Genomic DNA, 69,202 nt, shown 5'->3' with positions numbered 1-69,202 from the left:
CCCTCCTCAGGACAGGACCCAGGCTGGCTCGTCTGTTGCTGTGGAGGTAGAGCACAGGGCTTCTCCAGCACGGAAGACCGCGAGTAGATGAAGCCTTGCTGCAGAGGTGGGAGAGCAGAGTTCACACCCCTGCTTTGCTTGGAGTGGGGAAGGTTTAAAATCTGCAAAAAAGCTGCACTTCCCACCTCCAGAGTGCCTGACTGACTAGAGCATAAGATAAACTGAGTGAGGGGCCCTCCCCTTCAAACTGCAGAAGCAAATGTGAGAAAAGTCTAGGTCAAGAGACAGCATGAGCCTCCTGAGAGCAGCCTGCTGACCAGGGTGGCTGCTTAACAGGAGAGCACTCATGATTCTGGATCTAGAGCCAAAGCTTGATTCTGATTTTTTTTTTTTTTTTCTATGCAAGGGTTTTAATATAAAGTATATTCCTTGTTTAATAGGATGTAGTGGCATCAGATGAGGTTGGAACTACAGGATGCAGCCTCAAAGGGGACTGGGGAGAGGATTCCAGGGAAGTTCAGAGCTGTTTGATGGCACTGCTTTTGGACATACACAAAGAAGGAGCTTTAAGGAGTCTAGGGAACTTAGGGGAAACCCTTGTTTCCTGTCACATGCAGGCATGTCCAATATGAGGTTGCACTTGAACAAGGTGGTGTTGGGATCGTGGCTTTGGACTTGGAGGACTGTAAAGCCATGGAAACAATCAGGTACTCAACTCCTCTTGAAAAATGAGGGGGAGGTAGGACGTTTGCAAGATGTATGAGAGATGGGGTACCACAGTTTCTCTCTGAATCTGCTCTGAGAACCCAAATAAATATCTCCATACCTCAGTGGTGCTAGAAATAGTCTCTATGCTTAAGGAGAGAGGTTAATCATCTGCCTTTCCTTCACAGTTAATCCAGACTTGCTCACTGACCTATTGTCAGTGACTTAAACTTGTCTCTAAGGCACTTGGGCTGGTAGGAGTCTCTGTAGACACTGCAAAAATGCCTTCAAAATAAAGCCAGTTGTGCCTTGGGCATGATGGACTAAATAATCTCTTGAGCAGTCTTCCATCTCTAGGCATCTATGAGTCAAAGAATTGGATTTATGTACTAGTAGTTAGGTATACCAGTACTCACAGGTTTGTGCATTGATTACAGTTTTTTTTTCAATTAGGGTTTTTCCCCTGTGGTAATGTTACCAATACACCACCTTGGAGGGACCACTAAAGGTATACCAGTGCTAATTAATTTCCCTTAATTGGTATAGTTTACAAATTCTATTGATACGAACCCCTTTTTGCCAGCATAACTAATTATAACATGAAAATGTTACACTACTTTAACTATAGCCTTGTAATTGAAATGGTAGGTTTTATATAAACAAAATTTAAGACCTTCATGCTTCTGAATCCCATGCCAAAAGTGCTTTCCTCATGCTTTAATTTCCCACATAAAGGGAGAAGTTTGCCAGGCAAAGTAGCTGTCATAACGAGAGCATTACTTTATATCTTGTCTCACTTTATGTCTTGCCTCAAATGGAGTCAAGATGTACATCTGTGGTCTCTACAAATAGGACAAGGTTACATCTAGAACAGTGGAGGATCCCCTGAAAATTTTACTTTGCACAGATGCAGCAATCTGGGGTTGCTTGGAGGTGTTCTGACCAAAGAAGGTTTTTATTTGATGATAATGGTAGGAAAAGATTTGGATTCCGCTGTTAACCTGACTTGGAATGGAGATTTACTCCCCAGGCTTGCTGAGATGCTAAACTTTCTAGCCTGTACATTACCTTTGCACTGGGCTGTTTGCTAAAGCAGTGCTTTTACTGGCACAAAAATGAATAAACCAAAAAAGCTGTAAGGAGCCCCCAAACTCCCAAAAGATAAGTACAAACCTGAGATTTGGATTAAGAAAGAAATTACTTATCTATGTGATTTGCAACAGTTTGGGGTTCTTTGTTTTTTGCTCTAGGCCAGGATAAAGTAAGAGAGGGTCAGTGAGTGTTTTGTTATGTTCCTTTTCTCAATGCCTGGTGAAAGCGTTTTTCACTTGCTCTTTCTGCTTCCTTTTTTATTGGCAAGCTAACGCATGAACCATGCTGCCTCCTCTAAAGTCTCCTAACTACGTACCATAATAATTTTCCACTAAGTCTTCTTCCCCACCTGTTCCTTTATTTTGTCATAACTTTCCTAACACTGAGTAAAGTTATTACAAATAACCATACTTAGAGGTATGCATATGTGCAAAAAGGAAACATGCATTTAAATCTGTAACAAACATTTAAATCTGTAACAGTGTTCTTAAGCCTTATCTATCTACCTATAGCTATAGCCAGTACTTTTAAAAACTTTACGTAAACATATAGCATATAAAATTTCTATCAAGACCTCATTAACTCTGCTGCTTAATTAAACCCACTCTGCAGTCCACACTTTCCTCTTCGACCTCAGTGAAATCTTAGTCAGACCTATCTATGCTTGCTGAATAGATGGAGATCTGAAGCCAAATGAGTGTTACTTAAATATTTGTGACACATTGAGGATGCTGCTAATTCTCACTGGATTTTGAGATTCTTGGGCAAAAAGACAGAACTGCAAAGATTTTGCATGCCTGCCCTCCTAGCGTATGACCCAGTAGGAGCAGTCCACTCTCTTTGTAGGGAATTCTGGGATCCACCCATCTCCATCCATGGTGAAGTTTGTCACATGTGAAAAACCCGCCTTCCTCCTGTTTTAACTGTGACAAAGAGAGCAGTAAATTTGTCCAAAAGAACTTCTGGAGGTGAAGAGCATAAACACACATGCTCTAGAGAATAGGCTGTGCAGGCTACAGAGCATGCACAAAAGAAATGGCCTGGATGTCTATGGTAAAATATGTCTCCAGCTGTCCAAGACCAAGTATCATTTCTCTGTGTCCTACAGAAAATCATGGAAGCGGTTCTTGTATATGTGGCTTGATACCTATTTGATGAGAGTATTAGGCGTTGAAAGAATTAAGTGCAGCCTTAGTACTTGCATGTTTTTTAGGCAAAGTAATCCAATACTGGTTGGGAAGCAAAGTTTTTCCGAGAGGAGCAAACCGACTAACCTGAAAACATGCTAAAAATTCACGGTGTTTGTGCCTAGCTGAATTCACATAGCGTATTTCATATTGCTACATGGCTAGAAAATAGGAATTTACCGTATGTGTACGTCAGGAAGCCTTGAAGCCGCTAGCCCCTGACTGAAGGACTAATTTCCACTGTAATCTGTAATCAAAGGGGCAAAACCGAAATAACCTCTGTGTGAAGCTGTGAAACAAGGCACCTATTTGTAAATTCTTGTGACGGAACTCCCAGCAAGTGCCCTGGAAAAGAAAACTTTCTAAGGGTTGAGTGACAGTGCACTTCTTTGCTTTATCGAACGTGCTTGAAATAGCTCTCTTTGGTGTTTTCTCGTGCTTGCTGTTCACAATAGCTGGGATAACAAAACTTGAGGAACATGTCTTTCAGAGGAAATGGGCATGCCTGTAAGAAGGTGTGTGGGGCCATGTGCATGAGAAAGCGTATGTATAGTAGGTACAGGTCTTTATTCTCAGGCTTTGTTGAAGCCCATACCCTCTTTACCCCACTCTTTACCCCATACCCCCCGCAGTAGTTTTGTGTTTTCTTTTCTTTTTGAAGGTTTTACTTTACTTTGTTAACACAGTCCTTAACTTGAGCTCAGTCCTAACAAATTGAGAGCCTCAGTCACATTTTACTGGAAAAAATTGTCTTCCCCAAGTATATTAACGCCAAACATCTTGCTGGTCGCAGGGGAAAGTGGGTGCTGGCTGTCACAGCAAGGACATTGTAACATGCAACCCCACATAGTGGGGGCTGAGTATTTCCTTACAGTACCAGCTTTGCTTTCTGTAGGGAGATAAATCACTGAAGCTATATTTATTTCTTTCAGGATTATGTCAAGTTGCAGTGTCTTATTTCCTGAAACACTGTGTTAGCATCTCCTCGTGTATTTCCACAAAATCTTGGTCTTCCTATTTTTAGACTCTGTTGGAAAGTGTTGCACTAAGTTTAGATTGTGCTTAACCAAGCTGATACTTTCAAAGGTACGTGTGTGGCCCTCCGTAACTTTTCTTAAAGGACAACTTAAAAGGAATCATCATCATCACTTACATGTTGATAGAGCCTTACCATCTTATCCTTCCCCATTATGGATATTTATCTAACAAAGCTATAATAGGGAGCTACAGTTTGGAAGGAAGGCAAAATCAGTTCAGGGCAGGGGGTAACCTGTGCCCATAGCATGCTTATTTATTGTGGCTATACCAGAAGGGAGATTTAATGAAATCAGACCTCAGGTCAGTTTTCCCCATTTTGGCAAGGAATAACTGTAATCCAGAATTGATGTTCACTTTAGTGAACACTTCAGTTTTTGGGTCTCCTGTGTTACCTCCTCTCCAGTAAGTCCCTGTAACAGTGCTGTGAGAAGAGCAGCAAACTTGCTTTGCCTGCCTTTAATTTCTAGGCCATTTTACTTCTAGAATGTTAGAATGGCATCATGGATGATGATGAGATAAGCTTTGTACTCTGCTTAGGAAAGCCTATTGGAAGAGAAGGAGAAGAAAGAGGAATGAGGAGGATTGAGCAGAAAACCATATATGGCCATAGATTTATTTTGGGGGAAGGAAAGGAAGAATTAGTGGTACTGTAGTTCTCCCTCCTCTGTTAGGATTGTTTGTCCTGTTACATAGCAAAGAGATCCACCATTCACTGTGCCTCTTTCAAACAGACATGGAGATGGCCTCTACCATGCATGCTTGGGCAGCTTTCTTTTCTTTTTTTTCTATCATTCACTGTTACTGTGTGATCCACTTAGCTGGGCTTTAACAACTGAGTCACTCTAAACAGTTGAGGTGCTGAAACCAGAATTCCTCACAGCTAGTAACAGTGATAGTGCCAGTCACCGGAGCTGTACAGGTCTGATGTGTCCACTAGAGGACAGTGGTATATACCGGTTAACCAGTGCCTTGATTGCAGCATTCCTGTGTGAAGCTGTTAAATTCTCACCTAATTTGAGATTCTTCTTTATTAAATGCTGTCTAATTCAGAGCTGGCTGCCTGCCATATTCAAGTAAGGAGTACTTGGGCTAGGTTTTTTTAAGTGGTGGTTTCTCAGCTTTGTTAAATCATGCATCTTATCAATCTATGCCTTTCTGAGAATTGTTTTGTGTTCATAAAGCCTTTTTACCTAAGGAAGAGTTTTGATTTGCTTCTCTGTATTACTCCTCTCTTTCTCCTGACACACCCTGTTCAAACATTCCCTACAACTGTTCAGAAAACACACTTGCTTTCACATCTGTGATGACCTGGGCTGTTTATCCTCCTGCCACAGCGAATCCATATAAGCTGTTGTTAAAAAGCAGGACTTGGGGCCTGCTATATGACCCATACCTAGAGGGAAGCCTCGGTGCTGCAGTGATCTCAGTTCCTTCAGAGCAGAGAAAGCATAGCAATACCAGCACGATCCCTGTGGCCTGAAGGGAAAAATTGCTGCAACAAGTCAAGGTTTAATTCAATCAAGTGATCTTTGGGAGAGGTAATAAGGGTAAAAGTTCCAAATGGCCACGCTTGGTGAAAATTGCATTCCTGGGCTAATTTGTTACGCTGAACCCAAGGTAAGTCACCTCAAAGGAAGAGCAGGGAGGCAGCCAGCAGATGACCTAAACATGCCTTCAGGGCAATAACATGAAGGAACTGGAGGGAGGGAGTTGTTCACCCAGGGATTAACTAGCAAGTAAGAAGGTTCTGCTGTTTCATCTATTACCTGAGCAATTAGGCAGCGGATCATTTTTCTGAAGGAGGTGAGTGCATTCCTGGTGCTGAAGTGTATTTAAATTTATATCACACCAAACACTGCGAAATAACTTGGCATTTACCAGGCTATGAACTCAGTGGCTCCTACCCTTCTATTAGAGAGCACTCCTTTCCATAGAGAATCAAGCTGTGAATATTTTAATAGGTCATCGTCATCAACAGTGGATACTGCAGAAAAATCTTGGCAGGAAAAAGAAACAAGGGTTTAATTGGAGAGGATTAAAGGTGTGTCAATGTTGGTTTTATCTGACAGCCTTTCAAATCAAGGTCTACATCTGTTTGTAGGCAGTTTGTTTCTTGTATAGTTTCTCTAGTTTATCAGTGACTCAGAAATACATGAGTCTCCTGTGGAGTATTAAGAGGGGCTTAACCTATGCATTGTAAAGACTTGTGCTAACGAGGTTTGAAGCAAAGAAAATCAGATTACTTATCTGTGCCACTACTTTGCCACTGACCCTGACAATTTAATGGTGATTTATTATTTCTGGCATGCCTTCCAGGCCTGTTAGCAGAATGCTCTGAGCAAACTGCCCTGAAGTTTTTAGGAGTCCCTAGAGAACTGCACTGAGAGCCATTTCCCCACATCCATATCATGTATCAGTCGCAGCATGGAGAAACACTCTTATAGCACTGCTATCTAACCTGCGCCTTTCTTTTACTGCAATTATTTCCTTAGTATGGCATTCAAATCTGTGTACTTTGCCTTTTGCCATGACATGTGGGCCAACCTCACACGCATCCTGCAGCATTCTGGGCTTGACTTGGCAGGTTTCTGCTGAGCGTGCTAGTTCCGTGTTTGCTTCATAATCAAGCATGTGTGGGTAGCTGTGTTCTTTTCAGAAGAGCTATGCATGTGCTTAAAGTAAGTATGTGTTTAAGTACCTTGCGGCTTCCAACCACAATGGCAAACGCTTGGGCAGAATTCAGTTCTAAACAAGCTGTTCTAAAAGACTTCTTCAGTGCATACCAGCCAGCCAGATATTTGACATGTTACTGGGACATGGTGCTGCTTCAAAAATTTTCAAGGAGAAAAGAAAAAGCCAGTGTTAGCACTGGTGATGATTTGAGTCACTTGAGGTCACAAATTTGCCTGTCATGATTATGAAAGGATTAGTGCCCTAGACTTATCTCCTCAAGAGATCCTTCATCCTGTTGTTGGTATGCTAGAGAGAAACGAGTTCTCACTCATGCTTCATATGTCTGCTTGGAGGGAAGGCAGACACCTCGTCATAGTTGTCATATCATGCATCTTGCTAAGATGGTGTATAGGGCCAAACCAATAAGCTTACTTTGTGATAAACCAACGTCTGTCTCGACTGTGGTTTTATCCCAGCATTGCTTCTGTGCGTTTGCTATCTGACATAAAGATACAGTTCTCTGATTGCAGATGAGCTTGTTGGAAGTACTAGAAGTTTTGTGAGAGAGTGCATCTTAGGACTTGTCTGCTTGGTGGTTTAGACTAAAGGTGTGAAGCACATGCATAAACTAAAAGTTTATTACATCTGCCATTAAATTTCTTTCTTCAGAAGGAAAATGGCTTTATTTTGTTATATAGCAAACTTTACTTCTGAATGGGAGCATTCACCCTGAAACCTGCATGTGTATTAACTTCACACCTTGAGTCGGTGACCTTAACTTTCCCAAGCGCTGCTGTGTAGACAAGCTCTCAGGACAAATGATGTTCCCAGTGAAATAAAACTTGGTACAGCTGATACCAGTGACTTGTAAGCTGGGAGTAAAATGGAAAGCATCATAAATTCATCTGTGCCTTGCAGGCAGGATCATATGCTTTTCAACTGGCATAGCCAAAAATCTGTTTGTACATAGATACCATTCCTTCCCAGTGGTAGTCACTGAACAGATTCTGTTCTACATGCCAGTGGTCTATAAGAGAGCAGGTGTTACTCTATATCTAACGTACTTCAGCTCTGAACCCAGGGCTGTTATTTTGACTTGGAATCAGGACACATTCATTCCAAAGTCTATGATCCTCACTGCCATAAATACTCTTTTTTGTTGTTGTTGTTGTTCTTAGTGTTTTGCTTTATTTTAAAGAAAAGATCACCATGATGGTCTTCTGTATTTGAGTCAAGTGACTTTCCATATTCTACCTTTGTGGGGTTAATTATTTCCCCTTTTTAAAAAAAGATTGATTACCAAAAATTGCATACAATCTCATTCAGACAGGTGGGTGTCTTGGTACTGCTGCTGACTACCTACAGAAAAGGTAAAATTAATTCTGTTTGGGGGACTTACCTGGTAAACCTAAAATGCAGGGTTCAAAAAGCAGAGTTCTTAGTTGAGTTTGTGTATAGTTTGAAGAATCCCAGTTTTAATATACAAGGAGAAAGAGGTAGCATGTGCATGCCTTATATCTAACTGAAAAATCTGGAAGCATTTTAGTTAATTAAATTCTCTCAAGCATTCCTGTGAGGTAGGGAAAAATACATGATATCCAAAGGTTACATCACATTCAAAAAACATGTAGTTGCCTAAGGTATTCACGAGTTGGATTTAATTATTAAACTAGTACCTAGCCCCATTTGTGTTACTTTTGAAGAACTCCCTGTTCTACTGAAATGCCAGGAATTGCAGTGGAAAGGCTGGTGGTGAAGCAACGATGGGGTAAGGGAGATTATTCCCAAAATTAAGTTTCAGGATTTAACAGGCTACGGCTTTCTGAACTGGGTTGTCTGTTATGAAGCCTCTGTAACCTCTGAGGATCTGGGGGCTCCCTGTTCTTCTGGAACATTAGATGACAAGTAGTCACAGCTCTGCTTCACCTTGCCCCTAATTCACCTTAGCAGCATATGTCTCTAAGGATTCAGTTTCACCACATAGAGTGAGCAGAAATAGCAGCTTACTGTCATTGAAAGAGGGAAATACAGGTCCCTCATCTCAGCCCTCCCTTTCTCCTGGCTGTGCATTTTTGCCTCTTACCTTGCACTCCTGTTAGCAGCTGTTGGATCCCTCTGCAAGCCAATTTAGTTCCCTAAAACAAGAGAAAAAAAGACCTTGGAAATAAAAAAAAAAAAGGTAGTTATTTTATTTGTTACCACATTAGTAACTAGTGTGATGCAGTAAGAGTGAAACCATAGACCAAGGTGTTTAATGTTGGATACCAGCTGCCCACTCTCTGTGTTTCAGGATGTTTCAGACTACCTCTGGTCCTAGCCTGTAAAGTGAATGCCCATTAGTTGGGCATTCAGGTTGAAGTGTATTAGGTGTGGTTCTGGAGCGCATCCTTCAGTTTAGTTTCATCTGAAACTGTCCAGTTTGTGTGCTTTAAGACTGCTCCACAATGCAAACCAAGTGTGGTAAGCGGGGACAGTCAGGCAATCTGTTCCCAGAGAAAACCCCTGAGCTGAGCTAAAACATAAATAGAGACATGGCCTTAGTGAACTGAAGCAGCTTTGCAGGGGAAGGGTATGGCTGCAAAGCTAGAAGAGTGGGAATGACCTGCTGTCCTTTGGCAGGCTGTATATCTGCTCAGCTGTGAGCACACACAATCTAACTGCTGAGATATTGCCCAAATCTGAGTTCCTAGAGCTCACATTCCTAACAGCTTGATGCCAGCTCTGCTTCACTTAAAACAGCTGTCAGGCTTGCAGCAGAAAACTAAAAGCATACTTGCCACACCATACTTTTTGAAAAACTCAGGGTGTGACTCTCAACTAAAGTGGTATTAGTGAAGGGTAAGCTTCCAAATGTAAGTCAGAGGCCAAGATTTTAAACAAGTCATCTTGTAAGCACCAAAGCTGATGAAGCATGGCTTCCTACGTTTTGTATCTCGTGACTGATAGCTAGCTACACCTTTGTAACGGGCGTCTGAAATCTTTCAGACAGATGTACAATAGCCTTCCTATGTGCAGATTCTCTGTTTTATAGAAATGTATTCATAGGAATATATGGGTATCCTCCATGAGGATAAAAGCAGAGTCTCCCTCACCTTTTTTAAAGGTACCTCCTCCTCTCTCCTGCGTGGCTTGAATGGGCCAACACTCTATCTAGGCACAGGGTGATTACATCAGCCTCATTTCCATAGGAAACCAGATAAGAATAGGGAGCCAGGGTTAAACTTCCAAAACTCTATTCAAAGGCGAATCAGAAGCAAAGAAAAAACCGCAGTAAATCATTGCAACACCTACCTCTCTGGTACCTGCCTCCTGAGCGGGGTCCCAAACCCTTTAACGGCTCCATTTGCAGTTTGTAGGAGGAGACAGGCATTGCAGAACTGGATTGGGATTCTGCACAGCAGGCAGGGAGTCGTTTTCCTGGGAAGCGCTTAGGGAGCGTAGGCCTCGCTTGAGCAAAGGCTTTTCCAGATTACAGCCATGTACTTTGTTACCTAAATTCTTTTATGGATCAAGTTCCAAATTAATAGGTGAACTTTACAGGTAGGCTCCCAGGCTGCAATTTCTAAACCCATCTAAGGAATTTGGAAACTTAACTGGGACATGAACTTGATTTGGGAGAAAAGATTTACTTATCAAGGTTTGCAATAGTCAATTTTCCATTGGATTTTAATTTGCATAGCCAGATGTCCCACATCAGTTTAATCCTCTTGCAGGCATGTTCCCAGTATTGCATTTTGGAGCTAAAAGATTTTTGTGTTTATTTTAGGTAGCTTAAAGATGGATGCTCCCAAAGAAGTTCAGCCTACAGGAGAGTTCATGTGCCAGCTATGTGGCTTAACAGCTCCATACACATACTATGGGCAGAAGCCACCAAACACACGCTCTATTGTGTAAGTACGGTCTTTCATATTACAGACTTCATTTGTGCTATGAGCATTAGAAGCCTTGTACTGTGGAACAACGTGCACTGCATGAGCCCAATAACATGCTATATTGCCCCTGAATATGAGGCTTTGTACTTAAAGTGACCTTCTTTTTCCAAAGGAAAAAAGTGTTAAAAATTGTCAGCATTGATAGCAAAGACAAAAGTCAACTTCCCCGTGCTACTTCAATACCATGCTAAGATTTGTATTTAGTCTATTTCCTAACCCACCCTGACCACCTTACGATTTACCTATACCATTATTTTCTTACTAGAATACTGTTGACTGTAAGCTTAGCATTTCTGGGAATAGCCCCCTCCTCACAGCTGTGTCAGCTGGGCAACACGTAAACACAGCATGAATTAAATACATATGGCAGAAACATTTCTTAAGAGCTGTTTGATGTGACATGGAGTTTTGAACAGCAATGCTTTTATGCATGAATTAGACAATTCTTTGGCAGATTGTATGACATTAAGGTGTGTGGAAATTTAGTACATATTTACATTTTAGGAGACCGAAGCCTTTTCCGTCTCTGCTAAGTAGGGGTAGTTGGACCAGAAATTATGCAGTTACAACTTTGCAGACATTAAAATCCCCATAAAACAAAGCATTTAACTTTAAATGTACGAGTAGCTCCATTGAGGCCATGCTGGTCAATGAACGCATCAGGCAAACATGGCCAGGAACTCACAGAAACTGGAAGTCAGGCATGTACTCAGCATTTCACCCCACTAAGACTGCTCAGTTTCTTATAAAATGGAAACAGCTGTTTATCACCACCTGCTTGGGCTGTTTTCCTTGGGCAGCTGTTTTTTTTTATCATTCCAAATCCCACAATGCTACTGGTTTTCTCTCTTCTACTCAGCAGAGCAATGGCCCACCTTTGATCAGGTCCATTCCTAAAGAGTCTGAATCAAACCTGAACATGAATCTTAACTTTAGGTCATCCAAGCTCAGTGTTAACATCTCAGCTTTATTTGGATTGCTGAGATTCAAAAAGCAGAATAATAATGCTGAAGCATAACACTTCTGTACATGCATATAAGAAATAGATTTATACACTATCTTTATTGACTTGCTTTCTGGCCTACTCACACGTCCTAAATGCAACGCTGCAGGAAACATATGCCAGACATGAAGGCTTGTACAATGGCCAGCTGTCTGCACTGATGATGACTACATTAAGACTGTGAATCTTGCAAGGGGAGTTTTGCAAAGGTAATCCAGTCTTTGTACACTAAGAGAGTTGTTGACAAGGTGATCTGCCACATTAAGATGCCTGACCTTTCCTAACAGTGGAAGGCTCGAGCCATACTGTTTTTTGTTTGAGTGGAGAGGAAAAGGAAAAAGCAATACACTCACAGACGCACACATATGTGTGTGTATGTAGACAAGGAGAAGGCAGTATGAGTTAGCAGAACACTTTTTAAATATATCTTGTACTCCATATTACTACAGAATCCAAGTTTGATTTAAGTCCAAGAATAAGCCAGCCTTGCAGGGTGCCCTGTGCAGACAGGAACCCAACTGACTTCTGTAATATTTTGCCTGGAGGTCCCAGGAAGAATAAGGCCTTAGTCTTTCCCAAGCAGGTTGCCAAATTATTAATAAATGCACTCCCTTAATACCCTGGAGCAAACAATACAGTCTGTGACATAAAGTAAGCATATTTCAGGTCATTGCAATGCTCTGTGCCAGTAGCTCCCGCTTTCAAGAGGTGGGAACCTTAGCTTTACAGCAGTAACATAACTAAGAGCAGTAAAACCTTGTTATTTTATACTCACATGCACACAGCTTTGGAAGAGAACTTCTAATTAAAAGCTGTGCAACTGAAATGGTAACTTGACAAGGTACTAAGTTGGCCATGCTAAGGAGTGCCTGTCATAAAAACAGAAGATAAAAAAATACTTTAAGGCAGAGCACCGAGAAAAACGTAGTAAGATAACATTGAGAGGAGCACCAGTTGCCCTAATTTTGGAAGATAGACAGAAAGTCCAGTATAGGACTGAAGGCAGCCACAGTGTTGGTTTTGAAGAGGAAGGGAGCTGCGTAGCTGCTGCATTGCCTCATGTACAACACCAGGCCAAGAAAATCAGGTAGAAAGGGCTGATACGTTTTCAGCCTCCACAATTTCCCCATTTCAACTCTCCCCTACTGTGAACTCTACCCTTAAAAGCCTGAAATTATTCTGTTGTAGACTTTTGGAAGAAAGCTATGTCATGAAGGATCCTTTCACTCCTGACAAGGACAAATTCCTCATCCTTGGGTCTCACTGCAGTTTGTGTAGCAGATCAGTGTGCGTTGGTACAGTAAGTAACAAGCAAAACAAGCTTCTTCAATCATTTCTTTTTGTTCTAGTCCTGGTGACCTGTTAGAGAAAGACCAAACAGCAAAAACCCAAACAGCCAATTTTTAGGGCAAGCTAATTGTATGTTCTTATGGATTCTCCCAGATAAAGCTCTTTGTATTAAATTAAAATGATCAGCAACTTTTAAGTGTTCTATTTACAGATGAGCACAGTCCAGCCTCACAAACACAATGAGTGCTCTTTTCCACTTCCCTAGCACAAGGAAATGCAAGGGAGATCATGTAGCACTTACAGACTTTTAAGGTTCAGTAGATCGTACTATACCAAGAGTAGATTTTTTTTTCTGTAAAGGGAATATAAACATCCATGGATTGTTAGGTTTGCATCCACAGCATAGGGCAGCCCTTCTATTTGCAAAAGCTAATGTAGAAAGTGAGCAGGGAGAAGAGTTGTGCAACGCCATGATAGCTCTCTTGAGTAGCAGCTGGTAGGCAGCCTTAAAACTATGAAATCTGAGTGTGGTCCAGAAAGGTGGTGTAAAATTACACTTGTCTTAATTCCTTCTCCTCAGTGCAGAACTGGCCCCTTTGTTTGCTGTGAGTTCAAAGCAAAAATGAAGACAAGTTATTACACAATTATTAGTATCTGGAGGCTGTACTGTGCTTCTTTGAGGCAGTACAATGAACTGAGAAAACTTAGGTTCCACTCCTTTCCCTTGGCAAGCCAGTTCTGTGGTTGAAAGAGACTCAGGACTCATGCAGTAGTCAGGGCTCATGCATGACTCAACCCATGAGGAGACATCACCTGATCGTTTACATGGACAACGGCGGGTATTTGTTACACCAGACACCATTGCCCTAATAGCAGCCAGATCCTGGCCTTCTCTTTCAAAGTGGTTGTTTGCTATCCTGGAGTCACATGCTTAAATCTAGAGCGCAGCTAATAACATGAGCTATTAGCAAGAGCACACCTTGGTCTTAAGTGTCAGCTTTAGCAGTTTTCAAATTCAACCTTTTCAGCCCATTCTGTAATCGCAGTGGTTAGGGGCCAGCTCCAGTGACATGATCCTTACTGCAAGTAGCTAGTAGTGGGAGTTTTAAAACAAACAGACCTGCTAAAGACTTTGTGAAGATGTAGAGATTGTTTTTTCATGTTTGGTGGCCAGTTAGTTATAGTTCTGGTGGGACAAAGTGACACCTCTGGCCTCCTCAGAGCATGAGGTGAGATAATCTGGGCAACTGAGACAGCTCATATGCCAGTGCCAGACAGTTTCTGTGTGGGGACTTGAGGAAATTCTCTTGAGCAAAACAAAGGGTCAGATTACAATGACAAAATTTAGAGGGTTGGACAGACACAGCCAAAAGGAAATTGGCATGCTTGGACAAGTTTAGCTGCTATTTTGACTTGCAGGGGTTTAGCACCAAGAGTGGATTTGGTCCATTGTGCTAAGAGGAGCGTGCAATAGCACCTTTCTCCTGATTAGGTTTGTTTCCTATTTCTGAAATCTCTTCTGTCATTTAAATGAATGAAAAATCACCAAAAGGTCAGACTAGAGATTGCAACTGAGATTTCCACCCTCCCCCCTTTCTGGAACTACCTGAGGACTACGTGGGAGTCAGATGAAGTGCCAGTGCTCTCTGGTTATGTCTTTGGTAGCTGGGCTCAAGTTTCCAGAGCCAAGTAGCTCAAGGCAGTTGTGTGGAGGCAAAGCTCACATGTGAGCAAGATCTTCCTAGTGACAATGTCCCTGTCTTGGCTGGGAGTTGGCTCGCTCCCACGCACAGCCAGAGGAAGAGGCAAGTGCAGCTAGTTTGGGCTTACGAGCTTGATTCCTGCCCTGACATGTCAGGTTTATCCCTCCTTTTTAACAGCAGAGGATTAGCAACTCAGACACATTTTGGGCAAACTTGAGCACATTTAGCTATTTTCATTCCCGAATGAAGTGTCTTGAATTTATGAAGGATTCAACAGATAATTCCAAGTCCAGCTGTTAAATCTGGCAGAAATACAGCATTTCAGCCTCTCAGTATCTTTCCACACAGTGTGCGTTTCTGAATGAAGGTGGGGCTTTTTCTTTTAAAAGATTTATTGATTGTTTCAGTTAATCTAGGCCATGGCAATGTATAGAGGATATTAGCAGTGAGCTAATAGAAGCCTCCTCTAATCTTTTTGACATTCCTGCCTATTTTGCCTGTTGTGGAAATATGTCAATCATTTACTTCTTGTTATCTGAGTCTTCAAGATTCCCCTGATGGTATCACTCAAAGTAAAACCTTGATTGTAAATAATTGAGAATAAATTTCTTACCAAACTGGCCAGGCCAGATAGTGAATCACACATATGACTATGGTTTCAAAATGTATTTAGCAATACTGCTTAGGTAACATTGAAAGAGATCTGCAGAAATGATAATTAGTGCTTTAAACACCCACACCACAAAGCAGGTAAACACATACTATTCCTCTTTCATGTAGGCAAAATTAAAAGTCCAGAGAAGTAAAAACTTACCCAAGGCAGTAGAGAGAGCCAAAGTTAGGATAATATCTCTGTGGATTGGTTTTGGTTCCTGCTTGTGCTTGACCCAAGTAGATCAACTCAGCCCTGCGCTGAGTGTTTCCATAATGTTATAACATAAGAATTGAAGCTGAAGAAAATCATACTTTCTTGGGCCTCTTTGGCAAAGAAGCTGGACCAATTTGATGGAAAGTTTTCAGTGACAGGTTGCTTTCATTTTTATGGTAATTCAAAACAGTAATAGACTAACCTGTGGCAAAATTAAGACTTTTCTGACCTTATATTTAGCAAAGGGATTGGATTTAATTCGCTAGCTTTTGTATCTAAGGAGGCTTAGATACAGATCAGATTTTGTGCTTTTCCTGAGACAACCCATGCTAGCTGAAGTGTCTTTCCTTACAGTTGCTGTGCCAGTGAAAGTCAAGACTTAGCAACTGTTCTGTATAATGTTCATAAACTCACTTCTTCAAATATTCTCTTAAGTCTCACTCAGTTAATTTACTGCAGTCAGCTTGCAGTGTACATCACCCTACTGAACCAATCTTTAGCACAGTGTATTGGTAAGTGTCATTATTGCCAGTCCAACTGGGAATAATTCTAATTATTATCTGTAATGTCTTAAAACATGTTAAAGCCCCACAGAAAGGAAGATAATAAAAATGCTTTTAAAAGTCCTTAGGAAGGTCGAGTGCCCTTCTTCCTATTTCCTTTCAGAAAAGGGGAGAGGAAATGATATAATCTGACCATATTAGTCATTTAAAACAGTTATTTCTTTTTTATTGCAACACTTACTAAACATAGGAAAAGAAAAGAGGTGGCTTTTGGAGAAGAAAGGAGGAAAGGGAGCAAGTTTCATCCCTTATTGCTCATCTCAGCAGAAGGTGACTGAACACTGACCTTGGACATGATTGTAGGTATTAAATGATAAACGTAATACTACAGCTACTTTCCACTCAACCTCTAGTCATGCGGGGTCAATCCTGGACACGGTTAGGCAGAACCTTTCCTTACATAGAGTTTCCTTTACAAGAATGGTAAAGATACTATCCCTGTATATATTACTTCCAGACATGATCCATGTCAATACAAAAATAAACTCTGGCAGCATGCTTTGGCAGCTCAGTTTTGCCTGAATTGGACTACTAAGTTTGAAATTGAAATGGCCCTCTTCTGCCTTGGTCATGGAAGGGGTGAAACATACTAAAGAATTACCCGATTAAACACAGAACCCTATCAGGATAATGGTCAAAGAAAGGCTTGACTATACATAATACGTGTAATTCATAGGGCTTTAAAATAACTGCTAGGCTGAATAATCCCACAACTGAGAGAGGAGGACTAAGGGTATGTGGACCCAGCGCCCAGGTCTGCAGTGGTTCATATTCATGATTTGTGTTAGTCTCATTGGCCAAAACCAGCAAAAGTTGGCAGCTCATTTCAGCTAAAAGAATGCAAGTTGAGCACCTGTTTATCTGTGAGGAGCTGCGTCTTGACATCGAAGTTCCCCATCTGCAGAAGAGAGGAAAAGCCTCTCCCCTCCTTTGCCATTGCCCAGTGGTGCAGCGTCCATCGCTGTGGAGCCATGAACTTAACCTGGAGGTGGGGGGGCTGTGTGCAATACCGACAAGAATAGCAGGGCCAGCTTAAACTCTAATCTCCCCTTTTTAATTGGCAGCTTAAAGTATTAGGATACCAAGAGACAAAAAACAATAGGCACTGGAGGTTGTGCAACTGAAATCCAGTTTCAGGGCTTTTCAGAGACCAAGGCCTCACACTAGCTCTGAATATGAAGGCGCCTGGCAGTCAGTGCAGAAAAGGACAATAGATGAAGAGAAGTTGTTCCTCAGGCTTGAAAGTCGCACAGAAGCAGGCTGATTGTGATTTTGATGTAATCATCTCTTGAATCTACTGCTGAAGTCCAGAATAGTGACATGGGAAACAAGAGCAAGAACAGAAACACAGAAATATCCAAGCCAAGCCCCCAGAGAAAGGCCAGCCACATGACCATAGCAAGAGGAAAACTTTGCTATTTAGGTAAAACGCATGGAATCCATTACTCCCCAAAAGATGTCCTGATCCATCTAAACTGATGTCTTTATTCATGCTTAAATCCCCAAGAATAATCCATCAGCAACACCAGCTCCAGCTTACCCATTAAATCCTATTTGGAATTTAGCGATCAGCACGCCAGGAGAACCGTGGACTTCAGTCTCGCCGCAGGGCAAAGGAATAATACATTAATAAGCTTCTCTTCCAGTTGTCCAAACTATGAACTGCAAATAGATTAAAATATACCATCAGTTTTGCTTCTTTCTATTCAATTACTAACATCTGGTTAGAGCTAACTGGTTGAAAAATAAATATTGGGTCTGTAACACTTCCTAACCAAACCAACTGTGAATGAAACATGTCAGATCATAGTGTCATTCCATTTCAAGGGCGGGAAAAATGCCTTCTTTGTGCACAACAGCTTTTATACTTTGCCATCAGGAATTCAGAGAAGAGACATCAGCTGAAGCTTTACTACCATGTATGTTTTTCGTTTTTAATTGGCGAGTACTTTTATTCAAGGTGAAGGCGGGTAATGGATGAAATCTTAGTTGAATTGCCTCAGTCGAATTAAATGCGCTTAGTTATTCTGGTTATTGGACACCCTTATATTAACAGAATATTTATACTTTTTAGTATTCTCCTAGGGCAATACAAGCACACAGATTAATAGAACAAAGAGTAGTTTTTTGGGGAGTTACAGAAAAAGATGCAGCTAAAGTCTGTGAGAGCCTACAGCCCCTGGCCTATGTTCTTTGTATTTGTGTTGCCCTTTAGGCCATTTTTGTGAGATTGGTGAGGAGGAGTGTTCTGAGACTTCAAGTCCCACATACCAGTGCAGGAACTTGGAAGATCCTCCCAGGAGGGAGAGATCTTTGTAAGCTAAGATTTAGCTTTGGAGGAAAACTTCGCTATTTAGGTAAAACCCATGGAATCCATTGCTCCCAGAAAGATGTCCTGATCCCTCCGTACTGATGCCTTGATTCATGTTTAACTCTCCAAGAATAATCCATCAGCAACACCAGCTCCAGCTTACCCATTAAATCCTGTTTGGAATTTACTGATCGCGCCAGGAGAACCATGAATGATGCTTGAAGGACAAGCCAGTTGTAAGGAAATGTGTTACTGTTCTCTGTAGCAGTGAGCTGATGAACGTCACTTCTTGAAAAGGGGCAACATAATAGTTGATTTGGTTAGCCATTGTTAAGACCCAGTTTTTATTTTTCACCCAGTTAGCTCTAACTAGATGTTAGAATTATTGAATAGGAAGAAGCAAAATTGCTGGAATATGTCAACTTAGAAGAAGAATTTAATTTAGAAGAATTCTAAATATAAATGTGGTTTAATGAGACTGGAACTTACACAAAGTGGAACTGCTTATCCTCCTAATAATGTTATTTTCTTTACAGGAATGTAGTCTGTTCTACTCCAAGAGGTTCTGCCTCCCCTGTGTGAATGAAAACCTAAAGGCCTTTCCTTTGGAAATACAAGAAGATCTGGATAAAAGGAAGCCCCAACAAAAATCCTTCCCCTGTAAAAAAACGGATACAAGAACATAAATACTGACGGACCAAGAGAGACAGTTCTTTGGCTGGGGTTTCTCCTCTCTCTCCTTTTGGAGACTATCATGTTGCTCCTTTTAAAGAAGTGACCTTCATCAGCTCACTACTACAGAACACAGCAACACATTTCCTTATGATTGGCTTGGCTTCAGACATCATCGTGCAGTGATTGCAGTGCCAGCAGGATGGCCTTGAGGTGTTGAAGAGCCAGAAAGAAAGACAGGCAAGCCTGTTGTCACCACGTAAATGCATGTAGTAAAAAAACTAAACCGCATATAGCATAGGAGCCATGTCCAAATTTTCACATTTCTTATTTTAATGTTTTGTGTTGTTCTTGACACTCCTACAGTGTTATGAAAATCCGAGACAGATTTATCTGGCTTAATTCAGTATACATCCAAGAAAGTCAGTATACACCAATTGTTAACTTGACAGTGCTGTCTTGATAAGATTACAGTAGGCAAGGAATTCAAAGCTTTATTTTAAGTCTAAAATAAAACTGTTACGAGAAAATGTCACAGATACCCATAGAAAAATCTAGATAGATTATAGTCCTTGAGATTATAATCTCAATACTATCACAGCATTAAGACTTGTGAAGGTAGGTACTCTTAAAAAATACCAATATAATAAAAAGTAAAATAATAATAATACAGATACTTACAAGTCACTTGCACTTGCAATCACTTTCCACTCAAACTTCCATTCCATGTCAATGCAGCAACAGGAGAGGACCCTTAATACATCTAGTTTATCCTTTACAACTAAAGATTACTCCCTTTTCACTTTCACATCAGTTAATCTGGAAATAGAAACGTTCAGTTAATAAGCTCAATTCTTTCCTGAACTGGGCAATTAAACTGCAGCTAGAATAGGGATTTCAGAAACATAGTTTCAGTCAAAAAAGGGTAAAAAAAACTGTTAGGGAAACAGCAGTTTGTTTAGCTCAAAAATTAGCTTCACAATTATCTGTGTTGACTTTGTCTTAATTACAAGGAAGACTTAGGTGGCATTTACGTAAAACCACTTAGTCACACACCTTAAGGATAGGTCTAGAATGCTCCCTGTTCACCAGATCACATTATTTACTCAAGCTTTTATTGGTCATTGGTTCAGAACCTGTTAATGCCATGGTTAAGATCTCTTCTCTCAACTCTTCCATCCATATAATTTGTCATATGTCAACATCTAAACTTGATCATTTTAGTAGAATGAACTGTGTGTCTGTTAAAAGAAACCAACATTGTTTCAATGAGTTATTTTTAGTTCTTTAGGACATTTGAGTGTCCTAAATTCTTTCTTTTTTTTTTCCTGAACCTAGTATACTGGTGTCCTCTATTGAGGACTGGAATTTCTTGCAGTTACTAGAGGAGCAATAATAGACCTATTAGTACCCTTTTCAAGCTCTATGTGCTTTAAGACATAAAATACATGCACATCTTTAATTGTGGGGAAAAAAGATACATGTTAGAAGTCAGCATTTCAGATTCCTTTTTGCAGTAACAAGAGACTGTGCTTTCAAAGAAAGTGGCATTAAACTTACTTAAAATGTGTTGTATTAAATTTCAGTTTCATGTTAGACACACCAACTTTAAAAGTTGTAGCGTGTCTCTCTGCTCTGTGCAAATAACAGAGGCATATCCTATGCTAAAACCACAACTGTAAAGAAAATGAGATGCTAGAAAGAGAATCACAGCACTTTTCCATCTTAAAATTGTAGTCTTATAATCAAGCTGACAAAAAGCAACATAGTTATGTGAGATCACATAGTATGTTTATACTAGCAATTGTCTTTCTAAAACATTTTGTTTCCTGTATTTCACAATGTTCGCAACAGGTTGTATCTTAACTCTTAGCCTGAAAGTAGGTTTCAAAAACCTGGCTAGTGCAGTTCCCATCTAAATGCGAATGTGCCCTTTGTTTGACATGCAAGTCCATCTTGGGACTGGGAGATGCCCCCACCAACATGGGGGGAAGGATCTTGTGTCTCTGAGCTGTCTTCCCTCCTAGTCAACCTCCTCTGTGTCCTTGAAGAAAAATGCAGTTAACTCATTTATTCATAATCATTATCTTTGCCATCCACGATATGATAGAAGAATAATTTAAAGCCTTCAGAAATGACCCTACCTTTAAGTACTTGTTGAGTTGAACTGGAAGGGGAGTAGACTCAGTATTAAAAGGGAGCAGAATCTGTAACTACAGAATTTTTAATTTGGCCCAATACGGCTCATTTCTTTATCTTGAGTACAACAGAAAAAGCCAAGTTAAGGATATCCCTGCTTCACAGTTACCTGGTTACGCATACCTTTTTTAGGTGAAGAAAAGCATACTTCCAGCAAGCACCACGAAGTGGTTCAATAGCCCAGGGCCGTCAGATATGTTCTGCCATCTCTGCTCCATGCTTCAGGGAAAGAAGGCTGACCTACATGCAGTTTGGTATTTCCTGGAACCACAAAGGATTATTATCTGTGCCCAGCTGTTAAAACTTAGGTATTCCACATTCTCGTATTCCCATCGCACATGAGCATTATGGTTTCTGTATCATAATGTTTTGTTATATATGCGATTTCACAGACCAAATGCCATCATGCCCAAACTTACCAGCCATGAGGCCTACTCTTCAAGACACGCACAGCCTTTACAGTTTGGTTTCATCAGGTTCTCGGAGTACTTTCTGGTGCTCAAAATCAGGCCTTCAGTGCTCCTGAGCACAGCTGATGAAGAAATGTGATTCGCTATATCTCTGCTGTGATTTTTCCTTCAGCACTCTTTTACCAGCTTAATAAATCCCCAGATTCTTGAAGGAAAACGATTACCTGTGACATATTCTCCCAACCAATTTAATTGAAGCCATGCTCACCAAATTAGTTAGTATGCTACACTTCACATATAGAAGTGCATTCAGTGCTTGTTGAATTCAGCAAATGTCCCAAGCTGGTCATACGGTCAATGAGAATGGAAGGACACAGCAGGACAGTGAGTCAGCAGACAAAACTGATTATATATATAAAAAATGTATATATGCAATGTATAGATGTACATTACATACACATTCCTAATTTAAAAGGCATGTCTAACAGTAAATCTGTAAGCATCAGCATTTTAGAGATGCTTCAGGTATCATTCTGCCTTTAAAAGGTCCTTGCAATACACACATCTTATTATGTAGTAAACATACTTAAATACAAGTTGTTAACACATATTTGATGCTAACCCAAAAAAATCTGGGCACTAATCCCACCAAAGGTTGCTTAGCCACCCTTATACACTACTAAAAATCAGCATGATTACTCCTGGTATAAAGTTAAGCGGCTAAGTGTTTTCTGAAGCAGCGCTTTGTATGCCTACTTAAGGCAAATCAGGTTAAGGCAAAATCATTCACGTTCTTAATTACAGCAGAGCAGCACAAAACACACGTTCGTGCCACGGGCACTGTGGTGGAACGAGCAACGGGTGTCACCATGCCCAGGTGTGCCACCACTCTGCACTCCCCAGGTCCCAGTTCTGCAAACATTTACACAAGCTATCAGTCGAGATGGGAAGTGGTTGTACGAGAGCACGAAACAGAACTACTTTCCTGTACATAAAAGTTATTCACGCGTGCACGGTCATTGAATGAGGGACTCGGTTAAGACTTGGCAGCTGCTTTGGCTAACACACAAGAGGCAGCCAGCAGAGGTAACAAGTATGTTTGTCTCAAAACCATGACATGACAGTGAATTACTTTCCTGGAAATCAAAGATCAGCACAAGTCATTAAATTCACTTTTAAAAATACTTTATTTTTTTAAAACCATTAAGGCAAAACCGTATTTCAAATTAACTGTGTTTACATTCAATCTTAAAGGATGACTTTTTTTTTTTAAAGTACATAGGTTCCTACCAGTCTTTATACAAACACTATGAATTTAACCTCTTATTTTTAAAGGAGATGGAAAAAAAAAAATCAGAATGTAAAAAAGAAGAAAAATGTTTAGTTCAAGTTTTTCATCCCAGATCAGTAGGCTGGTAACATTTGAGAATGCATCATCGTATTTAGCTATATGTAATTTTTACATTCACAAGTGCAAGAGACTTTGTCTTTCCTACAAATCCCTGCGAGACCAGAGCTTCCATTCTTTCTTGAAAATGTCATTTGCATTGTTCCGACAGAAAGAAACTTGGGAACTTGGCTTGAATTAGTGGTATTTTACTGGGAAACAAGCATTCCATGAGAATTAGGTTTGACTACTCCCTGCAAGAACTGTCTGCTCTTTGTAAGTTCTGTATTTACTGTAATAAAACGCACCCAAAAAAATCCTAAAAACGTAGGTGACTGGAAACAATGATTTTTTTTTCTTTTTAATATTGATATCTTGATTTAATTAAGCACTTGTTAGCGCTAGTGATTAAGGTTTGGCAATGTTAACAAAAATGTGCTTTTTTGTGTCATATCAGATAACAGACAATTTAAGACGTGGTAAAGGGTTTTAACATCATGATGTAATTAAACTGTTGTGTTACATTCCCAGAGAAAATTCAGAGCAATTGTTTGTAAAAGCTGTGAAATAGCAGGAGCAATATGAAATGCAGCTCATCGGAGAAGCTGATAAAACAGACTTTGTCAAACAGTTGAGAGGGGAGTTCTTGTTAAAAATCTGTTAATATTAAATCATTGATTAGATTTGTTATTACTAAAGAAATAACTAAAGCCATAATGCTCTTCCACTTCTGAAACCAGGGGAAAGTATTTGTGGCTCCTGAGATGGAGCTGTGGCTTCACACGTCCACCTGTCCCAGAGGATTCAGTTCCCAGGGGAGAGGGATGAATGGTTTGATCAGAAGCAGCTCCCTCCCACCATCTGCACAAATGCCACCTGCAGAAGAGCCGTAGCAGTCCGCTCAGTAACCGGCTGCCGAACGAGCGGCACTACTGGCGAGTGCCCCTCGGTACCCGTCTGAATACGCACATGGCACCGCAGACAACTCGGTGAGGAACAGGAGGGGAAAGGCACTGTGTCTCCATGAAGGCAACCCTACGCTACCCTGGGGCAAAATATACCTAGAGTATCTGAACGTGCCAGAGGTAACCAAGTGTGGAGTTGAACAGCACTCCACGTGGTTATTTGCATATGAATCATCCAGCAGATTTGCTAACCTTCGTATAGTTCCTGTTGCACATCACAAACCGATTTCGAGTGATTATACCGCACTCCTACGCAGAAGGAGTAGAATGCAGCACTTGCATGTTGCCAATTTTTCAGTTGGTTAGTATTTTCCCGTACCACCAATTTTTTTTTCTTTCAAGTGTAAAGAATGCCATGAAACTTCTCGCATTGATCATAAGGCTGGTGTCTTTTCCACAATAAGGATTACTGTGTCTGCATATCCAACCTGAGAAAATATACCATAATACTTAAAAACAACTTTAAGTACCTTATGCTTGATCTTGCAGTCCTTATTTAAGGCCCAGCCTGTAATCAGATTAATCTCTTTTGTGCATGCAGCCTATCCCCTGGGCAGAGGCGACTCATCTGAAACTGAGGTCCTTGCAATAGGAATTCTGTTTTGAAACATCCTTGCAATGGAATCTGACAAGATCGACTAACACAATAAAGGAGTTCAAGAAAAAAAAAAAACAACCAACAACCCAGCTTCAGAAGCTGAAAAAGATTTTAAAAAACCCTGTAAGCACGTTAGAGAAAACGAAAGAGGGGTTTAGTTAACAATCAATTTGTATCACATATTTACAGTGTCAAGTGACATATCTGTTAGTACCTTTTACAAGTTTTTTTTCATTGCTGCCTATGAAATTGAGAAAAGAAGTAGCTGTAGGTTACCACAAGAAAGTGCAGGAGAGCTTTTACAAATATGACACAAACATCTTTGTAGACAACACACCTGTGTGGTGATGCTGACCAAGGGAAAATTTGAAGTTGCAGCAATATGGGGAAATAAAATTTTATGTACTACAAATAAAATGCAGTAAGTATTAATCATTGCTGGAACATTTGTAATATACTGCACTTGTACTAGATGCTATGTTTTTAACTCCAGCAAAATAAAAGGTACCTTTAAAAGGTAACTTTGTTCCTCTCTCAGGATTTGTTAGCAGGAATGCTGTAGGCAGATTGTCACACCTGAATCACAAGACACAGAATCCCAATGAACAGATTCCAAATTCATCTCTACTTCAAACCATAAAGGGAACACTCCTATAGAAGAGCCAACAATGGCATTTCAACATTTTGTACTGCCAAATTACATATTTTTAAATACATCTATAAAAACCACAGATCAACCTCAGTGCAGGTAGCAGGAAATAATCCTGTATACACACGGTTATGTCAGTTCTTCAGAAAATACCAGTAATGGAATACTAACAGAACGTTGCTCTTGTTGGCTCTCTTTTCAGACTTTTAAGGAAAACAAACTACGGTGCTGTAAAGCAAAGATGAACTTAGTTCTATAAAAGTCTTTCATATTGGTGAACTTGAGTTAAAACGTTAAAATTACTAACTTGATTTTGGGATTACAGCTCTTCCTCACCTAGACTTACTTTTATTAAAATTAAATAAAAGGAAGTCTATGTTCTATGTGAAAATATATTCTAAAAATTTGTTAGCAGTTGTCAATACCAAACACTGATAAGTTGCAGAATTTGTGATACTTCTTCACAAATGATACCGTAATAAAGACCAGACAGGAATAAATAGCAGTTTGTCTTTGACTTCAGGCCCATCATCCTTACCCCATAAAAGTAAATCTTTCCTCACTGTACAAAAGGGTTCACAAGATAAAGTATGAAACAAATATTTAAATTAAATAATTTACATATTTTTCTTAAAGCACCTCTGTAATATAATTTAGTGAACGTTTATACCTTGCAATTATATTCTTGTATTTTACAAATTGAAACATGAAGAAATGGCATTACACCAAATTAAAAAAATCCCACAATACATAACAATATCAATAATCTTAGATCAAGCCCACATATAATTTAAATCTCTAGTAAAAGAAGGATAATAAAGCTGATTAAACCTAGATAAAAAAAATTATATGCAACTGATTATCAAGCATTTGAGATGCAAGCAAGCCCCAGATACCACACTACACCTTACATTTCAACACTTACTAAAGGATTAGGGTTTTCAGGGAAGGACCATTATTTGTAAGATCTTATGCTTAAGCAACATCACAACAGCTGCAAATGCATTTGTTAAATGTCATTGCAGATTTTCAACTATGTAACAGGGATGCTTTTAAGGAGAGACAGAGCTGAAATTGTTCCTCTTCAGACACAGTACAGGCAGCTACAGGGTCAACTTCTCCAACTGCTTTGTCTGAGGTGGTGTGTAAGTTGTCCAGGCTTTCCATTAGAAATAAGGAGGAAATGCAAATTGAAGACTATGTGACCCAGCTCTCGTGATGAATAAATCTCCCCAAGTTTTAGCAGTTTGAATAAACAAACAAATGTTTAGATGCTTATTATAAGCTCTTTGATTTGCAAACTTGTGCTAGCTCTCTCATGAGAACGGACTTACTGCTGGTATTTCCTAAATCTGTGCAGGCCAGAAATAATGCAAAAATATGCTCTTTGGCAACACTTCAGCTTTCTAGCAGCTGGCTAGAACCAAAGCACAAAGGCACATGGAAATGACAATTAAATAAAAAAGAAGATTTCTTTAAATGCAAAGAAAGATTCCATTTCTGTAAGTGGAAAACATTCCTATCTATCATCTGTCAATTTGTGTTTAAAATTGAAGTAGGGGTCTGAAATTTAAAAACGTACAAAGTAACTGATTTTTTTTTTTTTAAATGGCAGTTGTGTGCTGTTACACTGCAGATGGTGCACCTTTAAAGAAAAGATTTAAGAAGGAGATAAAAAATCAACATCAGATTTCCCTAACACTTGACACAAAACCTTCCTTTTTTTTTCTCCCCTTTTGTCAAAGTACCTAGGGCATCCCAATAAATAAATAACCGCCCCCAACAACCCTCAAAAATGAGTAGGCTGTAGCTTTGTTGAAAACTTGAATCGTACCATTGTTTCCTAGGATTTTTCTCTATCCGTTGTCTCTTGTCTTAAGCTGTTTGTGGGTACCTGGTTGCTAACCAGAGTTCTTTGGTGCTATGATAGTAAAGTAAGTTATGTTGATAAGAATCAGATCTATACCTAACAAGCCAGTAAATCTTTAATAATTTTTTAATCCTAATATCTGATCACTTTATTTCCCTCCATAGAATGGGTAGTTTAAAATTTTAGATGATCTGTACAAGGGGCAGATGCTGAAGGCTCCTCAGTAATACATCTCAAACTAGTTCCGACTGCAAACTCCAAAAAACCCGAACACAACTGAGTCATTTGGAAATCCAATTGGCAAAAGCCTGCTGCAGTCACCTACTGAAGTAGCTGATGTACTTCATTAAAAGTGTAATGCAGAAATTAAGAAAACTGTGAACTGAATTAAGAAAAAAGTGAACTGTCTGCCCTGTGTTGTTCTTTGAAGAGACTGTGGGTACGTGCATGGTGCAGCAGTGTGGGCAGTGGAATCTAGCCAGAATTTTAGGCTATGTTAACATCTTGTTCATATTTCTGTAATTCAAAGATGCGTTCTTTCCATTTTTTTTTTTTTTCCATGAAAGGTCTGCAATTTAATTTAAAACAGAAATCAAACTTCAGTGTCCAAGGAACTAGTCAAAAAATGCTTGCTGGTTTTCAAATAACAAAACAAAATGGATCTGGAACAGGAAAAACGCAGATTACGCACTTTCCTAATGCCAATAATAGGAACCTGTTACAAGCGTCTGCTAACATAGCTAAACGTTGTGCTTTCCACTGAATCATGCTGTTAAATTCTCAGCAAAACTATAAAGAATTGAAAGGTATTTAATAATAAAATTTTCCATGTTTTTTAAAAGTTTCAGTAAAGTGTTTTGGCCTCTTTTGAGAGCAAGAGCCGGAAAAATAGTTTTTGTCCACGCTGACTGTGTCTGATTTTCCTGAGAAACATCAGTACACCCGAACTATGGAACACAACTTTGAAATTTGCCCTTTGCATAAATCTGAGCTTTGGGGGGAAAAAATTTCAGCTTACACTTTTTTTAGAAGATAAACTTAAAAACCAGTTGGCTATTAGAGTTTCAGTATGCCGTCACAGAATGGCTGATATTATGACAATTTTTTTGAGTAACCTATATTGCATATCAATTATTTCAATGCTCAATGTCTTAATGCCTAAACCTCACAGTTCCTTAGTGAAACATGACTGACTTGAAGAATAAAGCAGCATCGTTGCTAAAATCCTCTTGTCATTTCTGAGGGCGTACTACGTACCGCTGTGAGACACAAAAAGACAACTCATTTCTCCTCTGCTGTTTCCTGGTGAGACCGACAATCTTCTCTTAACGAAGTGTTTTAAGTAGCTGTAACGTCAGGTCTGGTCTTCCCGTTGCCGACTGGCGACAGGGAAGGGGAGGGAGTTTTGTGCACGTGCATTTATTGTTTCTATCCCGCCCCAGCTGGTCACCAAATTTGAGGCCTATGCTTCAATATTTTATACTAAATATATCTGACATTAAAACCTCTGCTAATGACCATCGCCTGGATAAACACCAAATTGCTTTAAAACCTGTAATTTATCCAGTGTCTAGCCATGCCCACGGGCCTGTAAAGAAACACACGTTGTGACTAAAATAAGAATCATAGTGTGATGTTCTCACTTCATCGATCTTAATTAATTCTTGCAGTGAAGGTTTAAGATTTTTAAGTCTTCAAATGTGCTACAACAAAACGAGTACAAAGTGTTCTCCTGTGCCACTGAAAGCTTAACTATTGTGAAAATGCTAAGATTGGCTCCTGAGATCTTTGTGTTATGAAAAAAATAGTAAAATAAGGAAATAATAAGGTGAAGTTACCATATTAAAAAAATGAAAAGAAAAAGAAATAGCACAGCATCTTGCATGCAACTAGCACTTTTGTGTAGTACTCTCTGATAAAAGATCCTGTAAAATGGCAAAGTCAAGCAGTTTCCTTATGGCTTATTTTGCATCAGGAGTAAGTACTACTGTAAAATCATAGTTTGCTCTCAGGAACATGATAAACTTACTCTCACCTGTGCTCTCTCATAATATTACACAATCGACACCTACAAATGCTGTTCTTGGTAATATTGTCACCTTATCCACTATGGCTGTATGGACAAGGACAAAATTTGGTGAAATAATCTAGCCAATATTTCTATTGACAAGGCCTAAGAAGGAATAGAAAGAAATATATCCAAGTGGATAACTGGAAAAAACTGAAACAGTGTACTCATCAGAAAAGTAAGCAGGTCCAAACAACTCTATGCTGCCAAGATACTTGTCAAGAAAGAAGGTGCCTTTCCTAGACAATCATTTCTTCAGAGTAAGCTATCACTGCACTAGAATGCTGCGCAGCTGAAATTCTTTTTTTTTGGGCTAGGATCAGATTTTTCAGTCTCTCCAAAACTCTTGCTAATTCAAAATAGTATTTTTAAGTTCAAAACTGCATCTTGAGCTATTACAGGTTCTCCAAAATACCCGTGGTATGATATATTTTTCCTCAGAAACATATTCATGTTTTCTTAAAACACTTTTGAAAAAAAGGGCTCCGTCGCTTTATCACATTTACTTATCAAGAAACACCTGAATGGAGCATTTCTGCTGTATTTTAGATAACTCTTCGGATTTTATTTCATTTCATAAAAGAACCATCTTTTAAACATGCTAATCCTAAGGTGTAGTAATGTAATACTATATGAAGCTGTACTGCATTTCATGGAATTAAAGCAGCAGCGGATCAAAGGTCTTTCAAATTTTAGAAGCATATGTACAGTAATGTCCAACCACTTGATACACCTAGACCGACTGCTGTAAGAAAAACTGTTAGTTGGTTCTCAGTAATTGCCGTTAGCCAAAGGTGCATAATCTTTATGACTGTGCAGATACCTGGAGAGAATTTGCTGAATTTGTTATATGAATTCTAGAATGACTAAGCCAAGAGGAAATAAAATTTTGTTCATTTCTGTTACTTAACATTCTGATTTATTATACAAATATGTATTCCTTACCAACCTTCCAATTTTCAAATAAAAGAACCATTGTAAGACACTTCATGAGCACTATGATCAGTATTTTTCTGCAGAACTCTTTCAAAAGACGACAAAAGATCCCAAACCAAAAGAAGTGTAACACTCCAGTTACCCAGCTTTTAGATTTTTCATGCTCCGGACTGAGTGAACAGCAGATAACTGTGCAAGTAATTTTGCTCCCATCTGTTATTAGTATTGCTCTTGTCTTTAAATATTGTGGAAAAAATACTAAAAATCTTTAATACATATCCCTGTAGATTTCCTGTAGTAAAGGGTGTAAATGTGCATCAGATTCAGTCTTTTTAATTATCTGAACTAGTTGAGCGTGCTCTGTGACAAGCTGTCGGAGGTCAGCCATTTTTTGGAGAAGTTTCGGGAAGAGGAAGATGTCATCAGGATGGTTGGTTTGCAGGTGAAGTTTCAGTACGTGCACAATGCTCTCCTGCATTTTTTCAATGTGTCCTACATTTACAAGACCAGGACGATCTGTTCTCAAAACAAACAAAAGAATACATGTCATAATTTTATTATTCTCTAAAGTAGGCTACTTTATAGATGCTATATTGTAGGCTACAGTCTATATTTACATTATACACTGAGGGCAACAAGGCTCAAAATGAATCTTTTTTTAAAAAGAAAAGAAAAAAAAGTTTGGCCGAAGTTTTTTCAATGCCCACAGTTATTTGAGGAGAGATTCCATACTACTAAATACAACCTGTGCTACAAAAGAAAAAACCCACAGCACCCTCTCACCCCAAAAACCAGCAGAAGTATCCAGCCTAGGGATCCAGTTCCATATTCTGTATGTCCTGATAACAGAATTCAAACAGTAAGGACAGAGAAAAAAGCATGTGGCTATTTCTAGAAGAGTTCTTGAAGTTTGGTAGCAATACAGCAAGACATAAATAACAGGTTTTCACTCTTGGTTCCCATCTGTATATTGCCATAGCACAAGTTATTGACAGGACGTAGAGAAGCACCTATTAAGGATGTTTCACACCTTCTAATATATGATCTCATTTTCAGTTACTTACAGTCCTGTAATACCTTCACTCTCCAGATCAAACTTCTCTGTAAGAAGTCTGGGACAACAGACTAAATATGTTTCTTGAAAACTTAAGCTAGTTCCAAGGAGAAGGATGGAGGGGGAAAAAAAAAAAAACCAACCCAAACATTTTGCCTGCAAAGAACTCTCTTGACTTTTGAAAACGTCAAAAACCAATGTATTGTGCAAAAGTAATTCCAGATTTAATGGGAACTTGCTGTCTAAACTAGCACATGAAGCTGTTCAAAGTCTACAGACTGTATCTATCTCTGTTCTTGTAATTGCTGAGGATGCAGCCAGGGCAGTGCAACATTCTATGAGTATGGCAGAATGCAGAAAGGGCAGGTGGGAGCAGTTGTTGGAACTTTCTTGATGTTTTATTTCCCTTTTTAAAAATGCTTATGGATAGTTTTGAATTTAACCTTAAAGATGAATGCCCTTACTTTCTAGAGGAAAGAAAGGATTACATTTGTGTTCCTTCACTCAAAGAGTTCAAACAATAGGCATTTAAATTGCGCCAGGGGAGGTTTAGGCTAGATGTTAGGAAAAATTTCTTTACTGAGAGAGTGGTGAAGCATTGGAACAGGCTGCCCAGGGAGGTGGTGGAGTCACCATCCCTGGAGGTGTTCAAAAAAGGTGTAGACGTGGCACTGCGGGACATGGTTTAGTGGGCATGGTGGGGTTGGGTTGATGGTTGGACTTGATGATCCTACAGGTCTTTTCCAACCTTAATGATTCTGTGATTCTGTGTAAAAAAAAAAAAAAAACCAAAAAAAACCCACAACGCAAACCCCATATCCTTAGGTACTATGAAATAATTTTAAAAAATACCATCAGCTAATTTTTTTTTAATTAGCTAAGTAAGTTGTTTTTTTTAAAATAGCCTGTGATGTTAAACTCAGAACACAGGAAGAGCATCAACAGAGCTGTGCATTTGTGCAGAACTCATTACATGATGCAATCAGCAAGGGTCAAAGATGAGCAAAGCTACAATCTGCACCTGCCTCCAGTCTCATTACATTGTGTTTTTCTGCCCATTTGGCAGATACAAATACTGTTTCCAACCCAGCCTTAAACATTAAAAAAAAAAAATCCTCCAAGCCCCAAACAAAAAAACCACCAACACTTTTCACATCCCACTTTTAAAAACAGAGAGTTACTAGACTCCTCTCTATGTGAGGCTAAACAGTAATTCCAAGCATGTCTCCAATTCGGCAAAGCAAAATACAGGATCAAGACTGTTAACAGTTACACAGTATCTTCCATGAAACACACTAAAAGGGAAAATGACGCTGTTAGCGGTAGAATTAAATCTTCAAGAATATATAAGCTTTTCCATTAAAATTATTAATTCATGTGAAGAAAATTTTAAAATTCACTACCTTAAAGAACAAATATGTAGTGCTTACCTCCACAGCAAATGATGGCAGCAACAAAAAGGGATATATCGCTATCATCCAATTCCAGTGCATTGAATTTCATTGCAAAATCAAATTTTGGCTCCATTATATCACAGAACGGCTTTCTCAGGCTTTTCAGGAACTCCCGAGTTATAAAACCGTTTCCATAGGCTACCAGCATCCCGTCTTTGTTCATCACAGATGCTAACATGGCAAATATGGCTTCATAAACTCCGTATTTTAACAGTGTCACTTGATCATTCAAGTCAAGATTGGAGAAGCCAGGGATAGATTTGGCAAATTCGGTAAGTTCTGTGACAGTCTCTACAGACGTACACTGGCAGCAGTGGAAGATTCGAACCTCTGCTTCCTTGTTCTGAATTCCATTGGCTACCAATTTTGCCACCAGGGTCTTCTCTGCCATACACAAGGTATCCATATCATGTATAACAAATGGCTACAGATAAAGAAATACTAATTCAGTTACAAAATAATGGTTATTAACAATTGGTTTCCTAAAGAATAGGAATTTTTATAAACTTTAACTTTCATGCTAATCAGTCTTCAACTATCAATAAACTGTGAGTTCTTTCGTATTTCTGCGTAAAGAGAAACCACGTATTACAGAGCTACAAACTGCAGTATCTAAACAAGTCTGCTCTGCAAACAACAATGCAAGTAGTGAAATGTAAATATGTATGACATATCTTTAATCTAGTTTTATGTAGTAGTTACAGTGAAGATCCAGAAGTACTGTGCTTAGTATGCATATATCCATCTCAGAGCAAGTCCCAGAAGGTTCACAAAAGACTTGTATTACCTTCTCCAGAAGTCCAGGTTATTCTGCCTACACTCCTATCGATTCCTAAACTAACTACACTTGATGCACATCATGATGCTTTCCTGAAGTATCCTAGGGGGAATACAGACAGTCGTTTAAATATAGGGCAGCGTATTTGCACAAGAATGTGAACCCTGTGCTACTCTTGTGTTTTATTACCAGATTTTCATAGACTATGTCCCAGCTGTTCTTCCACAGAAATTCAGGTCATCTTTCTAGCTACAGTTAGTGCTAAGTCATCTCTAAACCCAGAAACCCACTCCAATGTCAGACAACACAAGATTTCAGTCTTGATCGTGGTCTTTTCCGTAACGCACTTAATTTAAAAAGGAACGTGTACTACAAACCGATGAGCTGGTCTTTTAAAACATCATATTAAAAAAAGCATTCAGGCTTTCTTAAGAACAATCAGAACTCAAAAATATTTTGATGCACATCTGAAGAGCAGTAATCAAAACAGAGGACAATTCACGAAAGAAAAACAATGAAAACCAATGCTTCCCAGCCTACCAAAGTCACGGCAATTGATCTTGAACATAAATCTAGTTCCATAAATACTAAGCAAAGCACCTTCCCTGTGCTGTTTTGCTCATCTCAGATTAAATACCAGGAGAAACACCCTGCAGTCTGCTAGAAACTCATAGAATTCACTTATTTCACCTCGAAAACGGTCAAACATGCTAGTTTCCCACAGTTGTCCACTTTTTAAATGCATACGGCAACTACACGTTCCATCTCAGTTCAGTACTTAGAGTTATACAGAACAGAACTTTGTATGTCCATGTGAATATGAGCGGAAAGTGGCAAAGCAATAAACCCACGACACTTCTAAACCCTTTAAAAGATATAGTCTACCTTGTAAATCTTTTTTGGAACTTGTCGTCATTTCACTATGCAGGAAATAGGTACTGCCAAGGAGTTAGGAGCCAAATTTAAAAATGATACCTTGTCATCATAAAAAACGCTAGTTCATTCTGAAATGAGTTAGAGTGGTGCCAAGAATTAGGATTCACTGAAATCAGCTGTTAATGCACTGTTCAGAAATAGGTGGATTACTAATTACCAACAACAAACACCTCAATTTTTTAATTTTTCTGTTTAAAAGTCAAAAGAAAATGAAAATGTCTTGTTTTCCCAAGAGATGATGAAATAGCTTAAAAAACCCTCTCCTCTTCCCCGCATAATGAAGAATGAGGAAGCAGCCTGTTTATAATATACTAGGTCTGATTCCTCATTAATTTTTACTTGTGAATTCACCAAGACACGTGCAAGCCACTATTAGCTAGTCAATCGGATGACTATAATCGGAGAGCCTTGATCGCATAAATGCCAACACAAAAATTAGGATGCAGTGATCTAGAATCCCTGCATGTACAACACATATTGTAACTTATGATTCTGACACGTGGCAACAATCTCGAAAAGGACTTTATGCAGATACCTACTTGGTAAGGTGTTAAAGCATGGTATTTGCTGTAGGCTTATGCCAGCTTGTACCCCCAAAAATTTTAAGCCTGTGCTTAATTTTAAGCATCTCTTTAATCCAGTGAAAAAGACTGGGATTACTCGTATGTCTGTCTTTTAATGTAGAAGCCTGTGTGCTTGGCTAGACCAGACTATAGTATGACAATTTCCATAATTTAGAAGACAGCTTGCTTACAATTTTTATAACACTCATCTCCACAGTTACATGTTTTTTATTACAGCATATGTAAAACCTCTTCCCTGCAAATTTCTACTGAAATTAAGTATCTTATCTTACCAACGATTTTCTCTTCTACATATAATTAACATAAGTCACAACAAAATTTTAAAAAATATGCATAAAGTGAAACAAGTCAGTCCTTACAATGGTTATACAATCTCATGTGCTACAAAATAAAAAGCAGTTGACAGCATTAGGTAGACCTCAGCTAAATTATCCTGAAAGAAAAACAACCTCTACGGCATACTTGTCTTCACAACCTTGCTTGCTTCTCCCTTTCAAAGTAACCATACAGTAAAGACCAGCAAGGCCAGGTGAGGGAACGGCCAGAACTGGAAACAAAGAATTCCAAGCTCAAGTTTTCTTTCCCCTCCTGCCATTAATATTGTTGTGATTAAAACAAAAGTCATACAGAGCTCCTCTACGCCCTAAAATATAACAGTATTTATCCGGGGATTTATGGCAGAAAAAAATTATGACTTTTTTTTGACTGTCATAATAGGAAATTAATTTTGAACCATTTCCCCCACCCATACCAAGAGGTATTCACATTCAGATGTCACTTGTTTTTTTGCTTAAGAACTAATCTTCTTTCCCTGGTATGTCTGCTATAATGTAAATGGAAGCTCATAACCTTAAAAGTTAATCACCTGATTTTCCTAAAGCTTCCTATTATTCTGATAGTGGCTAAAAGGAACCATATTTACTACAGATATTCTTTTTGCATATTTCATGTCTGTATTAGCATGATATTTATTTTCTAAAAGATACGCTGAAGAGTTTAACAAATTATAATAATCACCTTATGTACTTGCCAGCTTGACTTTAAAAGGTTACAGCAAATGTACTTACTGGATTGTTATTGGTTTTCCCTGCAAGGATGATTCTGGCTTTAACCTTGTTCATATTGAAGTTTTTCAGGTAAGCATCATGAATTCTTTTGGCAAGTGATTTAAGATCTGCCATTTCTGAATCTTCTACATAATTTTCACCTGTTAGAATTTCTGCTTTCAACTTGGCCTTCTCAGACCTTGGCATTCGTCCAAAACGTATTGCTGATGGGAAGACATAATTGTAAAACAAACATAAGTTATACAAAAACCTACGCCTTTTACCATTGCTGATTAGAGCGGTAAGATGTTCTGTCTAGAAAAACTGAGGTAGAGGTAGTATCTTTATTATGATATATTCATGAGTGAAAAAATCTCATCCTTTCCAACATAGGCAGTGACTAATTATCAAGACAATACGCTAAACTGAAGGTAATCAGATGTTACAAAACACAAAATGGTATCTGCAATGAGCTAGAACACATGCCTTTTTCCTTCTACATTACTTAAGTAGTTGTATTTTGTTTTCTCCTTATTGTGTTCTACAACTCCCACTGTGAAACTCGAAGTCCACCTTGGGAATTCTAAAAATAAAATAAATGAGTAAACTCATGTCAGGAGCTTGGCAGAGAGCACACATGCTGGCTGGAGAGCTGCCTGAGGAGTTACTCCGCAGGGAACACTGCAACAGAGTTGGGCCCGAATCTGATCCTGCTGGGGCATTCAGTTCTTTATGCCCTGGATGTTCAGTTCAACATACCTGTACTGTCTAGTGAGAACAAAACAGACCAGAGACCCGGATTTATGCTCAAATGCTATAGTCAACAAAACTTCCTCCTACACCCAGCACTTTATGCTTCTTTTTGCAATAAATTAGCCCTTCAGGACCGGAGAGGATGAGAACAGAGTTTCAGTATCCAATCTAGTCATTAGGATATTCTTTTGAGAGGCAGGAGATGCAAGTTTGAAACACCACTGGCTGTGGCGGTCTCGCAGTTCTTGGGCAAGTGGTCTTGCCATTTAGCAATATAATAGGCATGTCCACATCCTTCTTCAGTTTCAGTTTAAAACTAAACCAGCTCTCTTTTAAAAGGGGCCTTACCTTCTGATGGTGTGCAAGGTTTTGAGATGGCTAATATAGCTGGTTACTCTTACTGCATTTCAGCATCTAACCAGTGAGAGGACAGAACCTCACTGCTTAGACTGAGCAATCCAGAGTATGTGCAGAATTAGCCCTTCAACATGCCCAAGGATTCTTCTCATGACATAAGGAGGTGACTCTAGGCGTGATCTGAAATAAGTTTTGGACTTCAATGGGAGTCCAACATGGAAGGCCTGTTTAGAATCTGGCCATGGGTCTTCGGGAAAAGTGGAAGAATATCTGCTCTAAACTGAAACTTAACAGTTTTAAGGTCGTGGCTGTAAATCCAGTTCTAGTTCCTGAGAAGTATCGCCTGCAAGTTAGCAGTCATCTCCCCCCACTGCCTCCCATGTGTTTGCTGCAGTAAAACTGCTACTCCCTTCAGCTGGAACACAGGTGCCCACAGTGTTTTAGTAGGATGAAACAGCTTCAGCTGAATGTTAATTCCTGCCAGCCAGCACAGCTCCCTGCTCAACTCCTGCCCCTGAGATGTTACTTTGGTGGCTGGCACACTCTTCCCAAGTCTGCTGCTTCAGGAAGGTTATCACCAGTGTCGCAGAGACTATCAACCTTCTCCCAATGGACCTTAATCTCAGCCAAGGCTCAGCACAAGGGAGCCGGACTTCCCCGGAACCAGAAGGTCAACCCTCCCAAGTCCTTGCTAGGACTCTAGACTACAATGCCATAGGCAGCTTCCCCAACCATGTCCCCACTCCAGCTACCTTGACTGCATAGTTTCCTTAGCAAGTTCTCTCCTAACCCACAGCTTTTCACCTAGCCCAGCATTTTCACCTACTTTTCACCTACTCCCAAATTGCACCTGCTCCCAAGTTCAGCCTTGACACTATCAGACCTACGTAGGGAAAGCAAACTACTGTCATCTGGCCAGCCAAAATGTGCTTTCTCATAGCTTGGCCTCTCCCTCTTTACCAAAATTGCTTAGCAAGTTACATACTGTGCATAAAACTGCCTTGTGGGTTGAAATCAGCCTGTAAGCCACAGGTTTACCAGCCTTATCTTAAATCATTAACATAAACAGTAACATAATTTTTAAACTGGGTATCTAAATGCTCTGAATTTTTACCATTCCATTTAACAAGCAACCTACCAGATTCCTGTTCTACAGTCAGCACAGATCTTCACCCTCCCCCCACACTCCCTGAACCATCTGCCCAAGAGCTGTTGCACTGTAACCTGAAAAATAATGAAGTCGGGTTTCCTACAGATTTCTATCCTACGTCATTGCCCCCTACAATGAGCTAGTTGTTCTCCTCCTACTCCTTTACAATGCCCGTGATCAGAATTCTTCCAGTATTGAAATTTGTTTCAATGGGACTAATGGTGCCAAAGTTCTGGGTGAAGAAAGCAACTAAATGAACATTCATATGGACAAACAGACATCCAGCACAATTGTGTAAAGCTCATAAAACTGCATTTGGCAGCTGTGTATCAATTACATTAACTACTCATTAGGGAAACTGGTGTCCCCCTGCCACGATCTATACTGTAAAAATCTGAGGTTCAACTCATATGTCTAAGTAAAAAAAGCTATCCAAGTGCCTGCTTCCAGAAGCAGACCCTGGGCAGGAACAAGCAAATTATTAAGGGCACTCTTACCTACCATTATGTGACATTCCAACTGAAAGGCACTTTTGAAAACGACAGTATTGGCACTTATTACGATTTTTTTTCTGAATTTTGCAGTTGCGATCACATTTATCATAGATGAGTTTTAATCGAATTGTTCTTCTAAAAAAACCCTATAAAAAGTTTGAGAAAACAATATGTAATGTTAAAGAACGTTGCGCACTAAACTTCAATCACACAGGTAATTTTTTTTTCCTTTTATTGTTTATTGATGTCACTAACAAAACAATATGCAAAGTATAACCTGTCCAAAGGTGACAATCTCCTGTGCTACCTACCCAGTGAAGTGGTGTGTATGAAGGCATGTATAGAATGGGAAAGGTGAAAGGAGGGAGTAGCTCTCAGCCCTCTTTCTTGGGAGAGGACCAAGAGCCCAGGGTACCTGAGTAGATTTGCTCTTGAGGATTAAGCAAAACAGTCACATACTGCTTTTGTATGCATTCTCTCAGCGTCCTCTGTCAGAAACCACCTTCATCTTTCATACGTGCAAGTCACACAAACACACAGATTTAACGTCTTTTCTTCATCCAGCAAGTTGTGAGGGGTATGACAAGACAGCACAGTGTATGGAAAAAGCCAAAGACACAAAAATGAGCGTTACAGAAAAGCCTATAACTCAACAGATCTTACCGTGATGTCTTGATACTGCAATGTAGTGCTAGTCTCATGAAATCATAGGGTTAGCAAGATTTTTTAGAGACATTGCAACATTTTGCTTCACATGACGTATTAACATGTCATTTAGACTGTGGGACACACCTGACTATGAACTGGCTCCCCACCTCTAATAGAGATTCTAGCATTATTCCGTAAGATTTATACTTGAAATATCATCTTCTGACATTAAGCATGAGAGAAAAATGTACACATATACAATTTTTTCTCTCACCTTACATTATCACTTAGAAAAAAACGGAAAACTAAAACATCAGAAGGAAAAAGAAAAGAATCTTGTAATTCTTGGGCCGTATCATCCCAAAAATTATACGTTAATGATAACATTAATTTGCCCCAGAGACGTGCACTGGCCCCAAAACTAGAAGAGGTAACAATACTAAGTGATTCAGGCAGAATGGGGTGGAGATGAGAAATTCAGGATTTGTTACTGTTATAGTGGAAATGTAGCAAACTCACATGCTTCTCGCAGCCATACTCCCAACACAAATAAAACACTAGTGGAGCAAGTAGGCTTTGACTTTTAGTCACAGTTTAGTGTTTTAAGTTGTTTTAGTGTTTAACTAACTATATCCAGAAAAGCAGCATTAAAATTATCATTGTGAATTGCCCCTGCTTGATGAAGGTCTGGTATTGAGTTATGGTACCCAGTTATGGTATCTGAACAATTTATTTCCGTAAAAGATCACAGATATGTTTATTATTTAAATAATTGTAATGGCTAGAATTATATCAATTAAACATTTCTGTAACAAATGTTCATCTCCCTATAACCCTGTAAATAAAGCAACATGATTTAGGTTCTTAAAAAGAAAATTACAACTGTACCTTACAACCTTCACAAGCATGTACTCCGTAATGGTAGCCTGAGGCTTTATCCCCACAAATTCTACATTCAATGTTTAATGCTCCACTGGGTGATTCATCTATGCTACCTGGAGCTGTGGCAAAATTAATGGATGAAGGACTGGATGCTGGTGAAAGGGTGTCTAAAAGAAAAAGGAACACTTTATAAATACTATACTATCAAGATTGATACCATTTCTATACTAAATCCACACAAAAATGAGCTTATTCTAAAAAATAATCATGAGTTAATAGTCATTAAGTGAACTAATAATTTGGCCATTAAGTGTTTGAAAAATAATTAATATTTATACTAACAGTGCAAACACACACAACATACAGGGTGTACCCTGCTAATTTTGATGAGACATACAATGTCAACAACAAAAAGCCTTACCCAAAGTAACCCTGACAACAAGAACTAGAAGGGTGATAATGGTTCTTGAGGGTTCAATAAATATGCACCACACAAAATAAAGAGACAGCCAAGCTTTTTGGATTTTTCCATGTTCCATTTTTTTACTTTGATTCGGTCAAACGTTTCTCAATTTGATGTGAACGTGAAATTTTTTTTATCCCACAACTTAAGATAAGTAACTAAAAAGTACTGAATTAATATTTCTTTTAAATCAAGGAAATTTTCTTAACCGTAAAAATGCACATATATCGTCTTCACAGATAACAAAATTTGAAACTGAAAAGCAGCATTCAACATATATCTACTGCTCAAAACAAACAGTACAAAATATAAAAAGAAAAAAAAAAAATCACAATGCAATAGAACCCCCCATGACTTCAAGCGTGTATCACAATATCCGTTCAGCCTGTCACTTGCTCTTTCCACAAAGGTTACTAACAGCTCATCTTGCCGCTACATCTTCCATCTCTTGTGCCGTAGCACCGAGCATCAGCTCTATTGCTATGGTATGACCAGAGACACATTCCCAGCCTACGCTGAGTTACACTTAAGATATACTTGAAGTCCCCTTGACTTTTGAAGGGCTACTCAGTTTTAAATGATGATCTAAACTGAGGCCTCAAAAGCAGTTAGAAAACTTCTCTTTCTAAAGAATTTTCTCCAAGCAAAAGCATGCTCCTGCATATCAGTAGAAAGGTCGAACAGATATTAAAAGGAAGGTAACACAAATGTCGTCTTCTAAGATAATCCAGCAATAAAAGCTTTGCTCAGATATTTTACCTTTTGATTCTAATGGGAAAAGCATTTCTGAATTGTTGTACAATGAAATAAACTCTCCAGACATTTTACTACTAAATGAACATATTAGAAAACTAATGCATTCCACCCTTAATTATTTCAATTAATATTTCCACCTTATTTGAGGAAAATATTTTCTGAGGCCAGAATTTCTTTTACCTTCCATCTTGCACCACAAGACTTGAGCAAATTAATGGGTGTGTTATTTTAACAGAAAGATTAAGAAACACTCATGAATGTAGGTCAGCAAGTATTATGTTGGAAAAAACCTTGGCATAGAACTGAGAGTCTGCATTGCCAGCACTGCCAAGCCCGCAGGCATCAGAGTCATCAAGAAACAGCCTAAAACCCAGGATTTTTTTCAAGTGTGATTCTCATTTCTTTTTACTTGCCTTATGGAATTTGAGCCTCAAAAGTTTACATTTCCCATCTTCTCTACCAGCAAAACTAGAATGTTTTGCAATCAACACTGAATACTCAAATTAGAAGGTGACAGTAGAGGCTGATCTAAGTTATTGTAGGACTTGTACACACATACACACAAATAATTAAAAATTCCCATGTCTCAGAAGGGCTACGTTATAAACCCAGCACATAGTAACTTCTCCTGTAGAAGGCATCTCGCTCACGTGGAGGTCTGCAACCACAAGGGACCCAAAATCATATTTCTACAAACATTCCTTTGGGCAGTAGTGCCAAGAGGCAGGTTTCCCTTAGCCCTTCAAAACTCACCCTACTCCTTTCGACCACTTTAGCACAGAGGCACACCTCAGTTGGATTAGTGCAGTTTTTGTAAGGTAAAATAGAGATCACAGCCAGGGAATTGATTTTCGGTAAGAAACCCCCAAAACATAATGGAAAACAACCGGAAAGTTAATCATAAACTACTTAAAAAGGCTCTACTGCTAGAAGATTTCTAAAACCACAGTTTCAAAAGGAATACCTTACTGACATTATTGCAGTGTCCCATAGCACTGCATTTATTTCCATTTTGATCTCTCAAACAAAGCCTTTCACAAAGATCTTTTGACTAAAGACTATGTAATGTATTAGCGCTCTGAGACTGTTCCGTTAACCAGGGTAGAAGTCCTTAGCCGAACAATGCTACTCTTGAGACGGGGGGGAAAACAGCATTTTCAAAAACATCAGCACACTAAAATAGACTGGAATTCTAGCTGAGCTTTTAAGGGTTAGAGTATAAATTTTTGGCAAATATTTCACAATACTTTTCAAATATGGGCAATTTGAAGAAACTTTAAAAAAATGGGGAATTCCTTTAGCGCAATATTGTGACTTCCTATATGACTACAACACATCGTAACTTCTTTGCTAGTAATAGTGATTTTTAAAAGTTATTTTGAAAAGGGGGTTGATACTAATGATGATTTAAAGCAGCAACTTTACATTACAGTAATTTTTCAGTCACATTTGTCTAATAAATTAACTTTAGCCTTAAATATTTTAAGACCATGCTATAATCAGCTTATATATTTCTAGTGTTACTTAGTCATAAACAACGATTGCATTAATAAAGTTTTTAACTCCTATCACTATGTATTTATAGAAGAAAGTTTTATGGTAAACCAAAACTCTCTTACCTGTTATAACCGATCCATCAGATCCTGGACCATTTCCCAGTGACTGGAACTCTGTTAAACTTAAAGCTCCAGAGCTATCATCCCCTAGAGACTGAGAAAGGTCTTGAATGTTCTCCATATCTTGTAGGAACTCTCCAGATAAAGGGCTGCCTATATCATCCTCCTCCAAGGGAGTAAGGGGATAGAGCTGGCTTTCAGTGTCCACCATTTTGATCAAGTAGAGCAGTCACTTAAACTTCTTTACACTGGTGAAAGAATAATTAAAAAAAAAAATCCTGTGCTTAAAATATCAGAATATTTTTTTTTAATATTTGACTCAGTTACAGCACACTGAATACATGAATTCTAATCCGATAGTGAATTATTATACAACATTCTGTTGCTCCAGAAGCTTTATGCAACATGAATCATCAACAGGACAGAGGAAAAAAACCACCCCCAAAATACTTCAGTATGAATTAAAGTTATGACAAGATCAATCTGTAGATCGTTGTTTTCTCTCCTTTGCTGATAACAGTCACATATTGTGTTTCTGTAGCAGACATTATGCACTTCCCGCCAACATTTATAGAAAAATAACAAAGATCAATATGCACACATATTATTTTTGAGCAGTCTTTTCTCACCTTGTAACAGGTTTAGTTATGTTAATTTGGTCCTTTGTTCTCATCTCCTAAATTTGTTTGATAGGTCTTATGACACTGCAGAGAACAAAATACTGTCTCATACTAAAATCTTGGTAGAAGTGGGCCAAACTAATACTTTTTGACCTACTTCAGTCAAAGAACACCTTCAGCAAGGGTGCTCCAGCACATACAATCCAATATATCTGTAATTCCTTTGCCAAGTCTAATGTATATACTTTAAATAACGTTGATCAGCTGGAAGGATGCATATTGTGGAATAGAAAGCCTTATGTAATACAGATTAAAAAAAAAATTGATTGTTTGTTTGAGCTTGTTTTATTTCCTACAGTGAAATAAGTTTTTAAAGTTGCCTTCAAAACTAGCCACCAATGTCATCAACTTTGAGTAGCAGCACAGATTCCTAAGCAAATGTCACAAATTTTAATTCGTCTTCTATTGACTTGTCAGGTCAGGAATTAATAAATGTACTGCAGAATGTTACTACTGCTGCATAGATACACTTCTGCTAAGAGAACCTCATCTTTTACACTGAGTAACTACCACTTGCGTTATACTCGGCGTGCGTACAAGCACATACTGCTGCAGTCCGGGCCGTGCGATGACTATTCACGGGCACTTTGAGAAGCTCTGACTGTTACTGTGGTTACCACTCAACGCTGGCCTTTGCCAAGAACACGTCTTCACCGCCGTTTATTGTGAAGCTTGAAACTGCCAGTAACTGGTTATGTGGGGATATACAAGTGCTGATTTTACAAGAAAAGTGCTATGTTATGATTAAAAAAAGTACAAAATCTTCCTTGATGTCATTTAAAGTTTCAAATACCAACTAGCTTGATTCCTATGACACTAAACATATCATATTAAGAAATCAATCCTTTTCTTTGATAATCTGTGACAAATCCGTTCTATGAAAATCAGACATTTATTCTGGAGAAAAAACCTTTTTTTTCTGGCTATGTAATCGACCAAAAGGGCACAGTTAAAAGTAATACAAAGCGCTGACTGCTCCTTTACATGCTAATGACAAAAGACAGCCATCAGTTGTCTTCAGTTATATGAAAAAACTTCAGTGTTTTGAAGCAAGATATCTACAATCAAGCCTTTTCTCCCCAGGCTGCCTTCAATTACATTTGCATAACTTTACAAGGTATTACACAGATGTAACTGAGGGCAGAATGACCTACTCTAAAGACAACTAAAAGTTATGCTTGTAACAATTTGCAACGCGCCGACAGTTTTTAAATTATTTGTTTTTCAGGTGCACTTACCAGTGCGCACTGCTACTTCTTTCTGCTATTGCGTGGAAAACCAGTGGGGCATATATGTCACTCCTATAGTGTTTTCCAATGTGTTCATTACATGACAGCAAGGCAAAACAATTTTTTTTTTTAATCCGTATTACATAAGGCTTTCTATTCCACAATATGCATCCTTCCAGCTAATCAACGTTATTTAAAGTATATACATTAGACTTGGCAAAACTTTCCTTTGATTTTCAGAGTACCCAAATTTTTTAATTGTGATGCCAAATGGCTGTAGTGGTGCATCCTATGTACCCATTATTCATTTTTAGCCAAGTGAATAGACATAAGAATGTTAACCCCTCAGGTACAAGGGGAGATTGAAATTGTAATCAAACTCTGATGATTAGAACAAAACAGTATGTTTTCTATATCCTTGGGCAAGTTATTACAGCTCTGTGCACCACTGTACCTGTTTTTGAAAGAAACTATGGTGAGGCTAAAAAAGAGTTTACTTAAACAGTGTCTAGTTAGATTATCTTTCCCGCAATTCATGCAAGTAATACTGTTACAGCATTTAGCTTGTGGCACCTTTTTTTCCAACCCAAATACCATTGCAGAGCAAACATACAGATTTTTTTCCCCAATGTAATAGCTTACCATGTACCTGGAAGGACAGAACTACAGGAGTAGCAGACACAAACACATAGCAAAAATCAAGAGCTTCTACTCATTTTACTCAGTTCACACACTGAAATGGAGTTCTTTCTGAAAGTCAACACTGAAGATTTCAGGATCTGTCCAGCATAACTGAGATGACAAAGTTTTCAGAAGGCTCATTATATTTTGACTATTAAAACTAAGCCAAATACAATAGGCAGTTCTGAAGGTTGAAGACTGAAAGGAATCACAAACTATAAGAATCAGATCTCTAAATATCTGATTTTATAAAGCAAACAGAATAGAATTCCACTCTCCCTTGAGTAGGCAAAAACCCAGATACTGTCACTATTACTAACTCGCCATCTCATACTACAAGGACCCTTAGTAAAGATCTATTTGCCCAATTTCTTTGAAACAGGATAGTATCAACTTGAAAAGGAAAATATGTTCCATATCACACCGTGTAGCAAATAAGAATATTTAGGAGACTAAGAATGGGAATTTATCCACGATTTCTAACACCAGAGACAACAGATACATTACTGTTGATTTTACTTGGATGTGTCACATTGCTGCTCTCTCACGATGCACAGCTTGGCTGTATTTAAAAGTAACAGTCAAATTAAGTTTCCCAATTTGATATATTAAATACTCATTAGGACATTGTGCCAGATTGCCAGCACTGTAATAGAATATTTATAAGCAATACAAGAGTTCTCATGCACATCGCAACTTCTTTCTGAAGGGATCAGTTGAAAGGCTGGTGCAGCTTTTATTTTAAGAGCATCCAAGCAATACTTATTGTGATGCCTAATTATTTTACAACGCAACAGAACATTGTATTGGAAAACTGAAACAAAATAACTTCTTTCAACATAGAGCACTGAAGTCTAATTGCTGTCAGTTATAGTCCCTACAGAATTTCCATAATCTGAAACTATTTAGTAAAGTAAATTCTAATCGTCACTTTCTTTTAAAGCTCAACAGTTGTCCTGTCTCCAAGAACCACCTTCGTTTCTCTTATAAATCCTACCGGCTTGTAACCTGACCAAATATTAAGAAATATCTACATTTGATACTCACAAGCCTGTCAGAAGACATAAAATAGAAATTAAAATGATTGTAACATACATGACCGTAGTTACTGAAGAAAAAAATAAACAGAAATTATATGAATGAGGACTCTAAATAAAGACTACTTAAAAATAAAATAATTAGCCTAATGCTTTAGGAATATATGGTCGCACACCAAAGGAAAACAGCACACAGTAATTTTGCAGGTGCAGAATGCACTTACAAAACATTACTTTCACAAAGTATGAAAGACAAAGAATCAACTGCAAGCATTTCTGGTTAACATCATCTGTTATTCTCTGCCCATACTGCCAATCTTGAATAGCTTTGTACAATTTCTCTGTTGAGGCAGCACGAACCAGCTCAGTAACACCTGGAACTAACTGCTGTTTGCTGTTAGTTATCTAATAGAGTCCAAAACATCACATTATGCACCTGATAGCCCTGATATAACTGGAAGATAATATACTCCAGTTGAGAAATGAGAAATCACTGTTATGTATTTTATTTGTGAGAACGAAGTTAAATTGCTGTCCCTGTGACTTGGCTATTTTGTGGTGAGGGAAAAGAGTAAAGCAACCTTGACGTAAGTTGTTTCTGTAATGACAGCTGAGAATAATAACAACCGTTCTCCGCCAACCCAAAGGAGACTACCAAATTTGTCTCCCTAAGGAGCCATCAACAAAAAAGGAAGAAAGGAATGGCAGAGTGTACGACGAGCACCGCTCCTCCCATGTGCTCGGCATGAAGTTCTCCCAGGCTGAAACAGTTGGTCACGGCACAGAAGCATTATGTTCTTCTGCAGATGTGTAGCAAGAGTACTCTGCCCCAGGAGAGCCGGGGAGGTTCCAGGAGGCACTAGGCTCCTTGTACCCAACGTTACTTCAAGTTCCCTACTGAATCACGTACATCTCTCCAAGTCTGACTTCTTCGTCCAGCACAAGTATTTTTAAAAGATTAAGTGAACACCGAAGTCTACCTTGGAACAAAATAGGCATTATTTGACAGGAAAACAAAGGCAAGGCTTGATAGCTGAACTCTGAACATGGCAACAGCCCTTTCGGCAGCACGCCTCGTATTGCCCAAATTGCACCATACTTTGCCACTTTTACAGTAAAAATTTAAAATTCAGCAGTTTTTTTAGCTGAATTTATATAAGAACAACCTAACAGCTAGTGAAACATAAATGAAGTGCTTATTGTTTTAACTGTTGAATTACATACCCTTTTGTACTTTCAAACACTACCAGTAAATTACAGCTGCTTAATCATTACGGCTCTTGTCAATGATTAACTAGCTACCTTATAGCAAGCATGGCCATTACATAACCATTTCTGAAGACTGTCAAAATACTGTCGTTACTGAAAGAGTTATAATTAATGTTTTTTTCATAAGCACAGAAAACCTTTAAGTAAAATGTTTCGTATTCATGAAATAAACTGCCTTCTGTCTTCTCTGTATTTTGGGCATGTTTACACACGCGTATGCTTTCATTGGCAAGTTTCACTTAATATGCATTGATCCTTGCTTGTATGAAAATAAAGCTTCTAAAATAAAATGGGTAATGAGTATGAAGTTCATTTAACTAGTATTCACAGAGAGTATTTTGCTTTACAAAAAAAGCTGTACATGTTATAACAGTAGATGTGGTAGCTGCAGCGTGATGATTCCACTCAAGCGTCTGTGTAAGTCAACATTTCTTCTTACTCTTAAGACTTTAGAAAAACTCTGTGCCACAAAGACATTGGCACAGGATTTTTCTCAGTTTCGCCATACAATATTTTACTCTCCAAATCCCCTTTCCTACACCCACATACAAACCCACACAAAGTAAACTGAAAACAAGAGAATATGACATAGAAAAGTAAGAACACAATTTCATGAAATTATGGTTTTAAAGACAAACGGGTTTTACTGGTGCTCTCTCACAGCCTGTTATCTCTGAAATATGCCTGTTTTCAGAAGAAGTCCTCCTTTCCCACCACCACACTGCAGATACCCGATGAGCAACTTACCTATAAAGTTGAAACAGGTCTTAAAGAAATCACAGTCAGATTATCAAAGAAAAATACTTAATCATGCAGCAATCGGTTATTTACTTCACTTTGGGAAAGGGATGGTGGGAGACTAAACCCCTGACCCTTCCACATTTAATGTTTGCCACATTAGGGATAATCCCTGTAAGGAAAGCAGGTCTCTGAGATGCAAAGGTCTCTGAGAAGCAGTAACAAAGTCTGGATTTACTGCATAAACAAATTGATTGTGTAAAGGGCTTGCTTGCAAATCCCAAGGTTAAAGTTGAAACAATCATTACCTCTAGGTCACTTGGAGAATGTTGTGGCTGAACACAGCACATTTAAAACTAGTGGCTGCAGTAGCTGCTTTTAGAAAACCGAGGTGAATAGGAAGAGCCTGAAATATGTAAGCTTCGGATTCAACACATAAAAAACAACTGAAAATAAAAATAACTGAAAATAAAATTTGGCACCTAAAATGTGAAGTCCAGTCTCCTATCTGGGAAAGGATGCATGTTTTCTCCTCTATCCTGTGACGTTTGATCCAGTTTTCATACTTTGTAACCTTACATACTAGTAATATTTTATACTTTACAAAGTATTAAGAACCTAAGACAAAGAAAATTTACTATGCATGAGATGAAAAATTTTCATGAGCCATCTTTTCATCAAGACTGCTAGTTGCACTCCCCCCCAAAAAAAAACCAGAAAAACTTTGTATTTTTTCCCTCTACACACTTGTACTCCAAGATATCATATACAACTTACAAGCATCCTTGCCTTTAAAACAAATCAAAATTCACATACCCTAATTTTGAAAAATGATACTAAAATTACAAAGTTAAGCTCGTAAAAGTTATATAATGAAAAAATTTATGCAACCTTGATTATGCTACCTTATTTTTTTTATGCACTATGGTAGAATGTACATACATACTGCACAATGTTCTTCTTTCCCCAAATCACTCCCCTTACAATTGGGCAGTGCATTAAACAGAAGTGGAATTACACAGCTTGTAAGGCAACCTGGTCTACATTGGTCTGCAGCAGGAAAAAAACTATTAATTTATGGGTTGATCAAAACGAAGAACATCCTTTGCCTAAGAAAAAATGGAGAAAAGACAATCCGCTTTCTCTGATCTGTAAATACTTGCAGAACTGGAAGAACACTAGCGCGTTTCTTGAAGGAAGAATACAGGCTACAGAAGCAAGTCTACCAGCTTCAGAAAGTGGGGACCCCGATGCGTTTTACTTTCCTCCCCTGAACACATTTCTCTAATTGCATCAGAAGGTGCAGAGATAACACACTTCTAATCTCACACGGGAAGGTTGATAAAGCTTTAAACTCTGCAAATATTTTGCTGATTGATATTAAAAGTGGTAAAACCAATACGGGAATATTTTTTTCGTTTTGTATGACACAGCCAAACCCAAGCAGAACTTACTGAGCTAGGCAGCAGCATTTCTTTGGTCCCAGGATTTTCTGTCCCGTTGGATTTTAAAAGACACGATCCAAAAAGAGAGAGGAAAGGCAAGATTTTCCTATTGAAAATTAACAATTTTTATCAACTTTTCCATACAAGTAATTAGGCAACGCCATAAGCAAGTACTTTTAAAGACAGGCTAAAACCAGATGAATTAACATGCTGTACAAGTCAGCAACAAGAAGACGCACACAAGAGCAGTGCTGATTAACGGCAGGGCAGGCGCAAAGAGTACCACATGAGCAACTGACTTTGTACTAAGCAGAAGTATTCTTCAACTAGATGTGCTCTGTCAGGAGCATAAATGATTCTTCTATGTTGCAGCACCAGCTCCTATTAGCCCACCACGAGTCAAAGAAAATGCAATGACAAGGACAACATGGCTTATTTAGGTGAAGTGTTGAGATTTTTAAATTAAGTTTATTTTGTGGCATATGCAGAACAGATGTTTTCCAGCTATATAGAAAGGTATGATGATGTTGCCGGAAACTCTTGTATCATGCAATATACGTGGTATTTGGCATGCAGGTTGTCACTAGTTTACCAAAAATCTCAGTTCTTAGGATGTCACTGTTTTGTTAGTTGTTCAGTTATCTTTTACTTTGAAAAAATAAGGAAATGACTTAAAATTATAAAATGTAATTTACAAGTCAGTGCTACACATCCACACTTTTCCTGGTGCAAACCACTTTCAAAAGTAAGAACGTATGTAAGAGGATACTAACATAAGCAACACCTGTCATGTGGCAAGAAGAGTATTACCAACAATAAAACATAAGGGCAGGATACAAATTCTGTAGAGAAAACAAACAAGGGTTGTCAAAGAGGAAGTAGCCATACTAAACATGAAAGATTCCTTACATAATATTCAAGTGCTACGCAGCCGTAACGCAGAATTTGTATTAATAGAAATTTAAGGGTCTAGGAACATCCGTTTAACATTTATGTCCCTCCCAAGCAAAAATCTAAAACCTCAATCTGTACGATTATAAAAACACTCAGTTAAAGGCAAGACATACAAAGTCACCTTGGATTGCTAGACAAAATGCTACTATATCTCCTTATGAAAGAGAACTTTGAATTGCTTATAATTGCAGTATGCACAAAGATATAGTTAAAAATTTAGCATTTGCACCAATATCACAACCTAAAAAGACCAAAAAGCCTAAAATACTTGAAATAATTGCTTAACACTGCTCAGCTACAAAAATTTGGGCAGACCCTACACAGCAACAGACAGAAAAAGACAGGGAAAAAAGCAACTAATCAGCAAAGGAAGGTGGGGAAAGCGCAGACTGAAAAAATACAGAGAACAATGATATAATCACTAACAGTCACTATTCAACTACTTTGCAGTTACTGAGCCAGCTTCAATCCCTGTTGGCATCTCCCTGTAGCTTCTTTCCAAGATTTAGTGGCACAGGGTAGAAGCTACTTCATGGTTCCTGATTCTCTGAAGTGGAGTCTCACTGCCTAGAATATATTAAAGAAAGATAAATGTCTCTGAACGGGGCCACTCATCCCCCTTCTAAATGCAATGTTTCAGCTTTAAAACTATTCGGCTGCTTTCTATACCTTCATGATTATATAGTCAAGATTTCCTCCAATGTTTTCTTTCAATTATGTAACACATTCAATTATACTCTAAATAGTACTAAAAATTGTTTGCTTTGCCAAGATTACTGTTTAAGAAGTAACTAATAACAGGACAGCAACAAAACTATTCAGGAGGTAATTAAACTATTTATCTCAACTACCATACTCTCTCACTTTCACACAACAGATGCAATTACTAATGGAGAAAAAAAATTACAAAGCAGAAACTAATTTTCAGCAAACAGACCTAAGAGGGGTATTCATCTCACCTAACGTCAAGCACCTCACTTACATGCTTGGGTTGAGCGGAACTCAATGGACTTTCCAGAGCCATGACTGATCTTTGAGGCCATGATTACAAATTAAAAAGTGGTACTTTTTGATCAGATTGCTTCCCTGATCCAGTTCACTGCAAAGCCTTATAAATATTTGTGCTGGCTCGATGGAGAGAGCAGAAATAAGTGGTTGGAAGGAGGGATACATGTGCTACACGGCCAACAAATAAATGTGCATGTGCAGCCTGACTGTGGTCCAGTGATTGCATCAACAGGCTGGACTTGTCAACCAGACCCTTGCATTGCCTGAAGTAAAGCAGCCATACCTCTTAAGTCTTCGATGAGAGCTGAAAACTGCTCTACAGATCAGACAGTATGTCTATTAGATTAAGCAGTATCATTTTTTGACAGGGCCACAGAACTGTCATATAGGCTGGAGAGATGACGCACATCCCACAGTTATTCCTCATCCTTCCAGCAATAAAACTCCCACAGAAATCCAGTAAACGGTGGATACAGGCATTTACTCTGAGTTGAAACAACATGCTCCAATAAATAAAGAAAATAAAGAAATAATAATTCCAGTGCTGACAACTCAAGCTGACAGTAGAATCTAGCTCAAAGAAAGACTTCAGCTGCTTGTAAAGAATAAAAACATCCTAGTGTCAAAAGGCTTTCTAACGGGAAATTTTAAATTCAACAAGCCCCTCAAGAACTTGGTAACTAGGAACTCAGTTGAGAACACTTTACATTTACATACATGACTTTTACGCTGACTTTGTATTAGACCAGAAAATATATTTCATCGTATTTGATCCACAACATTAGACTAGTCAACCTCTAGCAGACAGAGTTCAACTTAAGATGTAGATACCACAGTTGTAGGTTATCAGTACAATGAGATCTGAAGCCCATCTTTAAACTAGCCACTGCTAACCCCATGAACAACAGGAGCCAGATTTGACTTCATCAGCAATGGGACATAAAAGTTTTGTAATCTTTGCATTCAGGCTCCAGAGATAAGACTTACAGGTCTATCACCTCAAGTTTACATCTGTCTGTCTTTTTTTTCTCCTCTAAATGTGAGTGTTTTCATATCCAAAAAGTGAATACTTCTATGGTTTCTGTAACTGGGAATCAGAAGACCTGACTTTTCTTTCTAGTGAAAGCTGAACTAAAACTAAAGTAAGAAGTAGCTATATGTCAAAGTAAAGCTTTCAAATCTCTCTTTTAAATGTATGTCTACAGAATCCTTTAAATTCTTCTAAAAGACTTGACTAGTCAGGACTTCGGTCTCAGTCAATACTACTTAACAAACTATATAATATTTTATTAGGGTTATTGGTAACCTATAATGTTCTCCTTCACTTCACTGTTTTCTTCAAGTGGTTTTGGTGGGGTCTTTTCTTTGTTGGGTTTTTTTTGGTTGGTTGGCTGGTTTGGTTTTTTTGAGGTTCTGGGTTGTGGGGTTTTTTTTAACTACATCATAATCCAGCCTGATGTCTAGATGATTCCTGACTCTAAACCAAGCAAGCACTGTCAAAGACTTACATGGAAAACTTTGTGTTAAAGTCTTTCCTCTTGCTTCGACTTTTATTGTCGAGATGCCTAGAAATCCTAAAAAACTGGCAATTTTTAATTTTTTTCCTTTCTCTATTTATCCTCTCTCTGTTTCCACTTTTATAGTAAATAATGAGCTTTGACACATGGTTGAGAATTCACTACAAGCTTACTCTATAGAATAAACATACTATTATTAACACTACATTTAAAAAAAAAATTAGCCTGGACAACAGTATGAGGGAAGTTAATTCCATTTATTATGTTAGTTATTAATGCATATAAAGCAAATATTCAGATTGGAGTTAATATGTAGTATTTTTGAGGCATGACCATTGAAGCAAGTATATTTTATTAACAAGAGATTCAAAAGAACAATAGGATTTTTTTCTGCAAGATTTTTTTTTTCTGCAAGAAACTAAGCCATGGCAACATCTTAGTAACCACTATGTTATAGAGTACTCTGTGTTCTCTGACACGTGCTCTCTTTCAAGCTCAAATACAGTTCCACAAGTACTACTTACAGCTCACCACAGTTTCTAATAAAAACCCCACTTCACTCATACATACCTTCACGCTTGCAACACACTCTCCCTTTTTCTTTTCCTCTCTCCAAAGAATCTCCAGGTTTTGCTCTTTATCCAATGCATTTCAGTGTCAATATCTCTTCAAGTTACTTTTATATTCCACTCATATTAATCCATACTTGAGCAAGATTCAAATGTTTACACATGTTAATCATAGCAGCCATAGTAACTTGTGCTTCAAACTTCTACAGATTCTAAATCATTCATGACAACATCTTGCAGGCGATGAAGCTAAAAGAATACAGTGTTTAGCACACAGATGCTCTGTGTGTTTGCTGAACACCTACATGTGAAGGCCACACCTACTGAGAAACAAAGATTTGATGCATCGTTTAGGAGGCTGTTTTCTTTACATCTACATTAAAAGCTTGGATTTGATTTATGACTGGTATTTGAACCAATGCAAGGTCACATTTGGACAAACACGACCTTTACGTATTTGCTATTTGATCCAAGATCCAAGGTCACGTTCACACAAATGTGTCATCTGAGTATTTGCTATATTTTTATTACCGCGTTAATGAACTCAAAGCTCTCTTACTTTCCCCATGTGTCCCAAAACTCCTTACCCGTTTATTTGGAAGGCATCCGTTTTTTCTAAGTTTTGCAATACTGTACAAATGTCTTACAAACTAATTACAAAACCCAAGATTTCAAACTGATTAACAGTTGGGGACATCTCGACTTCAGAAATCAGAGCTCAGATTGAGGCTAAATCTGGTTGCACGGTATGCCCAGAATTAAGAGAATTTTAAAAAAGGAACAAACCAAAAATCCCACAAAAACTACGTCTTATGAACTGCATGCACGTATTAGATGTCCTAAACCATTATACATTTTTTTTCTAAAAATAATATGTAGAAGTAAGTTTGAGCAGTGAAGTCAAAGTTGATTGCAACGTGTACAGCATTTACAAACAGCCTACACATCTGTCCTAACATGCTGCTCACTGGAAACTGGATCCTCAAGACTAAATTGGAATGTTGCAATTGTTTCCTTACACATGGGATCACGGCATGTCAGATTATGCAAAGTGGCGTCTCAACAATTTTCTAACTATACCCTGATATTCTACAGAGACTTCATTTGTTGAAGGATAAAGATATCTGAGGGTAAAAGGCAAATACAAATTGCATTTTAGTGTGGTGACTAAATTATTATCTCCAATATAATCAATTTTTGAAGTAAATAAAATGTAAGACCCTTGCTAAGTCTCCTGCAGAGTACATTTTCACTACATATGGTAAAAATAAACTTCAGAGGGTAAGAAATTAAAGACATCTGTGCAACTAAAATTGTCAATTAAAATTATAATCTAATACATACAGAGGCAGTGCCAGGCAAAATTTTTGGCCATTTTCCATTAAACATATTGACTGTGCTATTACGTAAATCTCTAACTCAGAAGTTTTACTTGCTCATGAGCTTGATAAAAATAAATAAATAAACCCTCCCAAAAACCTACAACATACATGACTGTTCTATCCAGAAAGCCATCATAACTTTTACAAGCAAAGCTGTCTAATAACTCTTACTAACAAATGTGAAATTTTAGACATACTGTATCTACTAAAATAAATAAAAACCAGTTGCCACTAACTTAGCGTCAAGCAAAGACTTTGATGCACTTTCTAAACCTCTGATAATATTTCAACAATCTTTAAGGTTCACGTATATGTACGGATACCTTAAAATGTGTTCTTATAAAGTAGGATATAAGAATCCCTTTTGTTTTATATCCACAGACCTTTACATGTGATAGCAACTGGTATATATTGTCGATAATTCCTTATTGGCAGGACTGGTTACTCTTTCAAAGTTCTGCTCTTTAGAACTTAGGATCCTTGCTGTGTTATAAATAAAAATACCTGCCTTAAGTTTAAATTTATAGTAAAATGAAAGATAAGAAATAATTAACTAATCTTCTGTTCTGTGACCATATTTATTATCCCCATATGATTCCAGCCTTGCTTACTCTTCAGCAGAAGAGCAAAGGAATGTTCCCATGACATAAATACTTCAACTGAATACAACCTAATTCAAGGCCACATATTATATAATAATAATAACAACAACAACAAAAACAACAACAACCACCACCAACTATTATTCTGCCACATAATCTAATATTTTACGGATACCAAGTAGCTTTGAGTTTGTTGATTGATAATGAAATTTTTGAAGTTGCATATAATTTTGTGAGTTTAAACAACATGTTAAAAGCTTGTTGCTTTTAAGAGAGCATTAAGTTGTGACAGTACACAAATTTCAAAGGCAGAATTCATATCGGTTTTTACTATTACCAGCATTAAAACACTGGGAAGAGGGCAACTTTGGGAAGAAGAAATAACAAAGCTTTAATTTCTACTGACTTGCTCACAGAGACGTAAAATTTTCATACCGTTGTCACTCCACATTGTCCTGTCATGTCTCCCTGTTCTTTCCCCTTCTCTCTACTCTTACAGTTCCCCCTCCCCACACAGCGTCCCTGAACTACTGACTATGCAAACAGCAAACATGCTGTAGCTGGTTCGGTGCTACGTGTTGCAACTGGCTCGCCAGCGCTCCTATGCCGACTGGCAATTGACAGGCCAAACAGAACAGGTAATTGTTGAATTGATATTGCATCATTTCCTCAGGTGGATCAATAATGTGTTTTCCTTTCTTCTTTCCAGTTACCAACTTCCATAAAAATTACAGAAGTTGAATGCCTTTGCAACCACTACTCCTCTGCCAAATTTGACAAGACTTGCAGGTTCAAAGTTATTGGGTGGGGGGAGAGGACAGCAGATCGTACTGCATATACCTGACTTTCTTGGTAACTAGACGAAAAGAGATGAGAAAACAATCCTGAAAACAGTTTTCAGTATAGCAGTTTTAGAGCATAACTCTCTTCCAGGATAGATCTGGACTTTTGCCCCCTCTTTTTTGTTTTTGGTTTTTTTTTTCAGTTCACTTTCAGTGTTCCTTTTATATTTACTAAGGTTTGTAGAACACACAAACAGTACAATGGGTGCCTGAAGTTATGTCAGTACTTGGAGTATTCTACAATTTCCCTGGGTCCCTTCACTTTGACTTCTACTTGCATACTTTATTAAGAAAAAGATAATTGGCTGTCCTTGAAATAGTGGTTAAATATTCACTTTGGCTGAGGATTTCTGACCTGTGGGCAAAAATACTAAGTCTTACAGACATCTTAATGGCAACATTCTTCCTGAATAAAGAGCTATTGTTTTGGAACAATACTTTTTATCTAAAAAGAGAGGAAAAAAAGAAGAAAAAGATATCTTAAATTAAAATTACTTAATGCAGAAAGTTGAAAGATGGTTTGGACATTTTAGCATATTGGTTTAAGATCGTGAAAAGCTTCCCTTGAATCCTACCTGCCCTTCAACCACAACCGAGGCCTTGCAATCCCCCTTTTTAGAACACTTAGTCAGACACAACTTCTCCACCTGGCAAACTCCTAGATTTTGCCACCCCCATCTCATTACACAGGTCGTGCTCAGAACAATCGAAATAAAAACCCCACAACTTTGCATCTGTATCTGTTACTACATTAGCTCTCCTCCTTAAGACCCGCATTCCTTTAAAAGGAACATGAAGCCTCTTAGTTTCCTCTTTTCATTTACAGCTTAAACTTCCACATCAAAGCTCGGTCTCCTTCTTGTTTTGGCTTGGGACAAAAGCGCAGTTACTTTGGCATCTGATGCTGCAACTTTTGTTTCAAAGATCAGCAACAACAAAAAATATCTTTCCGTCTCATGCATACCTCCTTTTCGGTCTCCAGCACTTTGCCATCCCCAAATCTCCCAGGTTTCAGTTTTGGCTTTACCCTGGCACACGCAGCTTCAATACTCTTTCAGCTGTCTCATCCTTCTCTTTCATAAGCCATGTTAACCCATCCTCAAATCACCTCCTTCATCCCCTCGGGTCCTCTAGTCTTCTATCTCTGCCTCTCCAGTATCTGCACAGCTGCACTCTTCTCACCATCTGCAACCCCTTGCATGATTCATCACCAAACACAACAGACCATGATTATTCACTCTTTGAAAAGCTACAGTGGAATTTACATCTGTTTCTGGAAGAGATTCAAGAAGCCTGAATTCGCCTTCTTAGCAGAGAACACCACCACTGTGTATTTTCAGTGCTTTTATTTCGCTGATAAACTTTATTTCCTTGCCCAGACATAATAACAAGACATATTTGATAACCTGAATTCAGCTTAACAGAAGGATCTGTAACTCATAAAAGAGAATGACCCTTAGACAAGATATTACAGATGTAGGCGCCTTCTGCTTGCAAGTGTATTTTTGAAAATTAATTGAGTAACCCCAATGGGCTAGCTTTCATACTCTTCTACCAGTAGACAAAAATCTAATGTCTGCTATAAACAGCACCTGGAGTTGTGTAGTTTACTTATTCTTCAGTGTACTACAATTTTACTCATTCCTTCAAAGTATTTTTACAGGCTCTTGTTGCTCAGCTATTACATTTAAATAAATAAATAAACAAACCCTGCTAAAAATAAACCTACTTTGATTTAATGGCATGCCACAACTCAGAGTACCCAGAGTGGAACGTGAAACAAAATTCTTTCACTTTTTGTGGTTGGGTTTTTTTGTTAAGAAAAAGGCCTTCAGTTTTGTTCTGGTAATTTAGAAATTCCTACCCAAAAAAGTTTTTCTTTGTGACAAACGTATCACACAAAAACAAAGTTTACACTGAATTAGCATTGCTGACGGGAGTCTTGGCAACAGGTACGAATGCAATGAATCTACATTTTTTGGCAAATGGACATCAAGTACTTGTACCTCCAAGCTACTGACACGTCAGATAGAGGATATACTTAGGACACATGACTTCACAGTTCTAAATCAGGTCACTTGCTACAGTATAGAGGTCACAAGCCTCATGCTCCTGCATGATCGAAAAATGTTAAAATATAACCACTTATTTTCCTGACATCTAAGCTCTCTGCTCACCCTTCATACGACGTGAAGGGCATTTACTTACCAGTTTAACAGCCCCATACTGACAATAGCATCACCATCGCTGCCTGCCACCCCACTTCTCCTCCCCACTTCTTTTAACTAAGGAAGCACCTAAATTACAGAAAGGTGGAAGAAAAACAACAGTCCAATGAAACAGCCAGGGTAAGAAAACCTGTTTAAGAAGTCATATATGTACTTTCATATACCAGTTTTAATTCACTTTGTAAGGCATTTTAGCTGACTGAATCAGACTTTGAAGAAGCAGCTACAGGGGCACAGCACTCACAGCCCTCTGCAGAGCCAAACTGGGGTTGTTGGTTGCAAAACAAAGTTACGTTAAGGGTACGGTTAGACAAGCCAGCTTAAGTAATGTAATAGCTCCCTGACATCAAAAGGATATCCCTTCTGTAGCTCCCTGACATTGTCAGCCCTGTACCTTCCCTCTCTCCTCTTCATTTCCAGCCACGCAGCCCCATCCCGCCTGTGCTGGCTCTCGCGCTTGTCTGACCTCTCTGGCCACATCTGTAACAGTAAATAAAACAGGGCTAGAGCACAGGCTTGAGCCATGCTGTTAGCGTCCTCTCTGACACCACTTTGGCCCATACCAGCTTGGCGCTCTCCCAGAGAAATGCGCAGGCACGGTTAAGGGGACAGCAAATGCAGAGCAGCAAAGTGCTCTCCACTGGCAGTCGGGATGCAACCGTGCTGCTTCGGGAGGAAGACTGTGTGCAATCTTACCACTTTGTTCTGGGTCCAGAGAACAGTCCCTGGCATATCTTATTCCCTAGTGTAGACACAAGCTCAGCGAAGCAATTCAGCTCATTAAGCCAGTAGACATGTAACACAGAAAAAAACCATAGCTAGAGATAACTGAACAGACTCACTAAGGGGCAGCAAAAAGGAGGGATAGAAACACATGGATGGTAGCAAAGGAAAGCAGCATGAAGAGGGAGCCTGACTGACCTTTAACAACAGTTGCTAGATGAGATCAGGCCATGCTGTATAACCACACCTCTTGCTGTAAGCCTCGTATTTGCAGGGCTGTCAGGAACAACACAGATTGGGGACATCCTATTCTATTCTTTTTTCCTATTTATGTGTTCATATACACACACACACCCCCCCCCTGTGTATCATGTAGAAGAGAAATAAAATGAATGACAGCTGCAAACTGAACAATTCTATATTCTTAAAGGATAATCACTATTACATTTCCACGGGATTTATTACAGGATTTACAATCTTGAGAAAAATGCAACTCCTTGTAAATTTGGCAGCTCAGTATGCTGAAAATCAGGTGCCCAAAACATAGATTTAAGTAGAACATTTGACAGCTTTTTGGAAATATTGGCCTATTTATGTACAGTCCCATCTCTATGGAAGCACACTACACAAAATGTACAACTGCTGTTTTTCTCAAAAGCAGTAACCTGTGCTGCTTGCCTCTTAGTTACATATATTCTAAAGCTTCTACCTGATCTGCTTCTCATCAGACTGGCCTCTTAACTGCACACAGCACTCTTTTGTCCCAAGGTGAATAAATAAATAAATAAATAGAAGAATTTATTTCAGAGGTAAACAACAGTTCAGATTTCTTATATGCTCTTCTCTGTGGGCAGCTATGTGGAATATGAATATACACGTTACACCATTTTTAAATTTCACATATACACAGCGTAACAACACAAGACTACCGTATGCCCACAGAGCAAAATTTCTACCAACCAACGGGTCAGAAACGACCACAGACAGAACATTCTCTTGTTTACATAGCTCTCTTACAGTGAGACTGCATCCATACAGCATCTTACACTGACAACAAACTCTTTCAAAATCCCCTCACAACGCAGCACACTTACTCCAAACTGAAGGTTTACCTACAGGCTAAGAAAAAAGATTTGAAAAGCCACACAACCTTTTTCAGCTTTGCTCAGTAAATTTCAATGTCCAATATTCTTTGCATACCTACACTGGCTAGTTTTTCTAATTATTCTTAGGAACTCTAACCTTCATCAAGAATCTAGTTCTAGCCTCCATTAGAAACATAATTTTTATGCTAGTATTGCACAGTTCTTGTAATCTTCCCCTGAAAATTGCCAACAAGCCAACAATATTCACCACAACCTGTGGGTTGCCATTTATTTTATTTTAACACCAGAGTGGGTGAATTCATCGAGCGTTGTCATGGAGCATTCATTAGCCCCATTGTACAGAATGCCATCAAGCACTGCCTGCTAATAAAGCCACGAGTCTCCAAAGCAGTCTCGTGACACAACACCCACCTTCTCCCTCTTCCTCCCTTTCAAATCCAAATGGTTCCGTATTGTATTAGGTGTTGAAGGAACGTGCGGACGTGGCATTTCAGGACACGGTTTAGCGGGCATGGGCGTGTTGGGTTGATGGTTGGACTTGATGGTCTTACAGGTCTTTTCCAACTGTAGCATTCTGTGATTCTGTATTTTTCAGCCTTACTACTCTAGGGAACATTTTCCACAAATGCTGAATAAAGATGCAAGAAGGTTTTGTTTTGTTTGATATGAGCCTGCACGGTGGCTCCAATGCCATGTACTTAATAATATTCTTGCTGAAGCAGTAACACTAACAGAAGGCTAGAAATGTCAACAGGAATTCAAGTCTTCACTTTCAAATAGATCTTGCAAATAGACAAAAGTTCTTCTTACCATCTGAACAATCACATTCTGGTTAAAATTCAGTGTTTTCTTCTGTTGTTATATCAATCATTTCCACTAAATAATTATGTAAAACAAAACAAAACAGGCATGTAGCACTCTTATTCGTGTACCAAAAAATGAATGGCAATACAAGCCTATATGCAGATAAGAGAACTTACTCAGAGAGCATAACTATGCTGGATGCATGGACACATACAAGAAGACAGTAAGCCCTGCCTCCAAACCTTAATCATAAGCTGCAGAATAACATTAGGACAGATTGTGGTATCATTTTTCCACGCAAAATACATCAAACTCTAAACTATTCCCAACAATAAATGCTCTCAGCTCCAGGATTTTCCATGCTCATAGATGAGTAAGAAGTTACTCAACCATCAGCTAATTTGCACACCGAACAGCAGCTCTGGTTTCCTTTTACATACTTATCAACAAACTGGAAATGGACTAATGAGGTAAGAAAATACGAAATACGAGAATATTGGACTAACTCGCTTTCACATGTATTTCAGCTACCTGGAATCAAACACCAAAGAATCTTACAACTTCAGTAGCTGCTAACTACTCCGAGTTCCTGAAGGCAGGCACACTTATGAACAAGTTTCTTCTACTATTTGGAAAGCTTACGTGAATAATCTCTTAGTTTATAAATTTTTCAAAAACCATGATAGTGTATCAGCATTTCTAGAAAGGGATAGGTAATTTGCCAAATGCTTGCAACTTTATCTCATACTGTCAGTGTTTCCACAGGCGTGAGACAACTTGAACTTCAAACAATAAATTTAGATGAATACAGTACCACGGAACAAACTATGCCTGTTCGTAGTTCCCATCTTTCAATCTGCAAAGCAAAAAAAGTTTCTACAGCTTATGCCCACAGCATTTTAAAACACAGCAAACAACCACAGAAACCAGTCATGTAACAGCTTAAGGATCAGGATTACAATACCAATGAATTGTATTTTATAATTTGTAGTAATCTGTGCATGAGAAGCCCTTCACTGGACACAGAAATTATACTTCCTAGATACTTAAAAGACACATGCAACGCACTTATAAATAAGTATTGTTTCATAAGCAGAAACTATTAGAACTGGTATGAGGAAGTGGAATCAGATTTGGCAACATCTCCATGCCACATGCAATCTGGTCACACAACAATCTGCTCATATCAGTTTAATGTTTTTAAAACATGTCAAATATCACACTCTTTAAGATTGAGAGATTTTAGTTTTATTTTGAAGATAGTGATGTTTTAGAGCCTAACCTTACTGGATAAGTACTTTTTCCGTTCAGTGAATATTCAGCATTCTACTTCATAAAAAGTCATTCAATATTTAATGTTACAGACCTGGTGCTGCGAAATGCTGAGCACTCTTACTTCTAAAATATTGAGAATTCAGAATTCTACTGGGTAACGCCTTTATACAACTTTGACATAGATGTCTAACACAGCAATAGATACTGGAACACAAGGAAATCTTACTTACTCCGTTCTCCATTTATCAGCTATTTGTTTGCACTAGTTCCTCAGATTTCTTTCCTTGTGAGTTGACTATACATTAATCACTCTTTACAGAAATTCTACCTCAAACGTTTTTTCTTCTCTAGTTGTTCAAAAACAACACCAAGATAGCTCCAAGTCCACCAATGTACTCACCACTTCATCCAGCATCTTGCAGGGTTGAAACAAAAGTTGTTTTCCAGAATCTGCTTCCTTTCCATTTCATGTGCACATTGGGGATAACAAGTGTCTCTTCAGTAATAAAAAGCTGCTGACATTCTTTCTTAAAAAAAATAAAAATACAGAATCAACAAAATTTCCCAAAGCTTAGTATTCTAATTTTATATTCACATCATGTAATATAATGCTTTTTAATATTTCTTTATGCTTCTTCAGGAAAAAACACTGTCATTTCACTTGGGCTAAAATTATTTTTTAAATGACTGAGGCTTTTAATACAACACCTAGTTTTGCAGCAGGACTACACTGACATCTAGCTAACAAGGGTATATGACTGGTATATCACAGTATCATTCTGATCTTTTTTCTTCATACTAGAAAAATTCAAAAGCACTCAACTAAGACCACTACAGTGAAAGCCTTGTGCTATTTTAATTATCTGTTATAAAGGAAAGTACTTTTACTCATAAAGAGCATTCTCACAAACGTCCAAGTCTTTATGTGGACAAACTGTTAGAGTAGTTATGGTTTCCAAGGTGCACACGCACACATGTCCCACAAGATGTCTTTGCAACTGGCCTTTTAGGTACCATTTACACCCCAAAGGCAGAGCTTTTACTTTTACATACTTTATAAGGCCTGTTACAAAAATTACCAAAAATAAGCGTGCATAACTATAAAAATAAACTGATGGATTAATGGATTAAATTGACTCCCGTCCACTCAACTAAAAACCAAACAAATTAAAGATTCAGGGAGATTTTGCAAAAGCAGTCAGATTAAATTAAAAACGTTAAAATTCAAAAATGCTGTAATGTTTGTATTTATAATAACTATTAATTCAACTTCATTTATTTTCCAAGACAAGTATGGTGTTCTCTTTTTTCCCCTTGCAACAAATATGCCATGTGCAAGAGAAACAGAACTCAGAACTCAAATCTCAGCAGGTCAGCTAAAGCCAAGTAAAGAGGAAAAAAAGTGCTATTGGCAATTTTGAAGTAAGAGCTGCTTTAAAAAAATGCTAAGAAAATTTACATTGCCCTCCTTGAGTACTTCAGGTCAACAGTGAGCACTACAGGCTATGAGATGACTATCCTACACCATGTCTCCTACTCTCCTGTAGGAATTAGCTTCTCTAATATTTTTATAACATGCAACACGTAAAATATTAAAAGCATAACGCTACAAAATCACAACTGAAATGCAGCCCATTCCTCATGGTTTAAAATTCATAATGCCCTTTAAGAAAACTACAGTATTGAGGGGTATGAATAGCAAATGAAGACATTAAAGAACTACCGAAAAGCAAGTGAGAAAACCACAAGGTTTTCAGGACGTACGGGTTTGTAATAGGCAGCCAAAACTCCCTGTGCCACCTGATTGTAGAGGATGACAGTCAATATAAGGCATCAGCAGATTGATAAGAACTTTTTTTTGGACTATGCCAAGTGTTCCTTCCAAACATGGGAAAAGAAAGGGAACGTGCTGGCTACGCAGTTCTACAAACCTCTGATAAGATCTGCGCTCTGAAACACTACATTGCGCTACTTAAAATCAAAAAAGTTGCCACTAAAAGTAACTAAGAGCCAATGGCTGCTTGATAGCTCATGCCAAATAACAAAGGTTATGATACTGGTTTAGCTTGGAGTAGACTTGTGACCACATCACATGAACCACAACTGCCCTCAGTTTCAGCATGAGACCAGGTAGTCTCAATGTTAAGTCAGTCATTTAGAATTTATGAAGGAAACACTTTTAATAGGTTATCAGCTTTGCTACCTGCAAAGACCACGCAGCTTTCAACCCAGGAATCAGTGTTAGATGCCAATAAGAAGGTCTGTACGTGCTCTATAATACAAGTACAGTTTGATTAAAATGTTCCTTGCTGACAAAACTTATGTAATGTCTTTATTTGTGCAGTACGACTAAGACATCCAACGCCACCAAAGCGCCAAACATCATTATTCCAGCTAATCCTGTCTGACGAATCCTGTACTCATACCTCTTCCATCAGAGAGCTTCGGAACAGCTACTTGTGTCCGTGAGGCTGTGCCAATCTTAATAGGAATGCAAGGCAATACCTTTTCGCACTCCTTTCCATTACTTTTGGAACGCTCTCTTTTCCACTTGCTTTGCAGAAAGCAAGCGGACAGCCCCGTAGCGACACTCAAGAACATGTTTTGCTCATCAGACTGTAAAAGCAAGTAAGAGGGGGAGCTCCCACCGACCCACTCCTCGCTCCAAGGATGTAGGGCTCTCCTCTGCCCAACCCACTGGTAAAAGCACAACCTGCCTGACCGAGCCGAGCCAACACAGGTAACCTCCAAGCACCTATTTTCTGCCTAGCGCCCAAGTTCACTTCTCCAACCAAGTTAAGGACAAGTCAAACGCGCTGCGTTTAAGAGCCGTGACCGTTGCAAAACAGCACCTTACGCGACAGGACACTGTCCTCTCCTCCCCTCCCCACCCCAGCACCCTGCAGTCTCCCCACGGAGCTCCCAAGGCCGCTCTTTACCTACACACGCCAGCCTCCTCCAGGGCCGGCTCCCGCTCGTCCTCTAGCCCCCTCTGCCCCCGGGCTGCCGCCCCCCGCCGGCCCCGCAGGGCGGGCAGCTGGCGCCGGGCCCGAGCGCAGCGGCAGGAACGGCTAAAGCATCTCCCCCGGCCAGCTAGCTCCTTCTCCTCGCCTCCGCCACCGCCGCCGTTCCGCAGAGGGCTTCAGAGCGCGGCCACGAGGTCAATAGAAAGCGATAAAAGGAGTAAGAAGAGAGGGGGAGGAGAAGAAAGGACAGGTCGTTAGCGAAACCGCCACCGCGTTAGCGAGGAAGGGGCAGTCGCCCAGCCGCGCCCCCGCCCCGTGCCCCCCCCACCCCGGCCGGGGTACCGGCAGCCGCTGCCGCGCAGGGGGCGAGGAGGGAGGGGCGGCGGCGCCCCTGGGGCAATACCCTGCGTTACTGCCGGCCCGCAGGCAGGCGGAGAAGCGCGGTCGCCCGCGGCCGCCCGGCGTTCATGGGCGCAGCGGGCCGGGGCCATGCAGGCTGCGGCCGGGCAGGGCCGGGCCGGGCCAGGCAGGAACCGCCGCGTCCCCGGCCGCGATCCGCCGTCGGTCCCGCGGGGCGCCCGGCTCGCGGCACGCGCGCGCCCAACGCCTCCCAACCGCCGCGGCCGGCGCGCGAGTCCCCTCTCGCCGCCAGGCTCGGCCGCGGGCAACGGCCGTTCGGTGCCGTCAGCCCGGCGGGGCGGGGGTCGGGGCGGGGGGGAGAGGAGGAGGAGGAGGGCAGCAGTACCCCGGCGCTGCGCCCGACTGACTCCGGGCGGCAGGCTGACAGGTACCGGAAGTGAGGTCGTGGCACACACCTCCCGCAATGGCCGCGCGCGATTGGCTGGGCGGGGAGAGACCTGCGCGAGCCGGGCGCAGCGCGGGGGCACGCGCGCTCCGCCCCCTAGCCCCCGCCCGCCCCGCTCCCGCCGCGCGCCCCGGCGGCAGCCCGGGGCCGGCGGCGGGGAGAGGGGGGGGAGAGTCTGAGGCGCCGGGACCTTCCGTCAAGGGCGAATAAAGCCCCGCCGGGCGGAGGGGCGGGCCGGCTGCCCGGGGGGCAAAGTCAGCGCTCGCCTCCCCTCACCCGCCCGCCCGGCGGGGCCGTCTGCCCCCGGGGCCGGGGGCCGGGCCCTGGCCCTGGCCCTGAGGGGAGGTGCGGAGGAGCCGTGCGCACCGCGGCACAGGGGCTTCTCCTTGAGCGCGGCCGGCTGAGAAAAGCTGTGCCGTGTTCAGAAAGTGATCGCGGGTCACGACTGCAAAGCAAAGCCCGAAATCCTGAATAAAACCCAGCAAACCCCTGTAAAGGGCTTTGGCTTCCTGAGGCGCCTGAATCTTGGGAAGTTAACCGGGAGCATCGATACAGTGGGTTTAAAAGGGGGTCAGCTCCCCCCCCACCCCGATTTCAGCTCTTTGACTGCTTCATCCATACTGCGTTTCTTGATGATCCTCATGATTGTGGGCATGGCTTTAAAAAAAAAATCACTAGCCTTTTTAATCATATAATTGCATTTTCACTTCCACGTTCTTGCTCCATTTGGAAAAAAAAAAAAAAGCACTTTATTGCTGACCTGAGTGGTCAATAACTTGGGTGCCAGGAGGAGAAAACATGACTCATTTCAGGTGTTTCCAAGGGGAAGTCATGTTACAGGTACCAAGTACACAAAGACACGCAGCTTCTGCTTGTTTTTACGTGATGGAAACATAGTTTGTGGCAGTTCAGAAAACAGAAACAGGCCCAGAAGGCAAGGAAGGAGAGCACGGTCCTGGAGGCTTGGCCCCTACTGCAGAGAGCACCATATTTAATGCCATACACTTCTCCTAAATTTGGGTTAAGCACGCGGACTCTGACACCGGAGCGCTCAGTACAGGAACAGCAGTAACGGTCGAGGCTGAAAAGCCACCAGAAAGCATGCCTCAATGTGCACCAATAAAAGGCAGTACTAAGGGCAGAAAACAGAAGCTAGCGAACGCCCTCACATTTACAGTAATTTAAGGCTTTTTCAGACTATTCCAAGCCGGTTCTTCTCAATCGGTAGTGCTGCTCCAAGGTCTCTCCCAAGCCAGGCCAACACCCAGTGCCGCAAGAATCAGTTGATTTAGAAAGTTAATTCCCGATTTTAACACCTCTCTATTTCTCCACAGCCTGTGTGTAACAGAGCTCAGCTGATAACAAGGATAAGGGACTATTTCCATAAAAGATGTTATCTGAGCAGAGGAGCTTTTCATTCAGTTTGTTTTTTTTTTTTCTTTCTTTCTTTTTTCTCTTTCTTTCTTTCTTTTTTCTCTTTCTTTCTCTGTTTCTTTCTTTCTTTTTCTTTCTTGTCTTTCTTTCCTTTTTTCCTCCCCCTGAAATAGACACAAACAGAATAAGCTTCTGTGCAGTTACAAATATATATTGGTTTTCTTTGTGTGTGAGATCAGCTCTTAAAACTGTTTCCCTTCTTGCTTGTCAAGGAAGCTGCGGAGAATGAGGACACTTGTATTTGAGTTTCCATACCGAACTTTCAGTCTGGATTTAGGAGGTCTGTTTGCATGCGGTCTTGTATTGCTGGTCCCTGAGGTGACGTTGTACCAGCGCTGCAGTACAGTTCTCAAAAGTAAGAAAGATCTTGGTATGGCTATGGGCTTTTGCCTTGGGAGTTTACACATTTTGAGGGAACTCACCACACCAGGGCTTCGCCGTTGCCAGTGAGAGGCATGCCAGGCTGTCTAAGCTTTATCCTAGTTGTTGAGCTCAGCTGGCTTTCCTGAGAGGCAAATAGATGTTTGATACATCTTCTCCTGGCTCACACACTAACGCTGTCCCAAAGGCAGTAAAACCACAAAATATTTATTGACATTTAAAATGAGTTGTGGGCTGTTTCCTGTTTATGAGCTGTGGCTTCCCCATCCCACACTTGTGATAACCAAACTCCTAGCAGCCTCTGACTACAGCGTGGTCAGCGAAGAGGACTGTGTTATTCCAGACATGGAGAAGAGCTCTCTTAATCCCTGTTTTGGAAGTGTTTCCTTCTAAAGAAGTTGCATACATTTTGTCCGTAAAAATGGCTGGTGTTGCAG

At 39.5% G+C, this 69,202-nt stretch overlaps 2 protein-coding genes across 5 annotated transcripts; one reads left to right on the top strand and one right to left on the bottom strand.

Moving 5' to 3' along the window:
- The first annotated feature begins 10,472 nt into the window (after positions 1-10,472).
- On the top strand, positions 10,473-19,060 carry CDPF1 (cysteine rich DPF motif domain containing 1). The gene is made up of 3 exons (XM_009821482.2): positions 10,473-10,585; positions 12,819-12,930; positions 18,902-19,060. Exons 1-3 carry the CDS (start codon positions 10,473-10,475, stop codon positions 19,049-19,051), a joined length of 375 nt encoding a protein of 124 aa, XP_009819784.2. The 3' UTR covers positions 19,052-19,060.
- A 5,602-nt stretch (positions 19,061-24,662) lies between these two features.
- Positions 24,663-66,917, bottom strand: PPARA (peroxisome proliferator activated receptor alpha). Of its 4 annotated transcripts, none has more exons than XM_059817144.1 (8): positions 66,891-66,917; positions 63,580-63,706; positions 43,094-43,338; positions 40,262-40,422; positions 38,733-38,871; positions 35,993-36,195; positions 32,604-33,051; positions 24,663-30,635 (listed from the first exon to the last, which is right to left on the bottom strand). In XM_059817144.1, the coding sequence occupies exons 3-8, from the start codon at positions 43,299-43,301 to the stop codon at positions 30,388-30,390; spliced, it is 1,407 nt and encodes a 468-aa protein (XP_059673127.1). In that variant the 5' UTR covers positions 43,302-43,338; positions 63,580-63,706; positions 66,891-66,917; the 3' UTR covers positions 24,663-30,387. The 4 variants fall into 4 exon arrangements, with proteins under 4 accessions (XP_059673127.1, XP_059673125.1, XP_059673126.1 ...); XM_059817142.1 differs by lacking the exon at positions 66,891-66,917 and adding an exon at positions 66,119-66,155; XM_059817143.1 differs by lacking the exon at positions 66,891-66,917 and adding an exon at positions 66,119-66,152 and having other exon boundaries at positions 63,580-63,702.
- Positions 66,918-69,202: the final 2,285 nt, after the last annotated feature.

This window comes from Gavia stellata, chromosome 4 (genome assembly GCF_030936135.1).
Source record: "Gavia stellata isolate bGavSte3 chromosome 4, bGavSte3.hap2, whole genome shotgun sequence".
NCBI classification, from domain to species: Eukaryota; Metazoa; Chordata; class Aves; order Gaviiformes; family Gaviidae; genus Gavia; species Gavia stellata.
This window is presented reverse-complemented; position numbering and strand designations above follow the sequence as displayed.

Bases quoted from the DNA above. Each gene is read 5' to 3' on its own strand.
- CDPF1 (XM_009821482.2), top strand. From the start codon at position 10,473: ATGGATGCTCCCAAAGAAGTTCAGCCTACAGGAGAGTTCATGTGCCAG. The intron at 10,586-12,818 runs GTAAGTACGGTC...ATTCTGTTGTAG, and splicing joins CCAAACACACGCTCTATTGT to ACTTTTGGAAGAAAGCTATG. The intron at 12,931-18,901 runs GTAAGTAACAAG...TTTTCTTTACAG, and splicing joins GATCAGTGTGCGTTGGTACA to GAATGTAGTCTGTTCTACTC.
- PPARA (XM_059817144.1), bottom strand. From the start codon at position 43,301: ATGGTGGACACTGAAAGCCAGCTCTATCCCCTTACTCCCTTGGAGGAG. The intron at 40,423-43,093 runs GTAAGAGAGTTT...TTTTTCTTTTAG, and splicing joins TGATGGATCGGTTATAACAG to ACACCCTTTCACCAGCATCC. The intron at 36,196-38,732 runs GTAGGTAAGAGT...TCTTCCCATCAG, and splicing joins AGTTGGAATGTCACATAATG to CAATACGTTTTGGACGAATG.